The following is a 70,971-nucleotide window of genomic DNA, read 5'->3' as shown; positions in this document are numbered from 1 at the left end:
CACCTAAGTACCTAGAAGAGTCAAAGATTCAACATTCTTATTCAATGCCAACTACTTCATACAAAAACCAAGATGCCAGAATTTTCCACCAAACAGTACCAAAGGTACTTCAGAAATAAAATCTGTATACTATAATTGGTATATTAAAATCCTTTATTTGTTTACCTTCACATGTAAGACCAGGGACAATTAATAAGCCCTTTTATTATAAAAAGGTTACTAAACAAGGCAATATTCGTGATACGTTCAGAACTTTAAGGTCTTCTGATATTATTTAACACCAGATATTTATCATTCATATAGCCTATAAAATACTTAAGAGTATCTGAAATGTACCCCTTTTAACTAAGTATCAGAATATAGCTAGAAAAATATATAATGAATAAAAGTTACTTAAACTCACCACTCCACTTGCAGATTTTGTTTTCACATCCAGTTTCACCAACCCAAAGCCTTAATAAACAGAAGTCAAAGTTACATGATTAACTAAGGCCCTGCACATTTTTGAACAAGCTGGTCTTTCAGGCTCAGCAGTGTCCTACATAAATATGCATAAACAGCTATAGACTGACTTCAGCATACAGATGCCAGGTAAAGGAGGCCTCTCCAAACTAAGGCAGGGAAGTGCCTCTCAGTTCTGCATGAGCATATTTAACTACCAAATGATGCTTCTGAAAGAAAATACATTTTCTGTTCCTGGAATGGAACAGTTTTTATACAATAGTCAATGCCTTTTAAAGAGCTATCCCAACCCATAAACCACCTCTTTCTGCACCAAGACAAAATATCTCAAAGTAAAAAACTGTAAAAGCAAAGTCACTGGGAAATACACAACCAATGGAATATAAGCAGGTTTTGTGAGAGTGTCAATTCACATTGTCATCCAGAGAGACGAGCAACAGTCTCAGTAAAAAAAACCCCACATTTCCAAAGACCAGAAAGAAAGAGCACTGTAACAAAGAATGATTTAACTATGCAGCTATCTGGTATTAAAGCATTTCAAGATGCAGAAGGATTCTTTATCCCAATAGCCATTCCTCTTTCTAGTCCAAAAAAGGCTACATTAGACTGGTATATAACCCCTTCTATATCAACAAATGTTGTGGCACAGACAGAGCAGTAAACAAAGTGCTGCTAAGTTAAACTACACTTGCTGCTGGCATTCTTGCATACTTGTACACCTCTGACATTTATGTGGCTCAAGCAGTGAGACTTAACAGCCTTCACATCAAAACAAGCCACAAAAAGCCTTCAACGATCAGTTTGTTGGTGGTAAAGATAAAAAACACAGCACACCTTCCTCCTCCCCAAGAACACTGGCATTTGATCATTCAATTTGCCATACAGACTTAAAAAGGCAATTCTTGTTGCACCTCAAACACCACTTATAAAAGGTATTATTCTTACCATATCCTTTATTGAAGATATCTCTGGCAGGTTTGCCAAGGTCTACATATGCTGGAGGAATCGCCATTGGAGCTGAAAGGTAAAGGGTTAATTAATAATGAACCTTCTGCCACTGCACACATGAAAAAATGCTACCACAATTCTTTCAAGATAATCCTTAAGGCAGATTCTGCTACATGAAAACAATTAATAATTATATATTTAAAATTAATAGATACAACACTACAGTATTCTGGGAAACGCAGGTTTTCACTGAAGGTCACTGTGAACACGAGATGTTTTCTTGGCTTATGCAGAGAAGAGGCACGGCAGAGAAAAGGCATTACAAGACCATCCAGTTCTTAACTTTTCAGGTAGATTTATCCATACATCTTTCATTACCAGGAATTAATTAATAACTCACATTTCCAGAGTTGGCATAGCCACTGCCAAAAACCTGGACACTAGAAATCTAAAACCCTGTAATGCAGACAGTTACTCCCTGAAGTTCCACAAAATCAAAGTTGACACATGTTTATGAAAACTACCTCAAAGTACCCACAAGGTTTTAGTTTTGAAAATGCAGAGAGCGTATCTGCTCTCCAACACCATTTTTGCCCCATATTTTACACTGAAGACATACAATTTTAAAAGAAAGATCTAATGCCATTAACCAGCAATCAACCTAAAGTTTGGGAAGCTGTCCTGTTGGTTTAAAACAGCCAAGTAGGAGGAGTGTGGGGTCTGGGAGAAGAGATCTCCCTACAAGTGCCTTTCTCAGACAGGGAGCCTCTGGCAGCCCTGCTCAGTGCAGATGAGCTGCGGCCCCATGCACACACAGCAGGCTCAGGCCTCGGGGAGGCCCCTATCGCTCTCCTCCCTGGGAACACGCACTCTTATCTGCACTGCCTTCAAACACTGTTTTCCCATCATTTCTATAGCAAGAGGCTGCTGTTACAGAGGCCCTGTATTTTAAAGTTGTGAAATATAGGAAACAGAGTATATTAATAACTCCCCCCAAACTGTGGAAGAGGGGAAAATGAAACTAACTAGACAAGGCCATGAAAAGGCTAAATACATGCAAACAAAAAATCTTATCTTCTCAAACTGATTTGTCACATTGGTTTAGCTGAGAGACTCAGATTAACATAATTGACTTTTTATCTTCCTTTAGTGTGGTGGATTGATTTTTTTTCTTTTTAAGTAAATGAAAAAACTATCTTTAGAACTTGAAAAATAACAATGGCAGTGTTCTCACATGTTAACTTCCAAACCCTAATTACATCTGCCATATGCGGCCAAATTGTATGAACTGCTACTAATAAAAAAAAAAAAACAAAAACAACAACAAAAAAAACCAAACTACTTTAGCAATCAACAGGAAGGCAGAAGACTGTTCCTTATTTTTCTACAATTCATAATGCAGATTTCCAGAGCACTCTACTTCAGCTCCCTATTGCCCTAAGGGGATAATTTAAACTTCCTCTAAGAAACAATATTTACACTCAGTTTCACATACATACACACAAATTCAGAAAAACTTCTTTAGCAAAGATGCCTAAACTCTACAACCAAGTCACTATATCAAGACATCTATCACTTGCTCAAGAACAAGTCTGGTTTCCACAGAGTTAAACTAAACATTTTTTTAAAGAGACATGAAAATGGCTTAAAGCATCTGACGCATAAAGAAGCTTAGCCCAAATTCAAGTTTATAGAAGAACAGACCCCGATTCCAGTGAGATGCCATTGAATGGTTCCTATTATTTATTCCATGGAAAGCAGCAGCTGATAGACCAATTACAAGGGAGCGTGAGAACTCTCGCCTGCAGAGTTCTGCTGTACAGCACCCCTACAATTCAGCAGTTGAACATCTTACACAGAAGGCTTAGCAACACATTTCCTCTAATGAGTACATCTCACCTCTAACTAGAATTGCCAGAAAAATAATAATTTCTAGTTTTGGAGTTTTATATTAGCCTTTACCACAGACATGCTTTTACAGTATAAATAAACGAGCTTTTCCCTTTTGTTTTCATTGTTTCCAAGCTCACCAGACAACCAGTACAGAAAAGAGATCTATGCTAAGCAGAAATGTCCTGAGAAGGTAACAAACTTGTATCTGCGTCAAAATTTAGAGGATTATTACAGTAAAAAGGATGCTACTGTTTTATCTGGCCTAGTTAAGCATCCTTACCACTTCAGGGAAACCAACCAGTATTTGTCAGACATTCCAGTCTACAGATACAAGCTGTGTGATAAAATGTTGAAAGAGAGTACAACTGTCACTGTGCTGTTCTAATAATATACTGTAATACTGACAGGGATGGATGAGGACAAAACAGGAAACCAAGAGTTAATTTTGGATACACTAAATGCCTGATAAACCAGTGGCACCGTCAGAACGCTCATTAAATGATAACAGGGCCATAAAAAATCAGTCCTGTGTCCTTCAATGTTAGACAGGTTCGCAAATTCTTAAAATGACAAATAATTTTTTCCAACCCTATTTTGAAGCATCTTTCACTTAAAAACTACTAATCAGAAGTCACTAAACAATTAGCATCATTTAGCAACTACAGGTTTGCTTTAAAAACTGTAAAATAATAGACCTGAAGTACAGAATATACTTGAGCCAAGTGAGAGCTCCACCCTAATCTTTGTTTCATGCCACCATGATGAAAAAATTTTAATTAATCTGTTACTCGGGAGACACAACCATGCTTTCTTCCGCGATATAAAGAAAAAATAAGTCACCCCAAGAACAGAAAAATACATTAACGTTATTGGAATTACTACATCACAGTTCTCCTTGGAGGCAGTATTTCAAAACTCTCACACTCGTCAATTAAAAAATGCCACAGGCCTCTATTAGGATTTCTAACACTTTTAAGATCTCAAGATATTCAAGATCAAACTAGAAATCATATCAGCCTATAATAGATTTTTTAAAAAATGTGTACTCACGTAATTTAGAAAAGCAACAACTACGCAGAAATTATCCCAGTATCCCAATAAATAGCAGAGGAATTAAGGTTATTTAAAAATTAATTTGTTAAAATAGACCGGACACACGGTGACCTTCAGGATTACACTGATAGTGCAGAGAGCTTTAAAAAAAGCCACCTCCTTACCCTTGCATTAACCGTCTCTCTATTCACAGACCGGAGGTGGACACGCAAGCCTAATATCGGCCAGGCCCATGCAGAAACTTAAAGGACAAGACCTGGAAATGGACTACGAGCTCAGGAAGCGAGGCGGGGGTAGCAAAGCAGCGCCTCCCGGAGGGGAAGGGCAGCGAGGGGCGAGCGGGATGCGGCCGCAGCGCGGGCCGGGCCGAGCGGCGGCCCCAGGCCGGGCGCCAGGCGCGCCGCCCGCCCCGCCGCAAGGTGAACCGACCCGCTCGGCGCGGCCATCTTGGGCATCCCGGCCTGACCCGCCCGCCCCGCCGCGCCTCGCGCAACCGAGCCCGGCCGCGGGGACAGCGGCCACGGAGAGCCCCCCGCCCGCCCCGCGAACCCGGGAGCGCTGGGACGAGCCTGCGGCCCCGCAACCCCCGGCCCACGAGGCCCCGGACCCGCTCGCCGCCAGGCGAGCCCCGCCCGCCCCCCCCCCCACGTTGTCCCGCAGGGCCGGTAGCGGCCGGGGCCGGCACCTGCTTGTGCTGGTTGTGGCCGGTCGTCGGGGCAGGTGGGCTCGGGCCGGTCACGGGGGGGTGCAGGGGTGCGGCAGACCGCGCTGCTGCAGCTTTGGGCACTGGAGGGCGAAGTGAAGGAGACACCAGTCCGCCCGCCCGCCGCTGGCGTCCCGGAGGACCCCGGGCTGCCCGGGCCGCCCATCCTGCCGCCTGCCCCGCCCGCCGCGCCACACTACCACCGGCCCCACGGCAGCCGCCGCCGCCCGCGGCCTAGAGCTCGGGGGGCCGCGGGCGGCGCCGCAGCCCCGAACCTAAAGCCGGACCGCGGCGCCGCGGCCCGGCAGGCGCTCGGCCGGGCAGCCCCGGCGGCGGCAGGGGCCTGCGGGAAGGCGGGCCGTGCGAAGGGGCGAGGCCGGGCGGGGCCGGTGCACTCGGGCGGGCGGAGCGGCTGGGGCCGCCCGCGGGGCAGGAGGAGCTCCGCAGCGGCCGCAGCGGCCGCGCCCGGGATCCTTACGCCCCGGGGCCTGCTGGGCAACGTTCTTCTCTCCTTGGAGACGGGCGGCCGCCGGCTGTACAAACAACAGCAGCCGCGCGCCGCTGCCCTTCCTGAGAAGCTACCGGTCACCCTCTCGGGGCCCACCCGCCTCCCGGCCTGGCACACGGACTGCAGCCGCCCTTAAGCCGCGGAGAGCTGGGGCCTCTGCGCCGGTGGCGCTTGCCGGGCACAGCCCCTGCTCCTCTTTACAGGCCCCAGGAGCCTTTTCCTGCTCCAGGGAACAGCGGCCGCGGAGCTCGGGGCTATGACGCAGTGCCCGGCATCGCTCCGCAGGGCTGCTCGCCTTCGCTGTGCCACTGAGCACAGCGCACCTCACACGCTCCGCTGCTGCCCCGAGGCCGCAGACACACAGGGACATCTGCAGGATGGCTCTCCCATTGCTGCTCTGGCAGTTCTAGTCCATCAAATCACGTTTCGTGCCTCCTGCAGACAAGTTACCACAGACTTTCCAAATGCCTAGCTCCGTTTTTACCTCTTCCAGTCACCACCCACAGACGCCCCCCCATAAGAGCACAGCATGTCTCAGGCCAAGAGAAGCAATGACCCTCAAAGCTTTCCTAGATAGTGCTGTCTGACCATAAATCATAGCTGGAAACCACAGTCACACGACTATTGTGCAGCAGCCTCTGCAGAGCTCTGCAGGAGGAATCACCAATGCAGACCATTGCAAGGCCAAGGAACTGCACAACAGCCATTTCTAAAATTCATATTCTTCTCTCCTTGCTTGGATTATGACATGATCTCAAATTCCTCAAGAAAGTGAAATTCATTTACAAATGAAAAATATATATTTGTGTGATATGAAAAATACATAATAGCACAATTCATTTCCCAGAACACATGGTACAACAGTAATTATCCAGGATATTAAGAAAAGAGCAGATTAGCAGCAAGGCCCAACATAATGCCAGTCAGCACCTTCTTGCTATAGTAAAAGATAAGCAACAGATTTTCTTGGTGTGTGTGCAAGTCCATTGCTTTCACACCAAGAGACCCAAGAGATGTTTCATTCTGACAGTTTTAACTAACACAGTTTGGCATTGCACAGATAAATACGTGTTGATGAATCAAGAAGGAAAGCCACATACTGAGAAATAACAGTAGGAAAAGAAACCCAGTGTGTCTTACTGTACATGGAAACATACATTCGGAATAAACAGAGATCTGATTAAGTAAAAATAGATTGTGGAATAGGTTGCTCATTATTTAAAGACATGCATTTATTATTCTTACCAGTACTATAAATCCATTCTGGATAAAAGTTCAGTTGCTTATAGGACACATCAGCATTCTGCTTCCCCCCCCCCTTTAAAGATTAATATTTTAGTAATGGTTTGGCTTTATTTTTAGCAATCTAGGAAAGCAATTACTGCCCCGCCCTGAGAAAAAAATCAATTAATCACTTGCTTTGTGAGACAAGGCAGAAGCAATAATCTGAGACAGACAAGAGCACTCAAACTCCTCTGCATTCCGGGGTTCTGTAGCAACAGCCTCTGCCTGCCAGTGTTTGTTACTCACTCTTGCCCTGCCCCTGCCTTGTACAACCATGCCTTATTCCTCTCAGCATATCTGCTAAAGCTCAGAGCACCAAAAAGGCACAGCTTCAGGCCTGCAATAGCAAGCCTTCTGAATTACTCTGGACCTTCCTTCTTAGGAATCCCCTCATACCATTTAGAGCACACACTCCTATGTAGGTGCACTTCCTGTGAATGGGCTGGTTTTCTGTTGAAATTCAGCAGCTCTCAGGTTTAGGGGCCACTTGCAGTTGAACTGTTACCATTTTCTGTGAATACAGCCATATTTGTGTATAAACGACACCAGATCACCTGTTTTACTGGCACCACTTGGAGAAAAACAACCCACAGGTCACTGCAAGTTTACTGCCATTTGAACACAAACTCTGCTTCTCTCTCCACAGTTTAAAATCACAATTACTGCAGTAGTCTGTGTGAGCAACAAAAAGAGAGCAAGTGTCTGCAGTACGTCCCAGTGTCCAGCACACAGTTCAGATAACTTACATTCACTTCTGACATGAGCCTGAAGTCATTGTTTGCTCTCCCCTCCGGATGCAGATCTCCAGTTGATGATTCGGTGGAGAAGCCTTAATAAAGGTCTAGCAAGAACAGCTGCCTCATTCTGAAACAAGCTTCTTTAGGGCATATAGCATACAGTTTCATATTATGAAACTGTAACCAGCAGAGAAAGGGTGGAAAACAGTTGAAGCTACCAAGAAACAAATTCAGAACAAACAAAGCCAAGGGTACTTTTCTACGATGGGAGGGGATTGACTAGATGCCTTAAAATTGGGCTGAAATTCTTTTTGTAAAACTATGGTGAAGGTGTATTTGATATATCAAACTCTGGTTTTTTCCCTGGAATTCAGAGAATGCGTTGGGTAGATGCCGTGTTCTAACTACAGCCATGAGCAGAACCATCAGTGTTGAAATAAGCAGATGTTGCAGTAGCTGTGATCCAATGAAAAGTTTAAACAGAGAGAAATGAGAAACCTTTCCCAAGGAACAGAAGAAGAAAATCTCTGTTCCCAGAGATGGATTAAAAAAACTTGTTTTTATGCTAGAACAGCTCATCCTTAAAAATAGCACCCCAATAAGTTGGCATGGCCCATGAATGCAGCTGTGGGAAGGCTGCAAAAAAGATGGGAGGGACTTCACGATTGCAGATTTCCAGGCAGCTGCTATTCATGGAAATTAAAAGCCAGGAGAGAACTGTTTACTGTGGAGGAGTCTCCATAGCATTGCAAGAGAGACTCCCCTCTCTAAGAGAACTGAAGACTATTTTAGAGGTTATAAACTGACTGGAAGTCCCAGGTTTTTTCTCTTCATGTTGTCAATAGGAAAGAAAAGAGGGTGTGGAGGGAGGAAAAGTGTTCTGAAGGTTTATTCTGATTTTCTTATTATTTTCCTTTTAATTTTGTTAATAAAGTTTTCTTTATACCCTTTAAAGTTTTGAGCCTGTTTTGCCCTCCTCCTCCTAATCCATATCTCAGAGCAGGAAATGAGTAAATAATTTCTAGTGCATGGGCATTTAGCCAGCATTAGACCCATTACAGAAAGTAAACAGAAACCAAATTTGAGAAAGTCAACAAGGGAGCCAGCTTGTTTGCAATACCTACTAAGACTAATGGAGACAGAGAGCACCTTACAACTACATAACTAATGAAAGGTGATTGTCCATGGCTCTACAAGTCAAGCAAACTAAAAATCCAATCCTACCTGTGGCGACACTGTGGCCTTTGGAGATTCTGCACACTCTTCTAGTACATGTTCAATACTAAAGCATCTTATTCCCAAATAAATAATAAGAAGGATGTGGAAAAGGTTCTGTTGAAGAGCAAGAAGAAACTGAAATATAAAACAACCCCATGCAGAAGAGCCTGTACTTACTCATTCTTCTGATTTTTAATTTGATTGATAATAATATTTTCCTTAAATTTTCTTTTTCTTGCAGTTTTCATTGCCTTCTTTTGTTGGGGCTTTTTTATCTTCAAGGAATAAGACATTTTTTATATTCCTGATAGATTTACAAACCATCAGGTGTCCTGACATCCAGAAATAAGTTAATTAATAGGCTTCATTCCTTGCAGGAGATAAATTCAAGAAAGGGTGGGGCAATCACACAATTAGATGCTGAGCTCTAAGCAAAACACAACAATTAATGCAAAGCACACTGAGAAGCTCAAAGAGATATGCCCAGGTATGATGGCATAAGCGTTCCAAATCACTTATGCCAAACAATAGGTTTGAGAGATTGGTGCAACAGTTCTCACTTGAAATAAATATGAGACCAGTTACTCAGCTACTGTATTGTTGACATTCCTGCTCATGGTGAAGGCTGTAGCAGTTACTGTGTCAAATGGATGCATGGCACTTAGTTTTAGAGGTTACAAATTTTTCTGTTGTAAGAAATTGACTGAGGATTACAGGTCTTAGAAAACCCAGCACACTTTACACCAAAGGAATTAACGCTGCAGAGCAAAAGGCCTCCAAGACTGTACTTGCCTTGCTGAAAAGAATTAGGTTGCCTCCAGGACACTGCTTTTCTCCTTGTATAGCTTGGCCCAGTGAGGGACACACGTGCACAAGACGTTGGGCAATGTTTTTATGGCCTTGTCTCTCACTGAAGCCACTCCACGGTTAAACTTAAATGTTGTAAATAACAACTTGGTGGAAACAAAGCAAAGCTGAGCCATGGAGGAGGAACATGCAGGGGACTGTGCCCAAGAGTTTTGTTCTGTGTTCAGAAGGGGGTTTGGAGAGGGGGAGCAGAAAATAGGCAAATCCCTCTCCAAAGAAAAAAAGTGCAATCCTGGCTTCACAACCTTTCACATTATTTACAGGGTGTCCTTATTGTGCTCAGAATATTCTGATGATGGTCTTTATTGTAAACTGCTCTGATGTACAGCTCTAAACCTGAGAGCATCTCTACAGTAACAGCACATGTTGGCCATTTGCTTTTGAAGGACTAAGTTTCCCTCTTTAAAAAACTAACAATGCTAAAATCCTAATAATATTTGCTGTCATACCAATCTGCACTTCACAATTTCTCCCTGAAAGTAGGTCTTTCTTAAGGTCACCTCTCTTTCTAAGGTGCCTGTTTGTGGCAGGCTTTACAAGCACAGCAGGTGACGGCAGGCCATGTACAACAGCCAGGCTGGGGGTTCAGGCTGCTGGAACCTGAGCTCCTGCCCCAAATGGGCTCGGACTTCGAGGAAGCTCCAGCCGGGCCAGGCTGCCTGAGCTGTGACACGGATCGTGCCTTGGCTCCGGTGGCCGAAAGGCACCATCGCCTCTGGCTGGGGAAAGGAAGATCCATGGATCAGAGGGGAAAGCGGAGGTTCTTGGAAGCAGATGTGCCGTGGGAAGGATGCTGGTGCTGTGGGACAGGACGAGGCTGAGCTGGCCAGCGGGTCCCGCAGCTGCGGCGGCTGTCGCGCTCGGCTTTGGGTGCGATGCCCGGCACCAGCCGTGAGCTGATCCACAGCCTTAAGGAGCGCGGCGTAGCCCCGGTTCTATCCTGCGGGAATGCAGGGTGAAGTGCCGGCCGAACGCTGCCGCTCTGTGCTACAGCCCCGGCAGGGCCGACGCTTCTCTGAGCGCTTCATTCCCGTCATTTCCCGTCATTCCCATCATTCCCCGACATTCCCCGGGCGCTGCCTTGCGGGAGCGCGGCAGCAGCAGCGGAGGGCAGGCGTTCCCGGCCGGCTGCGCCACCGAGACGGTGCTGGGAGTGCCGAGAGACAGCCCAGGCTCTGGAAGGGGAGACGGCGACACACAGGGAGCCCGGGCTGATGGCACCGCCTTTCTAAAGCGGACTGACGGGTCGGAGCACACCGAGTGTTCCTGCGCTCCCGGACAGCGCCCGCGGGGCTGACGGAAAACCCATTGGTCTGGGATCGGCTGCACTTTACCCGGAGCAAGCTGACATGCTGCTTACCTGCGAGGGGAGGCTTGTCGTGATAGGACAAACCTACAAGAAGTCATTTATCTACAGCTGTATTCTGACAGCAGTCATGCAAAGAAATATAAAAGTAGCGAATTTATTACTTTTTCTTCCTGCATGATTTTCTTGAAAAACTGTGTAGTCCACACCCTTCCACGGCATGTGGAACGTAAGCAAACTTTGCCAGCAATTGTGATTCATCCAGTTCTTTAATAGTTGCATTTTCATTTGAATATGAGATAATAGAACACACACCTTCGCACACACATGCGCACACACACACACACATAAAAAAAAGGACCTGTGGCAGATTTTTCGTCTTTCACAGAAATTTGAGTGTATATGTAGTCATGTTCTAGTTAGTGTCCAGGTGCTCAGTGCTGGACTCAGTGCAGCAGAGCTCATGATAGTGGTTCTTATTGTTAGATCCACCTAATCACCAGCAGTAAATATCTTATTTTAGTAATACATTATTTCATTGATTCATTTTTATTTAATTACATTGGAGATTCTAGTCCAGAAATTTGTGTAAGTCAGAACATATTTTCTGAAGTTTTAATTAAAATGTTCAGTGCTATATAAGGAAAAATGCTGTTTGCCCAATTGAAATAGTTCTTAAAATGATTTGAGACAGCTCTGTGTATTTCATGTTGAGGTGGGTATTTCAGATATCAAATGAAAAAATTGCCCTTTTGCTGTCTAGTAAAATTCACCCACTCAACCTATAAACTTGAGGAGGATCTCCCCTGGTACAGTCTGGCAATTGATTTCTGTTACGGGCATACTGATGGAGGCACACACTTAATCTCTGCTCTTAATGTAATTGGTCTCAGCCATATCCCCAGAGCACCTGTGCACACTGCATCCCACAGCTGAAACAGTGAAATGAGATTTCTCATTTAACCTTGTATTGTAAATTTGGCTGTGGTGCTGAGCAGAATGGACAGTCCCTACATATAACCATTCAGGAGCATAAGAACCCTAAATGCCTTCTCTGTTCAGGAGGAAAAAGAAAAGGGTGCAAAATCCAAAGGCACAAGCATGAGTAAGTACAAATACAAGGGAATAATGAACTGTGACAGGACTAAGGGCAAAGGTGTCTGCCGACAAGAATGAAGAAATCAGGGCTTTACTACAGGTCTACCTCAAGCAATTAATTTCACTTCTCTTTAAGAATCTTTGTCCTTCTTCAAAAAGGGAGTAATGACATTGACCTCTTTTGTACAGCCCAGCACAAAGTGAAAATTGAAAAAATTGTCCTGCTTTCCAACCCTTATATAACTACAACTTTTATTTTTTAATGTCACATTGAAAAACTTGCATACCCAGGTGTAAGACTATCATAGCATGTAATAGAAAGATAAGATATTGCTTATAAATATACACACACTAAATTCCTCCACATTCAAAGGAAACAAGAGAGGTACAACAATATGACATATCACAGTCTAAAGAGGTCATATTATTTGTATACAGCCAAACCACCAGGAGAAATCATGTACCATTCTAAAATAAAACTAAACCACTTCCTAGTGGAAGGAAGTGGTTTGGAAGGAAGACATGTCTAGGCAGCCCTTTTTCCCACCCTCAGAACACATTCACCACATTTTTACAATTCAGACATTTCAAAAATTTCTCCTACACTATGGTTTGGAGAGACATTTGTCTGATGCTGCTGCCTACCAGTAGAAATAGCTATTGCTAAAAATTGCTGCCTTTCAGATACAATATGCTGCAGGGACTTGAAAAGCCTGTGCTGTGGAAAATGGATAGTGTGTGGTTACAGATGGGCTCACAGGTGCAAGCTGTGGAAAATTTCAGTGTCACTCACTTCATCTTTGTCACTTACAGAACCCAGGACAGATCTTTAGGACAAAGCTCTACAAGTAATGATCCACAAAATACATATTTGTAAAAAATGTCACTGAGGGCTGTCAACCAAACAGAGCTCTGTCTCTGCATGGGCATTCACAGCAGGACATGGGCCAATGATTCAATTAACCCAGCAACAGATTAAGGAAGTAATAAACATTAAGAGGCTAGCCAGGACATATATAGAGAAATAGCACGTGGTTCATTGATCATAAGGAGTGATCACAAGGAAGGAATCCTTTCAGAGAGAGAAGTGAGCCTTTGCTCCATTTTTGTCATGTAGAGATAAAGTTTTCTGGTAGGATGTTTTCAGATCCAGGATGAAAGTTTCCAGACAACTCACACAATTCAAACAGAAAATATAACCTTAAGAAATAGAATATAGCAAAGAACTACAATTCAATTCAATAAATTATTATATACTTTTTAACTTCACATTTCCAGCTGCATTTTGATTAAAACTTAGGTACACACTGCATGTTAAGTTCATGAACGTAGTAAAAATATATATTTTGAAACAAGTTGAACATTTTTTTCTGAAATAGCTTCCAACATTTTAGAAAATTACCAAACATAATATAAACCCTGCTATTCTGCAGTGGTTGACTACAAATGTATTTTCCATGTGAACGTCAATAGCTTGGTTATGCTTCCTAAGTGACACTGACATTGGAGTATTACAGTCATCCAGCACATCCAAGGGTCTCCTTGTGTGAATCCATGCATTTTTGTTTGACAGGGCCCATGAAATTGAGAAATAGAAATGGTTTTGGTATGCTTCAGTAAATGGATATTTGACTTTGTGCATTTCAGGAGTTGAGAAACTTAGAAACTTTTCTCTCTATTGTCTTATTTGCACTAAAGACCTGACTTCTCAGGTCTTCAGTCCCATGTGCCAAACTGATTTAAGTTATCCCACCTCAGGTATCCTTGTGAAAAAAAAAAAAAAAAAAGAAATTACTTCAATACTTCTATTCTTCTTGCAGACAGGCTTGGAGATTCAAACAAACCACAGAAATTATAATTCTGAGTCAGGCTTCAGGTGTTGGGCTTTCTTGATAATACAGCTTCTCCCTATTTCTCCTGGTAAGAGGGACAAAATTTGTAACTCTTTATGACTGCAATAGAAAGCTACTAATTAGAATAACCCAGATAGATTAATTATTTCAGAGAAAAAAAAGGAAAAAAAAGATCTTGCTGTACCAAGGTTGCAAGTAATAGAAGAAATAGAAATTCAGCTATGCAGGGAGTCTCATGGTTGGTGTTGGCAATTCTGTATTTCCAGTATCATTAAATCAGCAGCTACCCAAAAGTCATCCTTCAATGTGTTAGATCCATCCACCAAGATTAGACATTCATAGGAGAAGACTGTAATGAGATCAGAAGATAATAATATAAGATTTATTATACAGAATACTAAAATAGAAGCTAAAGAATGACAAAGATAAAGCTTGTGAAATGCTTTACATGGTGATCTTGGTCCTGTTTAGACACAGGAAACAGCTCCCTCAAGCAGCAGCCAAACATGCTTCAGCTTGGTGGCATCATCACCCAGAGTCCTGCCACCACTGAAAATTCACCCAGCAGCAGTAAATGAAATATCTGCACTTTGCAAGTGTGAATAAAGAGGGTTTTTTTCAAACACTTTCAAGCCAGGAAGGGACGAAGCATCTACCCTTTGAAAATCAAACCCTGTGATATCCAATATTTCTGACAATTTCTCAGGTTATGAAAAAGAAGCAACAAAAATGAAACCAAAAATCCTAAAATAAAGATGGCTTTTGCATTAATCAAATGCAGTTCCAGGTTGTATATCCACGAGCCCAGCCCAGGATGACTGATTCAGATACAGTGAACTTCTGCACTTTGCACCATTATATGGCTGCAAACATTTGTTCAGCACTATAGCATAAGATTAGCTGTGCTGAGTGCCAAATATAACATGAGTCATGTTGTGTAGGACTCCATCCTGGGGTGTCTCAGCTGAGCTGGGGTCATGCCCAGGAGGGGCACATTCTGTTCCAGGCTTTCAGCCTCCAGCAGCATTTTCAATATAGTTGGCAGCTTTCTTCTGACACAAGTTGCAGTTACAGTAGTGTGAAATGTTGCTGTGGATGCTTTCTGATACATCTGCCTTCCTGTGCAGCATCCAGCCTGCCAACCCATGCACAGCCTTGTCTTCTCCCTGCCTCTGCAGCTGGCACTGCCTGCAGCTCCCATCCCATCAGGCTCTGTCAGCTGGCTTAGACTGCATGATGCATGGGACCAAGAACTATTGCACAAACATTGTTTTCCCTCTCTCTCAGTTTTTTGGGTTTGATTATTTTGGGGGGGTGGGGTAGAGGGGGAGGAGGCTGGGTTTTGTTTTGGGGTTTTTTGTTTGTGATTTTTTTTTAGTTTTACTCAGTCCCTCATTCCAGGCAGCTTTATTAGTAATGTGTTTATTTTCTTTTGTTGTAGTCCTGATTTCTTGCAGCTCAGGGAATTTATGTATAGGACACTTATTTGAAGATATTCTCACTCTTTTAAATAAGCTCTCTGAGAAGCCAGAGCAGTATAATGGGCTTGTCTGATTAAGCCCACTGCAATCTTTGGCATGCCTGGGACCTACTGTGCTTTCATTTTCCACGAGGATGAATCTCAGATGTGCTTTGAAATCCTCAGAGCAGGATACAGATGTTCAAGTGACAAAAGCCAGTGCTCAGAAATCCTACTGCACAAGGATACTTCTTTTGGCAGGATCCTGGCACTCAAGCTGTTATTCTGACCTGCTGGCCGTCTGCTTTCCATTAATCACTTCTGGCAGAAGAAAAGGCCTTCCAAAAAGCTTTCACCTTTGGCCTATACTGAGGCAGCAAACAGGATGCAGCAGCACACAAGGTTTGTGCCAGACAGATCCTCAGCCTGAGAGCACAGTTGCTGAGTTCTGAGGTTTTGCCATGAGATTCCCCACAGGTCTGTTCTGGAAGACTCAGCAATCTTATCAGCCACACCCTATTTTAGGTTTCTTTATCTAAATAGGGTGGTAGTCCTCAGTTACCCTGCCCGTGTTTGTAGCAAGCTGACAAGTTAGTTCATGCCTAGCACAGATCCTGCAGGACAATGTCCCAGGGAGGATGATTAGAAGATGGATAATGCCATACAAGCTTTTTCATAAGGCTTTTGTGATTGAGGGAAGAAAAGGAGGTAAGGGAATCAAGAAAATATGGATCTGAATCCAAGTCAGCTTCAGCCTTTTCTTGTCTGCACTTGGGAACATTAATGTAAAAAAATCTTTAGAGAAAACTGAACTCTTCTTAGTGATCTAAAACAGAAAAATCCTTTCAAGAACACCACATATTACTAACTATTAAGATAAAATCTTTAAGAAAGTCAGCACTCTTGATTAAAGACCCCAAAATACCTTTATTTTACTCCTGATAAATGTCTTCAGAAGCACTGAATGAATTTATATATCTGTCACTCCACCCTCAGTTAAGCTCCCTCATTTCTTACAAAGGGAAGTAAGAATTCCTCCTTTCTAAGCCAGCAACTTTTTTACCTGTCTGAGAATGAATCTCACAGTTCTTCAGTGGTCAGACTGGCGTTTGAGATACCAGGGACCTGCATGCCAAGCACCTACCAGGATCCAAATGGGTTTATACTCCCACATCCTGCACAGCTGGGTCTGGTGACCAGTGCCTCTTAAGGGCTGAAACAAGAATAACAATGATAATGATATGGGCATTTAGCCTTATGTGGGGGATTTTTTCAGATTAACTCAAAGAGCAGAGATAGGTCCTTAATCTTTGTGGAGCTCTAGGTGTAAATTCCTCCTACATCTGGCATGGCAGCCTTGGATTAGCTGGAACTGAACTTTGAACATCTGGGTAGAATGTGAATAAAGGTAATCTCAGGCTATGGTCTTCCTCTGGACGACATGCTCACCACACCATGTGCTGTTGTGGCTTCCCATGGTGCTGCAGTGTCTGGGCTGTTCTGTCATTTATTGCCATCTCTCCCATGCCATAAGAAAAGCAGAGCAGGGACTTGTATTTATAAATAGTATATGGAACACCAAGGGCAAATCAACAGCCATCAGATGATAAAGTCCACATCCCCCTGGAAAGCAAAAGTGAAAATGACACAGGCTGTGAACCATCTGTGAGCCACACCAGCCAGGGCAGGTGCATTTGCATGTGGTAGAGATAATGCCTGAGGAGGAGCTGTCTGTGGATTTGGCTGTAACTGTCCTGTAGGAGGCTGTTCCTGGAAGATGATAAAAGAATTCTGGCATATAAACCCCATTGCTGGTCAATGTGCACACATCAGTACAGCCCTGACTCAGTCATGCCCTCACACCAGCCTGTCCCTGCAGCCTGAATCTCAGCTCAAATCATCAACACAGCATTTCTGCAGTGCTGGGATGAGATAGCACCTGAGTGGTGGTATTCCATGTTCCAGCTTTCCAGAAGCACACACCAGCCTTTAACTAAAGCTCTGGTTTTCAGTTGTAGCAACCCACAGCTTGGGGAAACAGCCTGATTAAGAGAAAACCAGAACAACTGAACAGAGGGGCACCTTTGGGTAGGAGTCATCTCCAGAGCAGAGAGACCCTCAGCAAGGGCCACCTTCAGCAGAGCCTGCTGCAAACCTCTCTCCTTTTTCCTCTGCTCTCTCCTCATGATCATCCCATAGAGCCTGCAGGAGAGCAGGTGCTTTTCTAGGTATTTCCAGCCTCCTGACTGACAGCCTGCACCTGTGCCATGCAGGGCTGTTACATTCCCTGGCATTAGCCAGGGGGCTATTTTTAATTGGCAGGACAGAAACAAGAGGTAGAGCCTTTGGCCAAGTGTTGCAACCCTGTTACTCACAGATTGAATTGCTTTTTGGCACCCTCATTAAAGCACTTGCTAACAAACTTTGCTGTCTTTTGAGGAGCACTGGTACTGAGCAGTGCCCCACAGCACCCTGTAGTGCTGTTTGCTGGTGTGGGAGCAGGAGAGCTTCAAATCACTCAGCAGGACACTGAGCTAAGGCACCATCCTCCACAGCCTGGTCAGCATCTCACAAAAGAAGGCAGAGCTTGCCAAGGTACACTGGGACTCACTGGGAAGCAAAATAAGGACTGCAAGAACCCAGGCCTAGTCTGGGCACTGACTACAGTTTGGCTGGAGCCTGAAGCAAAAGAATGTTTGTGGTTTTACAGAAGATGAAGTTTGTGCTTTATGTTTTTATTGCTGCCTTCTCTCTCCATAACTACGGCTCATTTGTAGGTCAAACTGCCACTTGAAGCAAATGAAATTCAGGTGTGCCTGTGAAAGGCCCTTTGGAGCCCAGTGCTGCCACAATCCTGCTCCTCCAGCACAGCAGGACGTGCTCCCTTTACCTTCTGCCATGACATGAAATGCAGCTTGGGTCCTAACTTGGAGCAGGGGAGGATGGGCTCAACATCACTCATTGTATTCCTGGCAGAATCATGCACAGGAGTTCTTATGATGTGTCACAGGACAGCCTATGTAAACAACAGTCACATCAGGTTATTGTTCTGTACAGATTCAGTATTACAAACTTCCCTGCAGTACTAAAAAAAACCACTAAGGAACCTTTTTTGAAGTGCCATTAGGAAACAGAAGTCTTATCTACTTAACTTTGCCAAAAATACCCCGCAAACCCCTAACGTAATGAAATAATTTGAATCCAAAAACTATGGAAGGGGTCTTTGTGATGAGACTTTTAATGAAGTTGTAAATACAGCAAAATTGCAGAGTAATGTTATCAGCCCCTTTCTGGAGCTTCCATTCACACATCAGAGATCCCTTAGTGGACAGCACCTCTTGAATATTTTTTGTACTCCACACGAGCTTCATTGTCCACTCTCCTTCACAATACTTATGAATTGCTATTCCCTACATTGCCTAAAGACCCTTCTTCAGTGTTACTCTAAGAAAAGCAAACTTGCTGCCTGCTGTTGTCCCTTCTTCCTTCTGCCTCTTTCTTTTTAGGGCTGTTAACCTCCAATTAGAGTACTTGAGAATCTGTCAGTGATCAAGAGAGAAACTCAGTTTTGATGACTTCATGTAGCAGAATGAGGGGGTAAAAAAGTGATTTTTAAAAAATATTTAAATTGAATGATGAATCTTTGTTTGAAAAGCATTGCCTCTTTCAAATTAATCTTGCATTCTGTGGCATTAGAACTTGAAAAGAGCCTTTTGATAAACTAATGACACTATTAGAAAAAAACCAGAACTGTTACCAAATTGGCTGTCAATATTTTGCCCACATCAAATAATTTCTATGAACAGTCCAGTGAGTACCTATCCTATCCTAGTATCAGACTTCAGTACAATTTTGACAGGAACAGGAATTTAGTATTTGGCAGCTGTTTCCCTGTTCCAGGGAAAACCTGCAATTTTACCAGAATCTGTCACAGATCAGTGCCAAAAGAAAAAGCAAACCCCTTACAGGTAGCTGAAAACTTAAGACCACAGCTGCAAACCTACAATTCCTGCATCACCCAGAACAGTTACTTCTCCAGTAATGATTTGAAGTGTATGCACATACTTATAACCAATTCCCATAGCATGTGCCAATTATATTTTGTCAGCATGACTTACTTCCATACTGAAGCAAAAACTCATAACAGCATCACACCTGTGCTCAGGAATACTTTCACAGTCGCAGTGCTAACAATGAGCCATCATTTTGCATATAAAATACATCAAGCATTTGTCATCTTTCAAGTATTTTATTTTAGTATTTTTAAATATGTTTAACACAACAAAGATATAAAACAATATATTAATTCAATCTGAGTTTAGAATCAAAACAATATTTACTTATTTACAGTATTCTACACTTCACTGGCATATCTTCTAGCCATTAGATAACACTATTTTCTCAGTCCGGACAAAACTGAAGTAACAGATCTGTGTGAAAAGCCAGGTTTCTACATCCTTATTAAGTACCATGTAGAATGCAGTCTGTGGTTTCTCAAATTTGACAAAATTTCTTCTTTTTTGACAAAAGCAAATTGAAAGAGCAAAACTAAGTTACAGTTAGTCTTTCTAACTTCACAGTCAGGGCCACCAAGTCAGGTTATTGTGCTCCACATTTATCACCTTAAGCTCTCACACACTTATTACAAACTGGCTTTTAAAACGTGCATGTCACTGAATTATGTACATAATACTCACTGCAAATTTGTTAGGACACGAGTGGTAAGTCTGCAGGATACTGCTATATGGAAGGTTCAGTGTTCAATAGGTTCAATACTGTAGTTTTTGAGGAGTTGTAAGGGTTTTTTTGTGGTTTTCTTCATATAATGAACAAGACATCAGTAGGTTCACTCCAAAGAACTTTTTTTCCCCCAGGAATACTGTTTCAATTAGAATAGTGACAAGATCAAAGATAAATCAGAAATATTTTATATTTTATAATTTTATAAACCAGTGGTCTATCAATTAACCCTTATTGTTGAAGTCTAATGCACAAAATAATTCAGAGGGTAAGCTGTCTCACTGCTAGGACTTCTGTCAAATATACTTCTCTCTTGGAAAGACTATGCTGGTATCTGCAGTTACAGGTCAAATTTCTAAAAAGGTTATAAAAAAAAATTGGTACTGTCTGTAGATTACTGCAAATCCTCCCTAACTCTTCAGTAGGAACTACATGGACATGACGAAAAACTATCACAGTTGGTTTACATTCCTTTTGTTACACTCTAGGTCCATAACATCTACATTTGGGTTTTTTGTTGTTGGTTTGTTTTTGGTTTTTTTTCCCATGACTGATGTTTAAAAACCAAAAGGGCTTTCATACATCAGAAAACTAGCTAAAGAGTTATGGACAAGTCTAGCACTAAGCATGCAGGCAATGGTTAAAAAGCAAGGAGGTATTAATTGCTGCAAAACACTTTTACTGTGTCTGAGCCCAACTCCTTCCTCTTTACTCTCTTTTTGGCACTACACAAGATACAGCTGTACAGAAAAGAAGATTATAGGAACCTGTGCTCTCATCCTCCTTAGAGGGTTTCAGTAATTCTAAATGACATTATTTAACATGCTTGTATCGAAAATAACTTTTTGCCCCCAAATAATTTAACTGACCATTGCTTCTTAAAGTAATGTAATTATCAAGGTTGTATTCATTCTTTTGGTTTTTGACAGTTTCTTCTTTCAGAACCCAGTTAAGCAGAAATTTCTTTGAAATTGGAATGTTTTCTTCCCCAGTAGATAGGAGGGGAGACATCAGAGAAAATCCAAAAGAAAGTGACATTACCTATTCCCATTACTGTAGAAGGATACCACACAGTATGCACTGGGCCTTATCAAAAAATGTTTAAAATAAAATGGTAACACTCACTGAAGTCAAAAGTATTTAGTAATTTGCTTGAAGTTAAGCATACAAGTCAAGCAGTGCACTTATGGGATCCAATTCTTGCTAGTCTTGGACATTTAAAAACTTCAGGCCTATCTACATTTCTGTAGTGACATTTTGTGTGTTACCATGTTTGCCACTGGACATGCAGATACATTGCATATATGGAAGCTTTCTATAGCATTGTTCAAGATCAGCTGGAGAACCTTGCTTAAAGATCCTTTCATAAGTTTTTGTCAGTGTAATCAGAATTTGTTAAAAACCACATCTATGAAGGTCTAATTCTGTGCAGGTGTAATGCCATAACCCACTATAGGGATCTTTCAGAAATGAAAAATTAAAGGCAAAAGGTTTAGGAAAGCTATTAGAAGAAACTATGTCATAAGGTACAAATATATCAAAGAAAAAGGATGGGAGAAGAGCCTGTGTGTCTATCATTTGCAGGTATGTGCACAAATATCCCCAAACTTATTAGGAAGAGCTCAACCCTATTGCCAAGTCTCAAATATTACTAAATTTGCTAAGCTAGCAAAAAAGTGACCCTTCCCTTCTTTTGTATATATGGTTACTAATTTCAGACTTTGCTACTTGATTCATTTGTGCACTTCGTAGTACTCATGTTGTTGAGACACTTGCACTTGCTGGCATTACACAGTAATTAATTCATTATTCTTATGAATTATGTGGGCACTCACACAGACCACAAAAGACAACTTAGCACAAAAGAGGTGCAACATGTTAAAGAGAGCAGTGGTGGCATGTGAACATAAAGGAAGACGTCCCTGAACATACTAAGCAATAAATCCAAGGCCCAAGGTGCTCTGCTGCCTTTACTTTGAAGTGCTTGTCAGCAACAGAAGCAGCAAAATGCTTTTAAAACACTGACTCACAAGGAGGTACAAAATGTTAAACCTATTAGTTACCTGCAACTTGTTTTCATCTAATTAACAATAAAGCTTACATTCCCAGCCTTACAGACTGACCTCTGCCCTCTTGCAAGCAAGATCACATTTTTCTGTCTTCTATCACCTTCAAGCTTTCCTCTTGCATGTTTACAGACAGACACAATGAACTTCCAAAACAGTAGAGGACAATTACCCTGACAATGTTTCAATCCACTCCATTGCTAACAAAACCAACCATTTTATATTAGTTACCCTGCACTTAGGTATCTAGCATCAAGGGAAACAGCACAAGGAACAAGCTTCTTTTAAAAAACAATGATAGACAAGGCTGATTTAAAACACAATTTACTTAAAGGAATTTGAAAATTAAATTAGAACAAAGAATCCTTACGTTTCAATGTATATGAACTTCATTACAAAAAGAAAAATTGAAATGATAGCTTTACTTTCTGTAAACATTGTTACACTGGGCTGTACTTGAAAATTCTCCTGCATGTGTAAGTTGCAGAATACTGTAAGTTGCAGTATTTCAGTTTAGATGCAGTTATGCCAGTTACTACTCAAATGGTTATTTTCAGAATCAACTGCTTTGCAAGTTTAATTGCATGCCTCTCCATATAACTCAGATTACAATCTTGCACATCCTGAGAACAGATGTTTCCTAGAGTTTAGAAAAACAGCACTCATAACTGTGTGCATTGCAAAGGCAAATATAAGTTAACAAATAGAGCTCTTTCATTATAAAGTCTCAAGAGGAATGTTCAAATTGCCTTTCTGAAATCAGAAAGTTAAGAGCAGCAAATGGCAAGTCTTTAAATCTTTCAGAATATTTTCTCCTTTTTTTAAAGTGTAAGCATACTCCCCCAATTTGGATGGCAAAAGCCATCAGGTTATGGTAGATTGAACAATATATTATTAAATCTGCAATTTTGCTAAAAAATTGGAATGTTATAAATATAAAAATCTCTGTAATAGTACAGTGTACATGTGCTCATTATAGTTGGCAGAGATACTCCAAGATGCATAATTTTTCTGTGGAATAGGAGCTAAATTAAGTTACAAAAATAATATATACCATGAAGAGTGTAAGGTAGTCAAGTTACTACAATCAAGGTATATAAAAGGAACACAATACAGCAAGGAGTAGCCCACAGTAGGTTACAAGCCTCCAAACACAAAACCTTGCAAATTCCAAATGGATTCATTTCTGTGCACACACAGGTACAAAGTGCCCATTAAGTCAGCTTGTACCAAGCTGGGAATTATTTGTGTAACTTTCTAAAGCTGACTTACACTACATTTGCACATTTGAACTTTCAATAATCAAATTAAAATGTCTATGCCATTTTTATGATTTTGTACCTATCAGTTTTCATTTAGCACAAATGTAATTTCAAGGCTCTACAGACAACATTAGTATTGTCCCCTTACAATCCACTGCCCAAGAGACCAGCAACCCTTGTGTGACCCTGCTCATGCATTATGGACTGAGTGTTGCTTTGAGGTTTTGAGGGATGCTTTGTTGTGGGCTGTGGTTTGGTTTTTTTTCAACAAGCAAAACTCAACTGTTTATGGTATCTTTCAGGGTAGTAAATGAGCAACTTAAATTAAGAACTAGCCTCTTTTCATAGTTGTTAGAAAAACATATACTGTGTGTTTATATATAGAACCAAACATACTGTGCATATATATATATCCAGAGACAGTCACCATATTGTTGACACCAGAGTGCTAAAACATACATCAACATGAGCACTATTTCCAATACTCACTATTATTACTATTCCTGAAAGAGTTAGTACATGCATTTCCCCATCCATTTACAGGACAGTAAGATACACGAGAACAACTGTTCTTTTTTCCCAACATTAAAGAACTGCTCCTGAAAAGCATGCATGAGTTTGGGTACAAAGCAATTAAGACCACACAAAAGTTACTTTGTGGCTTTAAACTCACTAAAGCTAAGTTTACTTTCAGTGGATGTTCCACTTACTGTAACTCATTTAAACACAAAAGGGAAAACTTTCAAGTGCTAGAACAACCATACAGACAACTGATAGACTAGACTAAATAAGTTCTCATTTAAAAAAATATCATCACTCCACAGCCACAAGGCAGACCTTCATTTTTGGCAACCTGTATGCAGACCATTTATACTGTCAAGTCTTGTAATTTAACAGTTAAGAGACCCTCTCAGCATGGAACTATACTGTTTTCTTCATTATGACACAAACCTCCTCAATTTTTAAATATACACAGTTTGTTTTAAAAATTACATGTATGACTGCTTTCAAAGAAAGGCTTTATAAAGTTTTAAATTTTTTGTCAGTATATGTAAAGGCTGGCACTCGGGTAACAAAGATTATCTGGACCTGTAAAGGGTGTGTTATATTCAATACATATTTCAGGTTAATGTTCCATAAACATTCACACAGAACCTTGCCAAGGGTAACAGTATTCTGGTTTATATTCATGCTTCACTGATAGCCTTTACCCATCCCTGCATTGTTTTCTGTTTTCACAAGGAGAAAACAAAACACATCCCTATAAAGTATGGAAACCCCATTTTATGACTAAAAATCCAAGAAACAAGGCAAGGAGGAGATCATGGAGTGAAAAATGTTACTTGACTTGCCCCTTGTAGCTAGCCTTGTAGGACCTTAGTCATAATGCTTCATAAAAATCTGAACTCACCCACACAGTCTTCAACCAATTAACCTTTTTAGTATAGCAGGTTTTGAAAAGGGCCAGCAATACTCATTGGGAACAGTACCATTGACATTGCATTCAAAAAAAGAAAACATAGGAAACCATATCCTTGCCCTCCTACTCTGATGATATGCTCTAGTGTTAGCCAATGTATGGTAATACAAAAAGAGCCTTGTCGTGATGTAAAAGGCAATGAAGACATCTATAGAATAATGTTCATGTGCAGCCAAAATGAAGAAGATTCCAAAGAGATTCAGGACCCAGGACAAGGTGTGCAAGAAGTTCCAGCTCCTTGGCGTATCTAGGAGAAAACAGAAAGTGATTAACCTTGACTGTCTCAAAATACAGGCCCAGACATTCCAAACTTTTATACAGATTTTTCATCCAAAAATGATATGAAGTTATTCTCTTCATTCAAAAATGTTGTATACAGGTCCAATAAATCCAACAAAAGCAACCACAAAAGTTATATATGTCTATCAGTTCATTACTTCATTTACAAATGCATTTCTGAATTAACAAGAGCATCCTTAAATGGTTTAGCACAATGCAAATCAGAATTCTTTGTTCAACCAACTTTTTAATAAAAATCGTCTTTCCTATGTTACAAGGAGGAAGGTGTAATGAAAGCTACATTACTGTGATTGCAGTCATTACATCATAGCTGAACTCAAACGAATTATCTTTGCTTGCTGAAACATGTATCAGATCCCTGTTGGTGTTTACAGAAGGGTACTGCTGTTTCATATATTCTCACTTGCCATGGGGCTTGGTGCTTGGCTTTATGGATTATACTAAATGTACAGAAAACTCGCCAGGTTTTGGCTGGCAGGAGTCAGTGGCAGCTACCTGGGGAAGGGAAGAGTAACAGACAACCCTAAGTATCTTCCCAAGTATTCCCCCAGCAGCAAGCCAGGAAGCCTTTCTAATTTCTTGGCTCTCATGTCCATTGAAAAGTGCTTTATTCATTCCCCCATGGAAGGAGGTGGTGTTCCTTTCCTCACTGTGACTTGGCTGTCACAAACTTGAGAAAGAGCAGAGCAATCTGAATTTGTATTTGTTTGCTTAAATGTTACACTTTGAACTTTTTGAGAAGGTCAAGGAGCAGATATTCTTAATACTTAAGGACGTTCAAATGTTTACACTCTCACACCTCTGTACATACTCTTAGGGACACGAGTATTGACACTCTGTACTCACATTCTGTGACAAAGAAGTTGAGCATGGTCAGGACGACAGTGTGACCACTGAACATGTAATCTCCACATGTATGCACTCCAGTCAGAGTCATTCCAAAGCCACTCCAAATTGCAAATGCCCGCTGCAGTTTGGCCCAAACATTGCCATACAACTGCAAAACAGTGATATTAACCTTTACTAAGTTCCAACTCCACAGCCCAAACAGTAGATCCCTAAAGTGAGCTGTACTGCACTATGTTTGTTTAATACTATTTATCATAGTATCATCAATACTATTATACTATGTTTGTTTTATACTATTAATACCTTTTATTAAAATGCAGGTTAGTACATCTTTGGATATCACTGTGGCAATGAGTCACATTAGCAACTGCAATTACTAATTGCATTCATCCTACCTCTTATGAATATGGGAATTTAGAGCAAGTATTTTGTTGCAAGTGATTTACCCACAGAGCCTGCCACCTTTTTTTGAATGTGTTCAGTCTCCCAAATGTATTATTATCAAGCTTTCCATTTGTTCAGCTCAAACCTCTCCTAACTAAAAGTTAGGAAGAAACCATAAAATCCCACGTTCTAAGAATATCCCTTCTACGAAGGGGTGAAATAGTAATAGTTTGTTGGGTTTTTTTCCAAAACCATGCAACAAACAAGACAAAGAAACAATTACTTCCCTTTCAGTCTTTCTTTATGAATTTAGTAGCTTAAGTGCACACACCTCTTTGAATTTCTCTGTTTTATAGTGTGAAACATTCTGAACACCCTTCCCCAAATAACCATATACTCTCCAGAGTGGCAAGTGCTTCTAGGATCCCTAGGGATGTTTGCCTGCCTATGGCAATAAATGCAAGGACAAGGAAACAGGAGAGAAACATGATGTTCTTAAAAAAACACACGTCTAACACTATGGTTGCAACAAGCTTAATCACGTCTTAAGTATTTTTTTACAAAAAGAAACAGGAAAAATAATTTAAAGCACTTGAAGTTTTTACCTTTCCAGTACACTGCAAGTGTTGTCCTGGCACGGAGAGTGAGGTAACAAACATTGTAATGCAGCGTAATAGAAACACTGTCCCCATGAGGCTGCACAGCCTGCGCAGCAGAATGGATCTGCGAAAAGTACACAGGAACTGAGATCAAGGAAGTTATGATAGAAACATTCCACCTCACCCCAACTTAATCCCATTAAGTCCTGACATCATCACTGCAAGTTTCACAACAATTTCTTTTTTCCAATTAAGTAGTACTATAAAAATAAGGTTCCACATGGCAGGGTGAGACATTGTAGCAAGCTTACTGTCACCAAAAGGTACAGCTCCACCTCTGCAGCTACTCCCGTGCTAGCTTTGGCACCCATACCTTCTGTTGGCAAACTGGTAAAATCAATGAACCAGTGAAAATTTAACTTAAAATACGCAGGCACACAAAAGCATTTTCTATCCCTCTGTGAAAGCAAATTGCCAGGCTGGCTCAGACATCCTGTGGTAATTCATTCCTGTGGCACTTTCTTATATACAAAGCTGTTATAGCATGAGTGTATATACTGACAACTCTCTGAAATACCTATGTTCTGAAAGAAATTACTTATAAATTCAGATTACTCCTTTGAAAGATTCACAAGCCATCAATCTTGATGAAATCCTCCCTAATCCATTTTAACAGACATATACTAGGAGTTGACAAGATTCTTACAGAATGGAACTTCTTAAACAATCATAATAAATTCTTGTTATGGTCTTTTCTCTGCATCAAAGGGGCAGTTAATTTGGATTTTATAAAATCTACCTGTGTTTGTGAAGCAGAAGAACCAAGAGCCAAATGTAGCAAAGAATTACACCACATACTTCAGTCATAGCAAAAGCCCATGGTATCCTAGGGACGCTAAAACAAAAAGACAAAGCAGAAAGTTAATACAAAGGCTTAATTTTTTTCCTAGTCTAGTTATTGAAAATAAGGGCATGTAAGGTTCTAACCTCAAAACTTATTTGCACTCATCTGACAATAGTATAAACTACAGTCAAAAGTACTTTTGCTAGACAGAATGAAATACAGAATTTGAAATATATTCAGTTATGTTATCTCCTTCCTAATAATGTGCTTTCAGTTTCCACAGATTTCACTAAGCGAAAATCTCTAGTATGCTCTCTTAATTCACATGTGACGTACTAACAGGATGTGTTCCTCCACTATTGTTTCACAACAACCTTTTTCATTCAGACAAAAACTTGCATCATGTCAATTATGCTGCTTATGCTTGCAAGAATGCCCTGTCAATGCAATGAATTAAATGCTGCAAGGCCAAAAATATTAAACACAGAAATGAAGCAGAACTGCACAGAAAAGTATCAGGGAAAATAAAAATTGTTTTCAAAACTTCAGTAATAATCACTATATTAAAACATTTCAGACTTCCCTGTCAAAAGATCTAAGACCTTCTTGCACTCATAAGGCACCAGTAACAATTTCCACTCTTCAGTTGCCAAAATACAGATCAACAGATTTCAAGAGGCTGCTCCTTGTACTTTTGTGCTCCCCCTAATACAAAGGGGTAGCAAAGCACCATTCAAACATGAGCTTTGTAGTAATCCTCTGTCACTGTTCTGTGAGCTGCTGCTTTCTGGCCACTGAATACCCAGGGAGCACCCTGGGAACAAAATCCAATAATGCCACAGCTCCTGTTCTCTCTGCCCTCTTCCACTCTGCTGGATGTGGTCTGTCCTTCATGAGTTATATATACATTTATGGAGGATTCTGCACTCTTACTCAAAAGATTAGAGTCTTACTGACTTCTTGAAAGCCATAAATGAAAATGGAAATTACTGGCAAGAACAGGAAGATCACAAAGGCTGAACTTTATAACAGTTTAGCTCATCTTTTAAAACTCCCTAGGCAGTTAAGTTCTCCATGGTGCAAGTGCTCTTTCTCAAAGGGAACATTTATTCTCTATTAAACCTGTTGTCAATGACCTTTGCCATTTTGTCTCTTCTTTGTCTAAAGTGAAATATTTTCTTTAAAAAAATGAGCAGGTACTGCATAAGTCACAACAGTGGTTTAATAACTTGTTAAAAGAGATGCTGGCCTTTTCATTCAACTTCAGTTTCCCTAGACCATCTTCAGCAAGCTGACAGTGGGAAGACAGTAAAAATACAGTACCAATGCTGTTCCCTTTCAGTTTTCTTGCTCACTCACAGATCAAAACATTCTTTCATCCAAAGTTTTTTTTTTATATCAAGACACATTAAGCTTCATGGCAGAAACTGGATTTCAGAAAATGCATATGGCTGCATGCATATCTATGCCAGCTGACCATCACACTTTTTACCAGAATGCAAGGATGGACAAAATAATTACTGCGTTGTAATGAGTTTAAGATGTAAAACTAAATATAAACTAGATAGAACAACAGCTCAATTTATTTTCCCCTAAACCCAAATCTCTGCATCTACCTGATCCACATTTCTTTTAGCAGAAGGACTTACTAGACTTTTATTACTATTTTGCAGAGGCATTTCTAGAGCACATGAAACTTTCTTCGAGAGCATATGAGACTTTGAAAACAGATAAAGGACAGCCAGTATTTTAACTATCACATTACTATTTTGTTTAGAAAGAAAATGTCTTACCTATCTAGAAATATGTCCGGCAGAGGGGGATATGTTTGCATGTCAGGTACTCGCTCGTGTACTATCACCATGACAAATGATGTAAAGCCAAACACTATGAAGACATACACACAACTTAAAACTGTCTTCCAGTACTCTGGGTCCAGTCTTCGTGTGGCATGTTTGTTTTTTCCGTTTGCATATTGATACTGATCACCATTCAAGTCAGTCATTGGTCCATCATAGTCCCGAGGTACCTCACCATTACAAAACCAATCTCCCGCCTGTAGTGAACCAGCTGGGCACACCGTGCCAGCATGACCATCGCTGGTGTAACCCAGCTCTTCCAGGACATCAACGTGCTGCTTCTGCAGTTTGCGTATGGACAACATCAGCCTCTTGATATCCCCCAAGATTTTGATTTCCAGAGGAGGAGATCGCAAGTCATACTCAGTAAGTGTCAGCAGGGTAATTCCATCCAGCCTGTGTCTGTTGCACAAAAGATCCACGTACTCACAGAAGCCTTCCTCCTTCAGCCACCTGGCCACGTTCTTGGTGGTCCAGCGCCGAATGCAGAGCTGGGAAGTGCCCGCCATCCTGCCCCTGATCCGCCACTCACGCTCACCTGCTGCACAGCCAAGAGAGACACAACACCAGAGTGTTCAACACACACCACTGAAATGGCAGTGTCTCTTGTGCCATTTTAGATGCTCAATTAGACCAAGCCATTTTACATAAGAGATATCTAAAAAACAGACCTAATTTCTAAGGGAAGTATTACAAAATGCTTTTTTTTGTTCAAGAAAAACTAAATTAGGATCATCTTATTTGCTCCTAAATAGAAACCTAAAGTTTCCAAGAAGCAGAATATTTCCTAGACGTATCCAGTATACTGTTCTAATTTTGTTGCAAATAAATAAATAAATCCTGCTTTGTTAATTACATTAGGCAATGAAAATCAAATACTACTCTTTAAATACCAGCTTAATCATTAGACTTTTCCACTGTTTGCAGTTCATCAACTACACGAGGAAGTACAGCCAGCAAACACACAAAACTGAATTAAAGCTGAAATAATACATTTCAATACAGTCCAATATATCCCACTGTTTTAAAATACTACTGAAGCTCTGATGACATGACATTCCCCCACTCCTTCCAAGTAAACCCAAGTCTAGATATCTGCAACAGTACTGAACGGAAGTATGCTAGTTGTATGATGATGGTACAACCATCCTATTTCTTTGTTTGAACTCAATAATTAAGATAGATACTTACTGAATTGTGAATCCTTTAAAATACTCAGCTTCCAAAAATAGGATTACTAGAAATGAAGTACTGGTTTAAGCTTCAAAGCATTTTTCAAATGGATGTGGTAATAGATAGCATAGCAACACAGCAAAAACAGAAGAGAGGGATTCTCTTCATACAGATTTCTCAATAATTGTGTTCCTGACTCTAGAATATTGCATGAAGGAAGGAGAGTCAGCTCAGCAACATTTTAGTCACATGGTGGTGACAAGTCACCAGAAAAACAACCAAGAAAAAAGTTAACCACAGGACATTATGTGGAACACGACAGAACTCTGAAAGGTTACCAGTGAAGTAAAAGTACTAAAGTGTTTATGCAATATTGAAGACCCACAGCAGTAGAGAATGGATTTGTGCATAATTTATATTTGGTGGCTCATGTACAGCTACCATCTAAGAAACAGCTACAATTTCACAGCTCTTTTGTACTCGAAAAAACAGTCTAATTAACTAAAATGCTTCAATCATGCCAACCAAATCTCAGAAAATACAAGGCACTACAATACACTACTGCCACATACATCATTCAAGGCTTTCAGAATGAAAGCAAAGAAACAGTGTATTTAATCTATTATTTAGCTGCTGTCTATAGTAAACGGGTACTCAAATCCATCATGAATATTCACCACAGTTCTGCATCTTTTTCAGGGGCACAGCTCCTCCAAAAACAGAATGTCTTTCCTTCTCACTTCTTTTTTTTTTCAGGAGGTACAGTACCTATGGTGTTCTTAATATAATTACTGGATGCAACTTTTTCTTCTGGCTTTCATCTAACAGAACCACGAAGTATTTTATACTATGTCAGAAAATATTCAATTTGCAAAATGAGATTTCCCAGCAGTGAAAAAGCAATATTTTAGAAGAAAAATGAGCACACAAATCACACTTACCCTTCTAAAATAATTAAGGGCATAATACATCTGAAGACATTCTCTCAGGAGTTGACTGTATATGAAAAACTTGTACTTAATTAATTGCTAAAATTTCTCAATACCTCATATACAGTCAATAAGTATGTAAGCTTTAACACTTTGATTTAAATAGTTGCCCAAAATTAAAAAAAAAACCAAACTACTAGAATATCTGCATATGCTATATGCTTCCTTCTCCATATGAAAGGGTGTTTTCTCATTTTTATGTTATTGTGCTATTTCTGAAAGTGTAGCTCAAAAATAACTCTAATAATTATTTTGGTCACACAGCTAACGAAATAAACTATGATATTTAATTTGATTAAATGTCCTGGCTCACTCCCCCTGCAGTGGGATGGGGGGGAGAACTGTAAAAAGGCAAACCCAAGGGGTTGAGGTAGGAACAGTTTAATAATGGTAAAAAAGTAAAATACAGTAATAATTACGGTGAAAATAACAAAAAGGGAGAAGAACAACACCCAAGAAAGACAAATGATGTACATTACAACTGCTCAGCACCTGCTGACCTTTGTCCAGCCAGTTTCCCAGCAGTGGTTGGCCCCTCTGGGCCAATCTTCCCCCTCCATTTATATACCAAGCAGGGCTTTCCAAGGTATGGAATGTTCCTTGGGCCAGGTTCAGGTCAGCTGTCCTGGCTGTGTCTCTACCAGCTTCTTCTGCCCCTCCTCACTGGCAGAACAGGGGAAAATCAAAAACTCCTTGACTTAGGGTCAGCACCACTGAGCAACATCTAAAACATGAGTGTATTATCAACATTGTTCTTATACTAATCCAAAACATCCAGTAAAAATAAACAAACTTGAGTTGTCAAACTGAACTTCCAGCTTTCTTTACTCAGAAAAACAGATCACATACAGAAAAGAAAAGAAGTTGTTAATCACAGTGAGTTTTATAACATAGTAATCATCATGGGTTTTCTAAAAGCAGTGAATGTAAACTCCCCACACAAACACGTTCAACTTACTGATACTGTCTTCTAACCAAAGCAGCTTCTGAGGACAAAGGCAGGAAACTGTCCCTAACCTAAGAGAATTCTATCCACTTGTTACAAGTCAAGTAGCCTAACAGCAGCCTAGTCTTCCTTCATCTGGCATTGCTGGAATAAAAATCAACCCTTATCAAAGGTGTAATAAAAGTAACCTTACAACTCTGAATCAGCACACCCATCAAAGGTCACTATGGGCTGGACGTGGGAGAAAGTCTACATTAACCTCAAGATGCAACTGATAGGACCTGCTCTGTTTTTAAACACTGTCAACAAAAGTACACTTAACCAACTGGAAAAGACAAAGAAATGACCACAAAACACAAATTTAAATTATTACACAGAGCAGGTAGCTAATTTCATCTCAACAGCAACAAGTAAACTCATGTTTCAATGACAAAGCAACTTCTTAAATCCTGAAACCGCCTTCCCTTTCAGACTACTCAACTGGTGACACTTGTGTGGTTTAAAGGGTAAAAGGCACTCTCCCTAATAATTGGAACACCTGGAATACAGTACAGAGCCCTGTGTGAAACTGCTCCTGCTCCTTTTTGAAGCTGAAGAATGCTGCATAACTTTTACACTACTAGACTGCTATGTAAGAATAACGCAGCAGAGGCCAAGTCCCCTAGATAACTGCAGCTCTCTTCTGAAAGGAAACAGCTCTGGAAACTACTTTGCCTTCCATATTACTAGTTTTATCACTGAACCAAATAATGGGTAACATTATTTAATGATGAATAACACACATGAGTAACACAAAGCAAGCACAGACCTAAGCGTCAGAGGGTAAAATATACTTTTCCCCTGACATCAGCAATGTCTGTAGCTAGTTAGTGGATTATTTTCCTGGTACTGTGACTTAACACTTAGCAAGCCTGTCAACAGAATGTGTGTCCCATTTTCTTGCACAAGCCTTTCAATTACCAGCATGAGCACAATGCATATAAACTGTATATGCATAAACATTTACTTTTTTAAAAGAAAAACATTACTTTGTAAGCCATAAACATTCCTACAATTTGGCAGTGGCATCTTAAGAAATAAGATGCCTCTGAGAGGCTGACTATACCCTAGCTGACAGCAAAATTTCCTAGATGTATATCTAGAGAAAATTAACCTCCCTCAACATGATTGTCCATGATTCTATCATGTTCCCATCTACTGAACTGCTGCCAGTCAACCATTAATTCCCTAACTTTCTTAGCTTACAGACTTTGAGACTGTATATTGAGGTAAAAACGTGGGAAGTTGAATCTGCTTATCACTACCCTAGCCAAGGAAAAGCAGCATTAATATCACAGTAACATTAGGCTGCAAACTTGATTAGAGCAGTCAGAGCTGAAGGATTAAACAACCTAGTTAGGTCTGCAGCAGTTAGCAGAGTGCTGACCGGTTTTGTTTATTCTAGACACATATGCAAAATCTCTACTGGCACCATGACTGCTTTACCACCTGCCCTCAGGTACATGGGAGAGCCTTGCCCCTTGATTTTTTCCCCCCTAGATTCATTTCCCACCATCCTGGAGAGCAATTTTAGGAAGGATCCTGAACAACTACCAGATCTCAAGTGATTTAACCTACATTTCTGTGTGAAGGTTTCAAGCTGCAGTTTGAAAACAGGCCATCCCAACTCGGCCCCCCTTCACTGGGTCTGCTGGCTTAGGAGCACATCCCACACCTCAGGGGAGAGGCTGTTCCCTGCACAGGCTGCACTTCACCCATGTTGGTGGCCTTGGTTCCCCAGCACAAAAAAGCTACACAAAAACATGTGCTGAGCCAGCCTGCAATAATAAGGCTACTGTCACACACCAACTTAGCAATGCTGTGCTGGAAAAAGAACACACAGCACTGCCTTGTTATGCAGCACAAGGCTCAGCTACTCTGCTGACTGACTTACATGAGAAGCTTGTCACCTGCTCTTCCTGGAAACTCTAAATTCTTCAGTGCTTATTTAAAGCAAATAGCACCAAAGATTTCACTGCCATATAGCATACAGTGGCTGAGTCCTTACTTCCTAAATGCCACCAGATACATATAATACAGGAGGTGTCTTGTAAGCAGAAGGACGGAAAGAACACATGCAAAAACAATACATGAGTTTTCAAGTTTTTAAATACAATGGCTACCATACTACATATAAAATTGATCAAACACAGCACAATGCCCACCATGAGACAACATATGGTATTTTCCTGAAGCAAGAATACAATAATTTCAAATGCATAAATATTGCTGTAAAACTTGCATTGAGTTTTAAATAGTGACTTAGGTATCATAAGTGAGATGATCAGCAGTAGCTTAACTGTACTCAGAGGTCTTAGTGCTATGTATGAAGGTAAGATAAGAAATCTCAAAGTAACACTAGCTTAGTCTTAGGTTTTAAGCCATCAAGGAAGATGAGCTTTTTGAGAGTTATTTATTGAAGTGCAGCTTGTGGATCAAATATTAGCTGTATATTCTTAGCAGAGTCTTTCTGTTGAGACACCTCCATGTAAGAGTGACAGCAGCTACTACAGAAAGTCCTGAAAGTTAAACATGTTTGTCTTAAGAAGCACCAAGTACAGTTACATATTCCATCAAAATGAACAGAATACAAACTGCTTCCTGACTCTCACACCTCATTAAGCCAAACAGGTTGTGTTATACTCAAATGAACACTAAGAGCAGTTCAGCTCCTAATCTACTAACCAGCTAACAAAACACATTTTTATACTACTGCCATAATTCAAGGCACACACAAGTGATTTTTAAACAACTGATCAAGTACTCCACCACTTATCTTAGGATGCCATTCACAGTACTTCACTACTATTTGACTAAGTTCTTGAACATTTTACATGCTAAATATCAAGTGTCAAATATTTTTCTTCTGGTTTCAAGCAGTGTATCCCTTCTGTGACAGAACGTTGGCTGCTCTTTATCCCCATACAACTTAGGAGTAACAACTCAAGTTTCTTTCTCCCCTTTTCTTCCCACACCCTCATCTTACAATGGAGATAGGAGAAGACATGAACAAACTCTCCATCCAAATGAATACCAGAACAATATCTGAAGTGAAACTGTGTTTCATCTTACTCTCCACAACTATTTACAATCTGATCTTTCTGGTCTAGTGAAAATCTAATAGCTTTCCTCATTTTAGATGCATTAAAGTAGGGAAGAAATAAAAATACTTCTAAAAGGCATGTGATTATCAAACAAACATACACAGTGTAATATGGTTAGTGGACCTCAACCAGCTAAGTGGGCTGCAAAAGCATGCTCTGTACAAAAAAAAGCGATACTACAGAACTCAAAAGATTACAGTTCCTAGGCCAACCTGTATTTTTATAGTATCCTACTAAAATAAACCCCCAACCAGCCAGCAAAAACAACACCACATAGAAGAGCAAACAAGATAATTTAAAATTCTTGTGCTTTACAAATGTACAGGACATTTTCTTCACATCTAAGCACTACTTACACAACAAAACCTTACAAAACTACAAAATTCCTTTCACCTGGTATAAAAATCACTTCAAACTAATCCTACAGGTTAGTTCCACCTTTCTTCTACATCACAGAAAGCAAAAGGAAGAAAAAGACACAGCCATTTCCTTACCTCTGATATTCAGCAAGAAGCACCCCCTACCAAACAGGAGGGGCACTTAAATGCCAGGAAATGTCTTCTGTGCTCTTGCCACTCCAGAGCACAGCATGATCAGCTGCTCTGTGGAGGAGGCACAGACACCGTGTCCAGCTGCACAAGGGAGCTCTGTGGAGACACAGTAGACATTATCAAGTTGAATCTTGCCATCAAGTCATCTTACAACACAGAATGAGCACTGCACATAAAAAATTTTTATAAAATTAATTTTGCAAAGTGAAGCCTCAAATACAAAACCATGAGACCACTTCAACTTATTCCAAACACTAACATTAACACTACTTCTCATTTGCCTCTTCCATTAACTTAGGCAGCTGGAAAAAGCTACCTTTTTGAAGTGTTGGGGTTTTTTAGCAATCAGCATAACTAAGTGTCTAAGTCCACATAATGCATCAGTAATATAGATTTAAGAGACTGAGTGGGTAACAGTTCCAGTAGTTTCAACTTCTTTATGCTCAGGCCCTGAACTTGCACAAACACTCTCCCCACAGGCAGACCCCACCATTTAACCCTGACACTCGAAGAGGACACATGCAAACCAGCAACAGCACTGTTCCATGCTGCCTTCTTAATAATCAAATCCTACACACTCAACAGCATCTTTATTCAAAACTGAACATTTTGTCCTCAGAAAACACACCAATTTTATTTTAAAAAGTAACAAGAATATCTATTTTGACCGCTACAACCGTTTCGTTATCTGACTGTAAGACTGACACAAAGCATCTTTTCCAGGAACGATCTGTTCGCTGCGGAGGCTGACGCGGGATCACAAACTGCACGGGTCCCCTCTGCCCCCAGGCCCCACAACAAACCGCACAGGGCCCCTCTGCCCCGGCGCCGCTCGGTGCCGTCCCACACCTTCACACGCCTCCCCTAACGAGGCCGGCGAAGTTCCCCGAGAGCGGCACAGCCGGGCGCAAGGGCTGACCCCTTCAGCGCGAAGCCCGCCGGCGACACGGCCCCAGCACGCAGCTGGTGCTCCGGGCCGGGCGCTCACGCTCGCCAGCGATGTGCCGGGCCGGGCGGGCGCGCCAACCACGGCGGAGCGGATTTTAGCGCGGACACACAGCACGGGAGGCTCGTCCGCCCCCCGGCAGGCGAAGCTGCTCTCCTCCCGCACAGCCTCTGCGGCGGGGCAGCCCTTTCGCCCGAGACCCACGGGGCCCGCCCGCACTCCGGGGTTGACGCCGCAGCGGGGGCAGCGATGGGGACCCGGTGGGCTGCCGCCTGCGGGGCGGCCCCGCGGGAAGGAAGGATGGAAGGGTCCCCGGTCCGGGCCTCCCGGGAAGGGCCCCGCGGCTCGCCCCGCCTCACCTGCCGCCGAGCGGCGGGGCCGCCGCGCCGGCCCTGGGCGCTGCGGCAGCGGCTCCTCCGCGCCCTGCCGGTGCCTCTGCCCGTGCCTCTCCTCGGCAGCGGCGGCGGCCACCGCCACCCCCCATCCCCCGTCCGGAAGCGGCGGCGGCAGCGCCGGCAGGCGGCGGCGGAAGGGGCGGGACGGGACGGAAGGACGGGGCCCCTGCCAGGAGGGGCTTCGAGCCGTGCTAGAGGTTTGGAATCGGTGGCTCGGCAAATATTGCCATCCTTCAACTCAAAGTGTACACCAGGACAGAATAGCAAAGGAAACTTAGAGGGCCCTCGTACTGTCAGGCCCCATAGCAGGCAGTAGTTACAAAACATTTCAGTTGCACCATTGTTCTTTCCTGATGTCTGTATAAAAAGAATAAAACTGGCTGTCAGCACTTGGCCGGCAGCGCTCAGTCATTGCGCGGGGATCCACAGCACAGATGTGAACAGCACACATGATTTAGGAAAGCTTCAGCATGGCGCCGTAACTTTGGGAACTCCATAGCCTACAAACAGCACAGGTGGAGGGGATAGAAGGAGACAGACAAACGAGAAGCAAATTGCTCCAGAAATAAATTTATTTTGGATACCCACTGTCTGGGGTAGATGCCAGCCCTTTGCAACTGTTTGAGTAACAGTCAGAATTTGTTTTGTTGATGATGTAATTACTATGAGGTCCAAAAAAATCTTAAGTTGTAGCTTCAGTTGAAATAAAAAGGAGGTGCCAGTGTATCCATGAAGTTAATGACACTGCCTTTTTGCCTTTTCAGAGAAAGTGGCCGTCGGATCCTTGTTCTAAAAAAAAAGAAAAAAATGTATTGCAAAGTTTATATGCTGCTAATAGTGAAACAAGAAAATTTGCATTTCAAAATTCTTCAAAGCTAAGTCAAGTTGTCGAGTCATCAAGCAATCCTATGCAAATATGCACTCTTGTGCTATCTCAATTGTAATGGACTGTCTATCTACCTGATATTCAGAAGAGAAATTGTGAAGAACATTTCAGAAGGCGTGAGAACATCTGCTCCTTTCCACAAGCCTTGGTTCAAAGATGCTTATCTCTATGCAGTCTGTTCTGTCCCGCTTTTGTTTTTTACACTAAATGATCTGTAGTTTCCCAAAATGAGTTGCTGAAGTTGGAGGGTGTGTTCCTCCGTTTTTGCCAGTTTAGCAGCATCTGCAAACAATGTAGGAATCAAGCGCAATTTCAGTCCTCGCAATGTTTTCCTTCTTTGCCGTTAAGGCACTAAATGAAAAACTGACGAATCTGAATCCACCAGTGACAAACACAAACATGTAAATCTGAAAAAAATCAAATGGACCTTGTCTTCCTGTTTATAATGGATCAATCAATAAAGCTGGTTTAAAATTGAAGTAATTTTGCTTACTCCAGTAATTTTTCTTACTTACACATATTTATATTCAAAAACCCCTAGCATGTATCTGACAAGGAAAACAAAATTACAGGAGGGCAAGGCAAGTAAGTTAAATGAGATTTTGCGCTTCTCTATTTATGTGCATTCTCTACTGTTTTTTACATGAATTCATCTCCACCAACTGCCAGTCAATCACAACTTTTTGCACACTTCCAAGTGCCAAGTTGGTACAACCTACAATACATGGCTGCATTTGCTTCTATGTGAACAACTGGTTTAAACCAAAAATGTAAAAATAAGCAGAAACGAAAATTAAAAATTGCTGCAAAAACAATTGTAGCAGGCTATGGAGCTGTCTTATCATAGAATAGTCACTGTGACAGCCTTAAGCACGTGCCCTGAAGCTAGGTCACCATTTGGGATCTCATTCTTTTCAGGAGAGGTACCAGGAAACTGCTGCTTTGTTCACAGTGCTATGGCTATGTTGTTATATTTTACATATAAACATGCACTAGGGTCTACCAGCTCACCACATTCCAGGAAGGAAACCAAAACAGAAGTTTCCTAACCCTGCTTCCCTGTGCAGTGGCAAAACCAGCAATCCACCTAAATGTTACATTCCAAATTCAGTCTCCAGACTTTAGAAGTCTGGGTTAGAAAATGAGATGGATTTAGACATACATATTACTCCAGGACTATCTGAAGTTTACAGGTCCTAAGGTGTGTTATTCCAGCAACAGGTTTCCATGCAGGGACCCCCTGGCCAAGAGCTGCATCCAGAGCAAAGGTGAAGCAGGCAGGCAGGCAGACACATATAGAGTGGAGAGCAGTCCAGGTCTGGCTGTGGAGGCTGCTGGGCTGGTTTGCAGAAGCAATTTGCCCAGTGACAGGACGAAGAACAATGGCCTTAAGCAAAGGCACAAGAAGTTCCACTTCAATGTGAGGAAGAGCTTCTTTATGTGGAGGTTGGAAGAGCACTGGAACAGGCTGCCCAGCAAGAACATGGGGTCTCCTCTGGACACATTCCAAACACACCCGAATGGTTCCAGTGCTAGCTGCTCTAGGTGACCCTGCCTTGGCAGAGAGGTTGGACTGGATTATCTCCACACATCCCTTCCAACTCTAATTAATCTCTGCTTCTGTGAACCTCAGCACTGGAAAAGGCTTGATGGTCAGTTTCTATCTCAAGTTATCACTGCTAATGGCATTTTTCTGCTCTAATTTCATCATCTAGGAAATATTTTGAAAATTACTAAATAAGATTGCAAAGAAAAGTAAAGAACATAATTTAAAACTTGTAACACTTAGATATGTAATAGCTGCTTAGTTGTTGCACTTCAAAACTGAAAACTACTTCTCCTTGCTAACATTTGATGCTCTTTAAAAGGGTGAATTATCTAAATAGTTGGTGCTTTATTTAACAGAAATTTCCAATAAACCTCATTCTGTCACTTTGACTTATGCCACTTCATGCCATGTGACATGAAGGCATTGATGTAAGTTTGACAGGCAGTGCCAGGGCTGACAAATCAGCTTGAGAATTTGTGACAAATTATATGCTACAGATATTTTTAAAACAACTGTGGATTTCCAAGGAAAAAAAGAATGTTAAATGTGTAATAACACTGATGTATCTTTAGATTGAAAACAATTTATTCAATTCAAATAGTTATATTGATTTAATATTCAGGCTGACAATGCAATAAAAGAAAGGAAATTTATATTGAAAATTCCCAACTACCTTAGGTTACAATATATTATAGAGCAAAGGAAAATTAGATGTGTTAATGTAATGGGCTTTTTTTCTTTTCCTTAAACATTGTCATTAAGTAATATTGTTAGCATTTAATAATTTGAAATAATCTATCTCAAATGTTAAGGACCTACACAGAAAAAAAAGGGCGTCTGCTGAACAGAGAATTAATTGCTTATGAAAATTCTTATTCAGCAAAGAATACAACATGGCAAGGGGGGGTATCTTTCACTAGAAGTGCTAGTTGATTTAAATAATGTTTTTTCCTTTTTCTGGGTTTGGGGTGGGGTTTTTGGTAATCTCATTTTTCTACAGATCAAGTCCTGCCTTATAATTTCTTCACAATCTCTGTACTTCAGTTGAAGCATACTTAGGTCAGTCGTGTGAACTTTCACACATCTCTTGATAAAATAAAGCAAATCCATAATAGTATATCAATGCATATGGAATGAAGGTGGCTCAGACCTGACCAAGAATTCCTTCTATTCATGAACTTTTTTTCTACAGGGGAAACTCTTAGCAACAAGCTTCTCCTCTTGGGTCGCCTTCTCTCCTAGATTGCCAGGCTTACAGAGGAAAAGCATCACCATTTCTTTTTTTCTGCCTTGTAGCTCCACTGACAATTTTGCAGCCCCTGCTATGAGTCATTCTGCAGAAGCACAGGCACTGCTGTACTTGAAAAGACCCACTAATACTACAGTTTGATATACTGAGTCTCCAATTTATGGCTGGCCAGACTTTCCTAGATAAACCAACTCAGTGACTTACAAGTTTCACTTGACAACCATTACACTCCTGGCTTTTGTTCTCTTTTCAACAGAAGAGGGAGGTATCATGGAATGTGTGGCAGGTGTACTGTATAAACCCAGTGAAGGACTGAAACAGAAAATATTAAAAATATAAAGTACAGTTATGTCAGATAATTTCACTTTGGGAAAAAAACAGTAGCTTCAAGAAATAAGTTTTCCTGGATTATCAGTGACAGGCAAGGCATCATCATCATCCACTTGGTATTTAACCTCCTGGTGAAATACCTGCTGGTGTGTTTCTGACCCTTTCACCTCTGATTAAATGACGGACAATTGTTACTGGGACAGGTTGCTATTTTTCCTGTATCAGGTTTTAATTGCTAGTGGTGAATGCGCTGACTGCCACGGCTGTGTGGAGACACGGCTGGGGACAGTCACACAGGGTTAGTGCGTGTCCTGGGGGCAGGGGCTGTGCCACAAGGACAAGGCTGCTGCGTGGCAGAACAGTGCGGCTCTGGAGACGAGCCCAGAGAGGCAGGCTGGACCCAGCAATGCCCGGTTTGGTACCTGCATGTGTTTGCAGCGGCTGTGGCGGTCGGGGCAGGGCAGAGGCGAGCGGCCAGCCCTGGGACAGGCATGCCTGGCTGCCCGCACCTGCCCCAGCCCGTCTCGCAGCCCCCCTGGCACCGAGCGGGGCTGGCAGCGCCCCTGTGCCGCTCTGTGCCTTGCTCCGGCCGGCGGGAGGGAGCGGCGTCTCGCCCCGGATCTCAGCATGGCTGGCGCCGGGGCGCCGGGCACCCAGGACCCTGAAGGCGCTGGGACATGCCCGGAGGATGTCCCCTCCCTCAAGGAAATAGAGCAGCTCCTGAACACTGGGCGGCCCTCTTGCAATCACGTTGATGAAGTATGGCCTAATCTCTTCTTAGGGGACCTGTAAGTACAGCTTTATGGACACACCTCTGCCATACCTTCTGTTAGTGTGCCTCATGGGTGCGGCTTTAGACAGCTCATAGTTTTGTTAATTGCTGTCGTTTACGCTGCAGACAGCACGATTTCCGAGATAAAATTATGACTAAGCTGGTATTCCCTTCTCCATTAGCCCTTAGAATCGATGCATAGGCTGGTCCTCCAGCAGTGGTTTGGGAGATGCAATCTCAGTGCTTCTGCTCTGTGAATATCACTGCACCCATCTTGATTTGTCTTTGTCTTTTCCTTAGAGTAACAGCAAACAATAGATTTGTTTTGTGGAAGATGGGTGTGACCCATGTTTTAAATGCTGCCCATGGCACATCATACAGCCACGGAGGCCAGGACTTTTATGGAGCAACCATTGATTATTATGGTGTACCCGCCCATGACCTGCCAAGCTTTGATATCAGCCAGTTCTTTTTCTCTGCTGCACAATTTATCCACAATGCCTTGAACACACCAGGAGGTATGAAATTATTGTTGGTCACATTTTGATGCGAGTCAGCAACCTCATGTAACAGGTCAGCTCCACAAAGCTCAGTGGTGGACAAGTCACTGCATGGTGTCCTGCCAGGTGCTGGTCACCTGTGCGGTGGGTGGCAGGAGAAGGCAGTGCTGTGTATGTGGGTATAGCTCTGACTAGAGCTGATGTGACAAAATAGATGAACTGTGCAGGAGAGAGCCTGGGGAGGAGACAGAAAATTATTTGAAAGGTAAAGCTCATTCCAAAGGGGAGAAGCAAAAACATGCTTCTGATTGGGAATGGACACCCTCCTTTGAGACCGTCTTATTGCAAGAACAAATGAATAAAAAGACTAATGTCCTGATTTCTGCAATCACCTGTATAAAGAGGTTCCTAGGTTGCAGATGAGTCTCTGGTGTGAACAGAGCCTGCAAGGCTGGGCCTCCAAGAAGCAGATTTTAGCATTCTTCCTTGCATAAGCCAACCTGCTGAAACTAATGGGTCTTCTTTTCCTCATGGTCCAAACACAACAGCTTCATTACTCTGAGAGGGTTTTCTTTGATTTACCAGTATTTCCGGAATCAGTTTGGGTCTCATGGCATTTCTCATACAAGTGACTGTAACAATGGCAAATTAGACTAACTAATTAGCAGTTCACGTGATTTATCAGAAGAGGAAAACATTTAAATTAAACTTCATCCACTGTATTGCTTCTCTTGATGGTTGCATTTTTTTTTTTTTTTTACTAGCCAAAATATTGGTACACTGTGCAGTTGGAGTAAGCAGATCAGCTTCTCTAGTCTTAGCATATCTCATGATAAATCACCACCTCCCGTTACTTGAAGCCATCAAGACAGTGAAGGAGCATCGATGGATTTCACCCAACCGTGGTTTTCTGAAGCACCTGCGAAACCTGGATGCTCAGCTACGGCAGAGGAAGGACTGGAACAAAGGAAGGACTGCTGAACAGGCAACCCCATCTACATTCACTTGAGTGAGTTTCATCCTTCAGAACAGCTGTGCACATACAACTTCCCATGATCAGTGCACATTACAAAAATGAAGACAATTATGCATAGACATAAATGGCCAAGAGAATGATAAATGGATTAATTCTGATAGCTCAGTTCCTCCAAAACCAGCACAGCCAACAGCAGCACCATTACCACTGCACAGGGTGGAACTGCTGTGCCTTGAGTGGTCCTACTGGATGAATCCACTGGAGTGGTTAAGACAGACCAAGTTTGTCCCTGGTTTCTGCTCGTGCCAGAGGCAAGTTCAATATTTGCATCTAGCTGTAAAGGATGCTTGAGTCCCTTTTACTTGGGAGTGTAACATAATAATCTTTCTCAGTTTGGTTAGAGTTCTAACATGCATTTCTCCTAAGAAAAATTTAGTGTTTCAGTTTCAGGCCTGATGATGTGACAAGGACAGTTTATTAAGAGCCCAGGCACTCCTACAGAAATGTTCCTCTATTTCTGGTCTGCTAAATATTATGGTGTGTCAGCCACAAGACCCACACCATCAGAATAAATGTTTGTGATACTTCTGCAGCCTGGGTCAGCAAACCCCACGAGTCTTTTTTTGTTAAATATGTTTTCAAAAAGATAATGTATATCATGTAGTATATTGAGAATGTTAAAAAGACTATGTCATGTCTTCAAAGCATTTTGTAAGTTGGACTCCTCAGTTGTCTTGCACTCCAAATTATCCCAAATCAGTTCTGTGTCAGTGGCTTTGGATCACCTGTGATTTAATATCAGGTAGACATTTAGCTTACATCAGGGGCTTGGCCTAATTGATACAAATTTGTTTTAAGATGTTTTGAGGATGTCAGTTTTCCTGTCACCAGTTAAACAGTACTTAGACCAATGTGATTTTTAATACAGCAACAGCATTTGAAATTCATGCTACCACACTCTGCCTTAAAATTAGCTTGTTACCTTGTGGTGAACCATGAAGTGATGATCAAATTTGGTTTTGCCCTTTGCTGCTGGTTGGATTTATTGATTAGTTGACCTTAAAAGATTCCCTGACAGATTAAGTAAATACATTTCTGCTTGCTTGTTTGCATTTGAAACATCAGTTCTGATCATTTTATTCTCTGCTGTAAGAGACTTGCAAGGTTATTAGAAGACTAATATAATGGTGACTTGGGAGCTGAACCTCTTCCTTTCCAGACCACATTTCCTTATTCATTCTTTCAGAGGTTATGACATGAATGCTGATTCTGCCTAGCATTTAGAAGAATGTAGAAATCCCTCCCTATTTCACTGTACACAAGTGCTTTGCAAAATAAGCACATTTAAGATCCTTTCAGACATCAGTTTGACTGTTGAGATTTTCCTAAGTGTTGCAAAAGAGCTCCACTGATCAGTGAAAGATCAAATAGGAAATCACATTTTAAAACCTAACAGTGCTAGGACAATCTTTATACCTCACAAAGCAGCAGAGCAGTGGAGGAGGAGCTTTGTTTGCTTTGAAGTTCACCATAAAAATTAATAGGTATTTATATGAGTTAATATTTCATTATAATTTATACTTCATTCACATTACAGTAGGTTTTAGTCTGGAAACCTTTTGAAGACACAGCATTGAAAAATCTGAAATTCATGTGAGTGAAATAATGCATCTTAATGGCTTTAGGCTGGGCAAAATTAGACATATGTGAGCAAGATTAATGGAATCCTCCCATCAGGATAATGTTTTGCATGCCTCTGAGCATCTGTCCTACAAAGCCACAGCTGTGAAAGCTGCTCCTGTTGTAAATTAGTACCTGCTCTTGAAGATACTGCTCATCCTGGGAGAGTATTGTGTCACCAGGGGCAGGGAAGGGAAGAGCACAGAGTGAAGCTGAGCCAGTTGGGCATCCATGCCACCAATGGCATGGTAGTGATCTTGTAAGCATGACTTACTTACCTCAGTGCAAGGAATGAATTAGGTAGAAACTTTTTTCAAGGGCATTGTCAAATCACAGAAGTGCTTTTAATCTGTGGAGTCAGTGTTGCTTGTTGCAGTGTTTCCTGCCTGCCTGTATTGTGTCTTTATATACAGATTTACTTTGAGTGCACATTTGTGCAGGGGGAAAACTTCCAGTCAACATAAGCAAAAGCAGAACTGCAACTTCTTAAAACAGAAAGCATTATCTGCTGCAATGTGCTAAGAGGAAAAGGGACCTCCTCACCTGTCAATTACACTATCCCTAATTCACATCATGATGCGACATGACATTAGTACTTCACTGCTTTCCACTATCAGCATAAAAACTTGTATTTTGAATGTTAGTTTGGCAAATTATATTAAGGAACCAAAATGAAGGAAAAATACTGCCTCCCCAGTGGCACTTCATTCAGAAAATACACATTTGTCAAGAGGGTCTACACAACCTGGGAGAAGGTGCAAGTGAGAGGAACTGTCCCCACTACAGCTCTGGCAGACTTAAATCTGCTTACAGCAATCACAAAACCAGTGTCACCTGAAGGGACCCATGTAGAGTTCCAGTGAAAACGTCTCTTCCTTTTATTTTCCAGTACAAGAACCGAGGGCATCAGATGAAGTCAGTAGAAATCAGGTCTGAAAGAAAGGGAGGGGTTTACATGAGCTGTGTAACACTTGCCACAGGGTGCTGCAGAGAGTAAAAGCCTATAGACATTGAAGTGGAAATGTTTGAGGGACAGAAATCCATTCAGGGTTACCAAATACTTAGAAACTCCATCCAGGTCAGCAAGCTTATAAACTGCAGCTGGAAGCTGGGAGAGTGTTATTATTGTTATTATTATATACACAAATATAATTCATGCTTGTGTGTTCTTACATTTTGTAGGCATTCACTTTCAGCCACAGTCAAGCACAAGACAGTGGGCTTGGTGAACCTTGGGTAAGGCCCAGGACCAGTGTTCTCATGGTGTTTATTTTGAACTCGCCCTCAAGCTGTGCTGTCCCCTCTTTCCTGGTAGCTTATTATTAGAACTGGGTCACATGAGGCACTTGGGACTGCGTCTCAGTTGCACTGACATTTCTTTCACAGGGAAAGCTCTGTGCTGGCAGGAACAGCACCATAGCTTATGTGAGGAAGGGAGTAGCATTTTTTTGCATAAGATTCACTTAAAGCAGAAGGTTCATTTTTCTGGCTGTTCCCCATTGCATCAGGGACGTAGTGCTGAGCTAATGCAGGGAGGCGTCAAGGCGCGAGCTGTATTTAGAGTCAGCCACCTGCTTGGGAACATCAAGCTGCAGAAAGAGCCTGCTTCAGCAAAACCCTCCCTGTGCATTCCACAGCAGCGGCTGCCAGCAGGCCCTCCCTGCTCTGCCTGACCCTGCATGAGGCCTCCAAAGGGGTCAGCACCTGAAGACAGACCCCGTCAGCCCAGGAGTGTCTGAGCCTGGCACTCCCTCTGCTCAGGAACTGCCAGATATTTTGGACAGCTGCAAGGTGGAATTAAATCACGTGGGTGAAGAGTGGCCTAATCTCTACATAGGCAATATGTAAGTGTTATTTGAGGCTGAGCTGTTCTGAAGGGCTGGGGAATACAGTGCTCATTAACATGTGCTGTCCAGCTTTATATAATTAGCATTGGTAAACTTCATTGCCTTAAAACAGACAAGGTTAGCACAGAAGAAAGCAAAAGGACTATCCATTAAAGAAAGAACCTACTGCACAGAAAAACAATTAAAAAGAGAATTCGACTCTTTTTATTGCTTTGTATTTATTCATAATTGTGCAACATGTGGATTTTATAAATGCTACAGCATTTACCATACAAAGCACAAGATAGGCTTATGGTGCTAAGCAGCCTTAAAATTGAACAATTGGTTTTTACCTTTTTTGGTGTAATTTTAACTAGAATGGAAATTTTCACATTAAAAAGTATTCTGATTTTGGCTGTTTATATGACAACTTGATTTGCAGTTGAAATTTTGACAAATCTGTGGATATTCTGAATGCCAGCAGACTTCACTATTTCTGAAAACTGTGCAGATGGGTGTTTCACTCTGAGGACAGAGAAAGCATGCAGTCATCTGCACTCAACAGGCCTAGTGCCCAGTGTTATGCCAAAACAAGGGTTTTTTCACCATCATCAGGTTGCAAACTTGTTGAAATATCTAGAAATTACAATAATTCCTACAGGAGAGAAACAGTGGATACTAAAAACCCTGCTGATTGCCCACTGATTACAGCTAAAGTGGCCATTCTTTTAGCTGTGAAAGAGCAAAGCCAAAAATGAGCTAGGTGACATGGGGGGAATAATCTGCATTTACAAAACTTGGTTTTACTAATGGCTGCAAGCTTCCCGATGTGCCTGGCTGGAGCGTGGCAGCCGGCAGGTGGCCCTGTGCCCTGCGGCTGGGGACAGCCAGCAGCACGGGGCCCTGGCAGAAGCCACAACCATGGGCAGCGCTTTGCTGAACTCCTGCCTTCGCCAGGAGAGTGCCAAACCGACCCTTGCCTTTCCGGTTAAACCTTGTAACTACACTTGGAAATTAACTCTATTACTTCTTAGAACCATGTGCAGAAACAGGGATTTGTAGAATTGAGCCTGACTGGCAGTACACGCAAAGATTTAAGAAAAACATCACTGAAATGGTGTTCTCTTAACAGCAACATTTGATTTTAGACAGCCTTTTATGTGCAGTCTCAAGACCTCCTTTAAATGCCTGTGAATATACATGTTCCAAACTATGCTCGAATGTTTCTTTCAATCACATTCTGTCTTGTAGGTGGAAAGAAATGGTAGAGAATATAATGAAAAAATATGTAGATAACAACAGTGTGTATGTGTAGTAAGGAAAAGATGAACTTTGAGAACATTCAGCTAACAGAAATAAAAATGTAAACAGGTTTCTTTGTTAATGGAACAGCTGATCACTAATATCAGCTTAAATACGAGTTACAGACTCCAAACAGTGAAACTGGAAGTTGATCAAGCACTACAGATGCAATTTTGTTCATTGTGCCAACATCAATAAAACAAATAGGGACAACACCTGAGAATGAGGTTTCATGGGCTCTTCATGAGATAGGAATGGAGAGAGTATGTGCATTTAGGGCCCAACCCAGTACTAAGTGAAGTTAATAAACAATGGATGTTTCTGTTACTGAGCAAACCCATGCCAGCATCAGGACTTGTGCCAGAGCTAAAATAACCCAGAGCAGTACCATACACTGTCACTTCTCATTTCTGTGGAACCATTTATGTGCAGTTTCTGAGCAGCTACTTGGAAATCAAAGATCAATCTAGAATTAGTGCTGTATTTTATAAGAAGTATTTCTCCATATGCCTTTATCAGAAATCTGATGTTCAGCATCTTTAAACAAGTTAAATATATCATAAAATAAAGTAAGGATGGCTGACTTAACATGATGACTTTCATCCTGGAGGACTTTGAAGTTGTCAACAAACTGATTATTAAATATTTGTCTGGCTATCAGCCATTGCTGATATACAAGGCCAAGGCCAAGACCCTTTGGGTTTAAAGGTACAATGTTTTCTGAAGTGCTATATAAGCAGCTGAGGGCACAATATGTAAAATATCCTGCTGAAGTCAAACTTTATGCTGATCTTAAGCAGGTAGGTTTATTAACTGGAGTTTAACAGGATCAGCAAAGCTAATATCACTTCAGCAAAGGAACATTGTACAGTTAGAAGCTATGCTAAAACCTTAGTGTGTTCAACATACATATTTCAAGTCCAGTTATAGAGCTACCTCCTGAGGTGAATTTGTGTAGGTTGTTTGGACTAGCAGTCCTCAATGAGATTGTGGCCAACTGAAGTCAGTAAAACTTGTTAAACTTACTTATTTTCAGAAGTGAAATAACTCGGAATTCTGCATTTCCAGATATGAGTATATACAGAAATTGCAACCTTGTATCATTCTTCTACTACTTTACTTTTTCTTACACTTCTCAAAGGGGAAAAATGTCTCAGAGTGTGGTGGACACTGGGCTCTACAGACAGGAATACATTACAAGGCAACAAGATAACCTGAGCCACTTGTTATCATGAGCTTTCATAGTGGACACAATCAACTTTGACCTTGTTGCACATTTCTGTACATTCTGCGTGCATTAACAAGGGCAAATGGTGAATCCCTATCCCAAAGGTAAACTGCTGCTCTTACACAGCACTCGCATTAAGCAATCACAAATTACTTTAGCAGCATTAACTAAATGTCACTCAACCACTCAAGTAAGCCTAATTATCCACTTACAGACATTGTCTTCATTGGCATGTGGGAAAACAGCAGGATCTAGAGAGATTAGGAGTGACCAACAAAACCATATCCACACCAGTGGCAAGGATCACACATAGAGACTAGTAATCATCAGAATGTATCTTCTATCACAGGAGAGAAAAAAGAAAAGCAATTATAAAAGGGAAGACAGTTTTGAGCTCTCAGTCAGAAATCACAATTTTTTTTCAGTTTTTCTGTATTGATTTGTCAGAATGCGCAACAAAAATAACTAAAAATAGTTACTTTCACATTTGAGAAATAGCCAAAAGCTGCAAAGAGCTATTGCAGAGACATGCCAGTTGGCCATTTACAAAGCCTCATGCCATGTGTTTTCCTCTGTTTCTGGACTCAGATCTCTAGTAACAAAAAGCAGTTCTTGATTTATGAAAGGGCTGTATGTAATACCCTGGAGGCTACTTTATCTCAGCTGCTGTAAATTGGATCTCTCAGAGATGAGATGAGATGCAAGTGAGGCAAAAATACAAACTTAGGCAATCTGTGACCATAGCACTGTTCTGTGCAGCCTGGAACAGCACTATGTGTATTCCTTTGTGTTCTGAAAGGAAAAAATTTTATTTGCTGTATTCTTAGAAAAAGCAGATCTGCTTCCTTTATGCTGGCTTACCTTATGCTATTCTGCCACTTTCCTCTAGGCAATGCTGCCCAAAGAGTTACCCAGTCATGTGCAATTCCATCAAGTTCCAGGGTTTACATACTGAACTCAGATACAGTGTGCACCTACATAAACTCTAAACTCATGAAATTAAAAGAACACAAAGCAACAAAGAGAAATGCCAGACAATCTGAATATGAGATAAAGATGAAAGGAACATTACCTAAAGCTTTAACATCAAATCTATTTTTCCTCTCTGTTTAGGGTATAGAATGTTTCTGAATTTTGCATGCTCATTTCATTCCTCAATCTGTTTGTCAAATGAGGGCAGCAAATGTGCTAGGTACTCCTCTGGGATACATTCCTTATTTGCTGTCCATTCTGCTTGTTAAAACTCTCAAAACTCAACTCGAAGAGAAAATAGGCCCCTGTTTAAAATTAAAGCTCTTAAGTATATCCCTGGACACAAAAAGATGCTAACCTGTTTTGCTGCTTTGGAGCAGCAGATGAAAAGGGGAAAATATTACCCAATCCGTACAAGTCACCCAGATGGGAGACAGTTTTCTACACTGGTGACAATAGATGCTCAATGGCTGAGGACTTTCCAGAGGTAACTTCTTCCTGCCATGCCCTCTGCCCAGCTCTGTCCCAGCTTTATGGACCTGAGAATTATTGCAAATACAAAAAATTTTCAGCCATAAATTAGACATTTCTCACATGCTGAACATTTCCCATTCCCACCAAAATTCTTATTACTTGAACATTGCTGTGCCTTTATCACTAGTGAACATGGAAAGAGAAAAGTTATTTAATTTTAATGGAATATTTCATAAATGAACTGCTCTTTATAGCCTATTCTGCTGGCTCAGAAGGCAGATTTCTCCCAGTACCCTGTCTTATGTCAATGTCTTGCCAAGGAGAGGAGACTGTGAAGAAAAAATTGAAACTTTTTTGAACTGTTGAAATGACTACCCAAATTGGCGTGCTAAGATAGACCACCCCTGGGTAGTTTTCATCTTAGAGCAGCTTGGAAAATAAATTGTAGTTTTACACTGAAGTCCTAAATATGCAGAGGTAAAATACCTGGGGTAAGTTGCTGGTGGCAATTCAGCATCTCAGCAGAATTGCCACCAGAGTTCTCTTGCCACATGCATGCATTTCTGGAGAAGGTAATGCAGTGCTGCATCAGAACACCAGATCTGGGGCCACACCAGCCCTTGTGGACACTCCCACCCCAAACCAGCAGTGTAACCCAGGGGTGAGTTTGCCCCCCTGTTTCCAAAAGGAGAACGTGTGCCAAGGACAGTAGGGCCTAAGAGGCACGTGCTGCTGGCAGGCTCTCAAGTGTCAAAATAGAGCCAGCGCTGCCTGCCGCACAGATCCTGCGCTTCACAGCCACACACAGACAAGGAAAACAATCCAGTTGTTGGGTGGAAAAAGCAGCTTCCCAGGATTGCTCTGACCATGGTGTGATGGTGATCAATCCACATTGGCAAGTACCACCTTTCCACGTGTGTTTCACCTCCTGCAGGCTGCCTGTGGAGAGCAGCCCAGGCAGGCTGATGCATGCTTGTTATTGCCGGCGTAAATATCTCTGCCTTGTGCTATTGTGGCACAAAGCAGCTGGACCATTTGAAAATCATTTAAAAAGCACTATAAAATTAGGGCTCCAGTGCTCTTATTTTATGGCTTTCACGAGCAGCCATTGCCTAGAGAGAAATTATCCTCTTTATTTTCAAGGCTAAAGGTTCTTTTAACATTCATCAAAATCAAAGTGCACCCTTGGTAACACATAGAGCTGTTACTTATTTAGTACTGACTCTACTTTCTGCATAATATCACATTTGAGATCTCAGTTCTTCATATACAACCCATTTCATTGTGTCTGCTGTTGTTTTCACCAAGTGAATTTGCACAGTTTCAAGAGAGGCTGGATGATGCCCTGAAACATATTCTTTCCATAATTCTTTTTTTTTTTTTATGGTTAGAACAACAGCCTAGAGTGTTTTTGTTTCTGATCTTTCTATAAAAATGTCCAATTACCTTTAAGCAATGGATTTGCACAGACCAATTAAGCATTGTAAGTGAAAGATTTTCAAGGGCAGAAATAATACTTAGGTGCATGACCTGATAGACTCACTTTAAAACATCTCTTCCCTGTGTATATTAAAAACCTGTCTTTAATAATTTAATTTTTTTCCATTCTTATTTTCACAGACAGTTTCTTTACCAAACTGAAGAAAACGGTAAGTGAACCAAAGCAGCATGAAAAAATGCAAACAGTACAAAAAGAAAGCCATTTTTTTAGGAAAAAAACCCCACAGCTGTATCAACCATACTTACAGCTCATCTCTGAAGGGCTTAGGAAGAGACACTGCATGAAAGCATCCATTGGCCACAGAGGTGGCAAGTGGGAATGGTAAGGCCCTGCACATGCTCTGTGCTGCAGCTCAGGAGAACCACTGTGTGCCCTCTGTTGTTTAACCTGCCTTACATATCTGTAAGAGACTGGTCACCTTATTATCCAGACATCAAATACAGACTGAAGATAAACATTTACAAAGTCATAGCCTTAGCTCTGTTCTCATGGTTCCCTCTTTGGCCAGGATTTTGTCTCTGTTCTCTGGGGACAGCAGGCTCATTCCTGTGAAAAAGGCAGCACTCTTTCAGATCGCTGCAAGGGGCGTGGTTGGTGCTGATAGATCCTGCTGTGAAAGCATGTGCAGCCACACAGAGCAGTTGTAAAGCCAAGATGCACCATCCTGCCTGCAGGGGATGTAACCAGGCAGAAGGCAAGGCTGCCTGTGTGCAAGGGGAGCTCCATCCCCATACCAGCACCTCTGAGAGCAGAGGGAGTTTGAGTTTTTAATGACAGAGATTTTGCCTGTCATCACCCAGTCTGTGATCCATCAAGGGAGTGGTTAATCTAATAGAGGGATGGGATGAAGTTACTTGGTAATGACTCTTGCTTCTGACCCTAGAAAGGCAGAAAATGGGACAGGAATGACAGACATCTTTATGGAAGAAGGAGGTGGGACAGTCATTAAGTAAGTCAGGATAAGAAAAGCACCTCAGCTCTGTGACACATTTTTCTGTTCCAACAGTCAGCAGCCACCTTCCTGTGCCTAACAGTCTTAGAAATAGGGAGAAGGGCCCAAATAAACTCACATAGCTATGGGCCCCTGCATTTCGGAACAGATTAGATTTTTGGGTTAAGACTGACCCATCCAATCTCAGCCCTTGCTTGTGGCAATAGTGAAGAGTTGCAGGAGAAGAGCAGAGGTCAGTGTAGCCTCTCAAGACCTGATCCAGGACCATGAGTGAGATGATGTCACCTGTGCAGGGGGTTCCTCCCTTTGGAGCTGACATGTACATGTGTTTGTTCCCTCTCAGGCATATAGACCTTGTTCAACAGAACAAAAATTAAAAACTCAGACAGAGTTTTTACCTGGTAGAATAGAATTGAAAATCCCTTAACCCATTAGAATAGAAACAGAAAATCCCTTCTACCCAGTGATTTCAAATTCCTGGACAGCCCTTACTTTGTGGATAAACTACCTGTGGTGAATGGTTTCTCAGTATTGTTTTCTCTATAAAAGATAGCAAATTGACACTTACAGTCAATGCTTTAGTGCTGAAAGGGGAGAATTTTCCTTTCAACACTGAAGGGGAGCAGGTGTCTAGAGAGTGTTGTTTTCTCCATACACACATCTCTCCTAACACCTCCATCTCTAAAGTCTTGCTCACCTCCTATCCAGAGCAGGATTAAGCATGACCTGGAGATATTTTGACCTAGATGATCAGTTGCTGAAAGCCTGGGAAAAGGACCCAGGTTGTAGGATGTCCTGCACGAGCTAAATTCAAAGTAATTTTGTGCTCAGTTTAAACTATTAATTTCAAGGAAGGCTTAATTTACCTTTAAATAGCAGGTGAGACCCCATAACTCAGAGGTGGGCAGCCAAAGGGCAAAAGAAGGCTCCTGGATTCTGGCAGTGTTCTTTTGGTGTTGCCAGCAGCTGCAGACCTTCCATCATTTGTTTTCCTCACAAAATGAAGCTGCTAACTGCAGAACCAAGCTGGGACCAAAGTAATTTTATGAAAAGAAGCAATAGAAGAAAGAATATCTTAAAAATCCAAGTAGGATCAGAATCTGGAAAGGTGTGAAGGGGATTAGGATCTGTTTTAGCATCATGTCATGGGACAAGGGTGTTCCTGCTCAGGTGATGGCAACCTGTATTATCAGTTCTTTTTTCCATCATCATCTCAGCAGTCGAAAGTTGCTGTAAGCATTTTGCTTTTGCTTCTTCACTCTTGCTGCCTTGTCATTCTCCTCCATGTTGTCACTGTGAAATGAACCTTGGTTCATAATGACAAATGTATTGCCAGCCTGGGAGACAGATTCTGGATGTTTGGTGCCCATTTTCTAGAATTCAGTATTTGGTAATGAGTAGTGTAGACACAGCATTCATAAGACAAGTGGGAAGAGCCAATTCAGGTTGGGCCTGAAGGACTGGCTCTCCATCAGGCCAGAGCAGAGTCTAGAGAAAGCCAGCATAAGAAACAGGACATCTGTGTATCCTCCAGCTTTTGGCTTTCAACAGATTGGTTATTTCTTAAACCTCTGGATACTTTTAATTATTACAGACTGAATAGAAGAACTGGTCCTAGCACAAAAGTCCCTAATTTACCTTATGCCCCCAACAAGCCCCTTGCCTCCATCATTCCAAGGAGAGATGAAGGTTGTGGGGGAAAAAAAGAAAAGGAGGAATGAAGGCTGGGTGAGAAAAAAAGGTGAATGGATAGCTGAGGAGCAGGCTGGATGGATAAGGAGGAAGTCTGGGTGGGCGAGGAGGAAGGCTGGGTGGGTGAGGAGGAAGGCTGGGTGGGCAAGGAGCACGCTGGTGCTGGAGAAGCTTCTGGGGAGGCTAGTGCCACAGGGCAGCACAGCTGCCATGACCCCATGAGCTTTGTCCCCTCACCAGACAAACTGCAAGGGCACTGCTGAACGTCCTCCATGTCTCGGTGAGGGAGGGCCAGGCCGGTGAGGCCAGGCCAGGCCAGGCCATGCGGGGAGCAGCAGCATGGCAGGACCAGGACCAGGGCCGGGGCCGGGGCCCACCAGGCCTACACAGTGCTGCCTTGCACAATTAACTTCTACCAGTTCACGAGCTCCAGGTGAACAATAATCTTTGTGAGTTTTCCATAGCTTTCTTTTATCTGTCAGAAGAATGGAGGGGAACCACCACACTGGCTGCTGAGAAGTGCCTCTGGGTAACTCCAAACCCCCAGCCAGTCTGGTTGTACTTTCCAAACCAATTTCTGTTCTTGTAGAGGGTTTATTTCCCTTAAGAAAAGTATTTGAAGTGAAAGCAGCTGGGGAGAGACCATGAACAGCACAGACTCCTCCCTTCCAGCCCTCTTCCAAAGCCCCAGCAGCTCCTGTGACACCCATACAGACATTGAATAAGTCAGGATAAGAAAAGCTCCTCACCCATTGCATTGAAGGGTCGGTTTTCCCAGGAGAACAGGCAGGAAGGACATGGATTTGACCCCAGTGCCCAGCCCAGCAACCCAGTGCCACAGCCTGTTAGCACCCAGGTGTGCCCTCCTGCCCAGCTGCTGTCCCTCGTGTCTCCCACTGTTCCCAAAAGCCAGAGCAGTGTCCTCTAGCTGGGCTCTTTTCCTACTATGGCTGGAGGAGCAGGAGATGGGAAGAGAACTGTATTTGGAAGAAGACAGTACAAAAGACTAAAGTAATCACCCTGCTTTTTACTTTAGGTGAGTGCATTATGTCTTGGACTGGTTTGTACAACAGATTTTGCCAGCAGAGCAAAACCAGGCCAAACTGAACAGTGTACAGGAAAAATTGAGCACTGCCACAGGCCTTTTTATACACAGAACCTACATAGAAAAGGATATGGTGTAGATCTTTTGATGTATACACCCAGGTCAATACCAACCTAATTAATTCCGTACATTTCACATTTTTCTTCCATCCAACGTGCAGTTTCTTGCAAGTTCTCCCTTTAAATGCCAGTCAGGAGTGTATTCCGTTCTGCGAGGCCCATTTCTCTGTATTTTTAAATCCCCCAACATTGTTTTTTCCTGCCATCTTGTGGCAGCAGGAAAAATCACAGAGTTTCACAGGCCGCAGCGCTGCCCACTGGCCTAAGAAAAGGGTTGTCAGTATAACAGTCTAATCTAGAATTAGATTAGTTGGCATCACTGCAAAAAAATGCAGCTCCTCTTGCATATTCGAAAGCTTGACTAATTTTTCCAGCTCCACTAGTTGATCTTGTAGCAGGGTTTCTTTGGTTATCCCAGAGCAAAGTGTCTGTTTTGTAGACCTTTGTGTTTTCTGCTGCCTATAAAGAGCAAAGGAGAGTTGCATAACAGGTGAGATTTAATTATGTTATGACAAGGCTTCATCAAGTGAACCCTAAATATTTTGACAAGTCTCCTTTTGCCAGTGTTGCTCTCAGGTCTTCATAGCTCCTTAACAAAGCCATCTTTGTTTCCTATCAAACCATAGGAAAATCTTGTCTGATAGGCATGTAAAGCTTTTCCTTTTACTGCAACCAGTATTGCTGTCTGATCTCTCAATATAAACACCACAAAACCTGCCCAAACATCCTGCATCATTTCCTTAATTCTAAACCAAAACATTTTCATTTTTTGTTAAAAATGCATGTAAGATTTATATAAGACTGAATCTAGGTTCCTGGGTTTTTCCCTCTTTTCCTGCAATTGCACAGAGGATTTTTGAAAATGAATACTTGTGATCTCAACTGTCCTGCCACAAACGCTCTTCCCAGACAGAGGAGGTAAAAATATGAAAATTATATGTGATATTTTTTAAAAATTCAAAAAGAAAAAAATGCCAGAATTTTCCTTTAAAATAAATGCAAAATTCAGGGTCAGTAAAAAAAACTAGTCACTACTTACTAAGAAAATTTCCAGCCTGCAAAGAGAGTGTTAATAAAAGCTGTTCAAAGCTTTGCTCATTTTCACTAGCACCCGCAAAAATGACTGCTTGGATTGCAGGCTCAGGAGAGAAAGGATGTCAGTGCTATTTATAGCTCACAGGTGACTCCCATTGCCATTGTACCTGAGAATGTCGCAGTCCTTAGTGCATTCCTGCTCCCAGCAGCTTCCACAGGCAGGGGACAGCCTTCCCAAGGCTCTGTGGAGGCACAGAGGTTTGCTTTGGGAAAATGGACCGTTCTGTTTGGGTGTTCCCAAAGTGTCTGCAGTAAACCACCTGCAGCAGGCAGAGCCTCCAGCAAGGACAAGCTCCTTCCTTCTAGTTCTGCTCAGCTCTCCCTCTTGGGAGCCCTGAGGCTGCTGCTTTGCTGGAGGCTCTTCTCCCCTCCATCTCCTACCTGCCAGCCTTGCCATCCACCTACATTCCACACCTAGGGCATGAAACACAATCAGAAAAACAACAGCATAAAACCTGGCTGGATATAGTGAAACCTAGCAATAAAACGAAAACACTCTCCAAAAATTTGCTGGGACAAAACAAGCCTTGCTTCTGCCCTGCCTGACCAACTGCAAGGCTTGCATACCTTCAGTCTCAGGAGTGGGGAGCACCGTGCTGCCTGCTTCTCACAGAGGTATTGCAGCAGGGCCAGGCAGGGAAACTCCTTCCCAGTGACCCCGGGCCTGGGAGCTTCAGGGAGCAGAGCACATCCCCACTGCCCTCAGCCTTCATCCCTCACAGCCTGGAGAGGCAGCTGCACATCCTGCTTTGCCCACAGCCCCTGTGAGGCAGCTCCTACTTCACTCTGATTTACCTGGCACCCTGGTACCAGGGAGGTGCAACAGAAAAACCACTCACTTGTATTTCTTCAAATTCAAGATAAGAAATGAGGAGTATATACTCATTAGACACATAATCAAAAGCAGCAAGAGACAGGAAATCCCAGTTCTGTGTCTTAATGTCTCCTTTTAGTTATTGTCATGTGCTCATCAGTGGTCAAATCCTTTGTGACATACAATCAGTCTTCTTAAAAAATGACTTAATCAAAATCAAATAATGTTTTTAAAGTCAGCAGTTGAAAAAAAAATCAAAATAAAAACATTCCCCTCTGCCCCAACAGAGCTGAGAATGTCACTGGAAAGCTCTATGATATGCCTGAAAAACTCAAGTGCCAAAATAGATCTACTGCAGAGTTTTGAAGTTTGCTCTTGATTCCATAGCAAAGAATTTGTACAGCTTTGTCAGCCTTAGAAAAAGGTGCCTTTTTTGTATGTACCCTTTCAAGAAAGGCAAAGCAAGGAGAGCACTTCTCTACTTATGTTAAAAGTGCAGGGAGAGACAGCTCAAAGCTACCCTGCCAAATGACTGAGGAATATCAAAACCCTTTTCTCATGCCTTCAAATGTTCTGAAATCTTGCAAACCTGACAGAGTTGTCAATTTTGTATTGATAACAGCAGTCATATAAAAATCATTTGAGGAATAAATCAAGGAGAAGAAAAAAACCCGTTTAATCCACAGTCACACAAATCCATACTGCCTGCAGAAGTCAAAGTGCTTTGGAGGCCCTTTTAATAGCAATATATTAACATCCTTGTTTGTCTTTCCTGAAGCTTGCAAGACATTATTTCCCCACATGCCTCTCTCAGCCTGGCCTCTTTGACACCATTTTTATCAGAACTGACCATAACTTACACCTATCGACAGCCTGTGACGCCAGCGAAGTCTTGGCACAGCACTGGCTGTGACAGCACTCACTGAACTGTTATCAATATCAAGGTCATTTTGTTTTTCTTGCTCTCACTGCAGCTGCAGCTTCTCTGCCCTCAGGGCATGAGCTGCCCAAGAAAGCTTTCTAAGCTCCTCAGAAGCCACAGCCTCTCTGCTCCATTACTGCTGTTATGTAAGATTAGAGTGAAGTTTCTACTATTAGAAGCAGTTAGCTGCATGGTGATTGTGTGCTCCCCTGACTACAGCATCCAGCACAGTTATGGCTGCTGGCAGCAGGACTTAAGACTAGACAATTTTAATTCAGGGAGAAACATTAGCACGGTTGAAATGCATCAAAAAAAATCAGTAGTTTTGGGGGGCTTGAATTCCAAGCTGTACCCTGGACAGAAATGCCCCAGAGGAGAAATAAAGGGGAAAGCATCATCCTAGGCTCGAAGATATCCACAGGCACCCAGAAATTGTGCTAGAAGCCTGTGGAGGGCAGCGCTGTCTTGCTGGGGATGGTTCATTCCATAGTTTAGAGATGCCAGCTGCTAAGGTAATACTTCTTTTTTTATCTCTTTTGAATCTGAAAGCTGCAGATGTAAAAGCTGGCGTCATGCCACAGCCATGACCTGTCACTGCCAGCAGAAGCCCCCATTTTTCCAACCAGTGCCTCCATTTTTAAGCCATCCTTTCCTGCAGCTTTAGCCACGTCCATGGGCAAGTGCTCCTTCCTAGGCTGCGTGACTCACATAGGAGGGTTGGGGGAGGTGGGAGGGGGCAACACAAAGGTTCTCCCCTCTTGGAATTACAATTTTGGGAAAATATGTGCAGGTCTATTACATTGCAAAAAAGAGGAAATGCTCTCCAGGAGCACTTCTGTAAGGTAGCACCCCCTTCCCAAAAACTAGCAAGGTGCAGGTGAAGCTCACCCCACTGAGCTCAGCAAGCCTGCCCCTCCCGGGGGCTTGCCCTGTCCAAGGACAGCAGTGGCAGTGTGACCTGGGGTGGGGCTGCTGGGAGGCCTCACTGGGGCTCCCTGCCTCACACAGGGGCTCCTCTGAGCTGGGATGCTTGGGCTCCACCTCCACCTGCATGCCTGTGTCTAGCCATGCACCCCCTTGTCTTCCCACTTCACCTGGGACCTGCTTCACCTCCAGGAGCTCTTCTGGCTATCCAAACCCTCTCTGAGGCTGATTCCTAGCACCTGCCCTGCCCTGTGATCACTCCGTCTACTGAAATGGCCTTGTGCATTCCTGCTTTCCCCAGGTGGAGGCAGCTCCTGTGGAGCACAGCCCCTGCAGCACCATGGGCAGCCCTACACAGGAACAGGAGGGCTCACAGAGGAAGGAGCCTTTAGCTTTCCAGCCCAGCTCAGACTCCTTGCAAGCAGAAGTTGGTACTTTCCAGCTCAGTTTGGAGAAGTGAGAGGCCCCCATCATAAATACACAAGGCCGGATGTGAATGGAGATGTCAGGAGGGAGACCAAGTGGTGACGAGGTGTGAAGACTCAGATTTTCTCCCACCCTGTAAAACACGGTTGCCAGTGTAGGGTGAGGGGCATCTGCAATGTGAGCTGGGCTGGGGTGAGGGGGAAGTCATGGAGGAGGCTTGGAGGACTGCTCCTGCTCTTTCCTGACACTGCGGTTAAAGGGCGGGCTGTGTTTTCCAGAGCCCTCCATCTGGCATCTCTCCCAGGTAGTAAATTCTCTTAAATCCTGAACCAAACAGAGCTTTAATTGTACATTCTGCTTTTCTCTTCACTCCAAAATAACGGCAATAGCATTTATATAGTGCTGCATTGAACGTGAACCTGCACAGAGGCTGAGGGACCAATTCCACTTTCCATTATTCAGGGGCACTGCCTCTGGTGAGGCAGATCAGAGTTTGAACACTGCGCTGGAGCAATGAACTTCTACTATTCCCTGCTGTTTGACTGTGGGCAAAATAAAAGGCCATAATATATGATGCAGTCAGCCAAGAAAGCAATATTGCTCTGCCATGTGCACAGTCTACACCAAGACAAGTCCAGGATCTCATTTCTAAATTCCCATAGGTACCTCATTTAAACCATCAGCCATAACCTGCTTCTCATTTTCAATACCACTTGGTATTAGAGCTGCAGTGAACTGCTGGTGAGAGATTCTAATTCCTGCAAACAAGCCCCTGTAGGCTTGCAAGGAAAACAGAGAGTTCCCCTCTTGGTTGCCTGCTAGGTTCCCATCTGGCTGTTTTAACTTTGCTATTGCTTTTAAATGTGCCTGTTTCTGCACACCAAGCTTTCAGCTCTACCTCAAGAGACTCCTGGGCTCTCTTAGCGTCAGATTCTGACCAAAGTGTAGAGACACAGACTGGGTCTTCTTAACAAAAAGGAAGATCATATTTCATGTTACAGTATCGAAAAGATTCATTCCACTAACATGATCATTTCCTTGTGAAACACACTTCTTTCCATCTGGAATTTTCCATCAGGAGGACAAAGAACCATAGTGTTAAACACTACCTGAGAGAAAAGAGCAAGGAGTGTAAAAGAAGAGTGCAGAGATGCTTGCTGAGAGAAAAGAGAAGAAAAAACAGAGTAGATGGCATTTTCAAATGCATCAAGAGGCTGGTTTTTAATTTTTTTCCCTTCCACATGAGTTATATTGTGACCCCATGCTTTGGAATTTTGAACCATTTAGTTTGTCAGGGTTTTGATACAGGGAATTTAGGATATTTGGCTGCAGGAGCTTTCTGTATCACGTTGTTGTTAGGTAGTGTTTGTGCTATTGTAGTATCCAGAGGCCTTGCTGTGCCTGAGGCTCTCAATAATCTCATGTAAGGACTTGTTACTGAAAGACACCTGTCCCCATCTGGGCTATCAGCATAACCACAGGCAGAGCTGTGCCAGCCAGGAAGGTGCTAGCAAAAGGGAAGGAGGAAAGATGATTTGGGTCCAACTAATGTCCTGTCAGACTCCCCTTGGGACTTCAGACATTCATTTAATCTCTCTGCATCTCAGTTCCATCTCGAGGAGACAAGGGAACAACCATGGCAAAATGGCAGGGAGTTACAGAAGTGAAAATTTGGGCTAGGCAAATAGGTGGCTATTCAGTCTGTGTTCATTGTTAGCGAAATAAAAAATATTTTTCTCAACCAGGAGCAAGCCATTTCATCTTGTTTAATGTTTTAAAATACTTTATGCAATGCAGGAGAACAAATTGCAAAACTAAGTAACTGAATAGAAAAATGGAAATGGTAATTTTTTTTGAAATAGCAAAATTAACTATTTAATATCTGCAATATTTGAGTGTTTGCATTTTTACCCCCAAAACTTTGCTGAATTTTTTTCCACTAGAATCTTCTAATGCAATGCAAATCTATTAAGTGCTTTAGCCAATTCGAGTCACTAGGGGGTTTATGTGGGTTTTCTCTTTTTTTTTTTTTTTTTTCCAGAGATGTTCAATAGAAAAGGGCAATCATTTCCACCATAGAGAAAGGAAGGAAAAAAAAAAAAAACCAAACCAATAAACCAAAAACCAAACAGCTTTGCAGATTGTAGTATTCTAGTGGCTAGACAATACTGGGGAGATACAAAGCTCCACTAGGTTGTTGTAGACAAGTCGGCTGACTGATCCTAGAGTCCCCATGCATGCGACGCATGGAATCATCCAGCCTTTCCTGAGTGCTCCCTGCAGCCAGCATGTCACCACGCCCCCTCCAGCCTGGCTTCAGGCCTTTGGACCATGGGAAACCAGCCCACTGCCAGACCAGGGTCAAAGTCGCCCCGGCCACTAGGGCTGTACCAGTGCTCAGGTGGATGGGAAATCAGCAAAAGACAAGACAGTTTAAACTTTGTGCTACCTTTGTTCGTGTTTGCCATTAAAATATCTGTCCAGCCTCTAAAGTCTCCCATAGGTTGAATTGTTTTGTTTCTGTTGTTTTATTTTTAAGCAGGAAAAAATAGGAAAGAAAGATAGAATGATAAGAAATGAGTATGAAAATTGAATGATGGATTAGAAAGCAGAAAAAAAGGAAAAAAAGAGAGAATGAAAGAGAAAGAGAGATAAAAAAGAGAAAGAAGAAGAGAAAGAAAGCAAAAAGCAAGAAGAAAAGAGAGAAAGAGAGAAGAAAGAAAGGAAGAAAGAGAGAAAGAAGAGAGAGAGAGAGAAAGAAGAAAGAAAGAAAGAAAGAAAGAAAGAGAAGAAGAAAGAAAGAAAGAAAGAAAGAAAGAAAGAAAGAAAGAAGAGAGAAGAGAGAGAAGAAAGAAAGAAAGAAAGAAAGAAAGAAAGAAAGAAAGAAGAAAGAAAGAAGAAAGAAAGAAAGAAAGAAAGAAAGAAAGAAAGAAAGAAAGAAAGAAAGAAAGAAAGAAAGAAAGAAAGAAAGAAAGAAAGAAAGAAAGAAAGAAAGAAAGAAAGAAAGGCTAATGAGATGGCTACAGTTTAAAAGAAAAGTAATCCTATCCAACTTGCATGGTTTAGATCTCTGCAGAAAATGTTAGTGGCCTTGTAAGACAGAATTTTTCTCTCTGGTACAGGGATTCCTGCCCTCCTACTGTCACTGTTTCCAACTAGAGCAGCTTCTGGGAGCCACCCAGAGGGAGAAGCTTAGAGAAATGTTATCAGTGGCAGCCCTTCTGCTACCTCTGCAGTATCTTAAAGTAGAAGGTGGGGGAAAACCTTCACCAAAGTCCCTGGCCTTCAATTAGAAAATTCATATTGCTTTCCTCATTAGTGCAATCATCTGCTATAGCTATTTCCAGGCTTACCCTGAAGGCCCTGCAGAGCACTGCAATTTCAGGCAGTGCAGCACAGGCAGGAGCTGTGCTCTTGGGAGGAGCTGTGCTTGTGTTGACACCAGGAGCTCACTTGTCTGACATCAGGCATGTGAATAAAACAATGCTGGTACACCTTTTGGAAAGAGGATTGCTCTATGAAATGGAGCTCTGTTGCAAAGCATTTCCCTGGCTGCAAAGGCCAGAATCATCTGTGAAGTGTCACTAGCACCAAAATGACTCAATTTTGGGAGAACCTCCCCAAAGTCAGGTCTTGAACAGGTGGCCACACAATCTAATTCTCTTTTCTCATCATCTCCATTACTGTAACTGAGAGGCTACAATAGAAGTTTAAAGCGGCAGGGTCTAGGAGAAATGAAAGTTTGGTATCCATCTGCTCCACAACTTCAGCCCTTAAGCATTTGCAGCAACTCAGAGTCAGCCACACTCCTCGAAAATGAGCCCATAGTCCTATTAATCTCCTGATGTAGAACCTGTATTATCTTATTCTTGATTTTCTTTAACTGCTTCAGCCTAATGTTCTGTGTCGGTGGAAGTACAAACAGGTCATCATGAAGATGCTGGCAGTAGCTCTTGAGCACAGTGCATGACTTTCACAAGGCAGTAAAACTTGCAGGCAATGCACACTATCTCTTTCTGTGCTATTCTTCATGCTAATCTGGGCTAGGATTGCACAACATACTCCTTTACCAAAGCTCTTGATCTTATGTTATCTGCCCTGAAAAAGTCATAGGATTTTATCTCTATATTTCTCTCTACCTCCCTGCAGTTCTTTTCCTCCATCATTAAAAGTAAAACCCAGTCTTCTTTTTTCTATGTCTCCCATCATCTTTATTGTGCTTTTCATATCTTGCTTATTAAGTAGTTACCCTAGGGAGACCTCTTTCTTATTGGAACGCACAAAAAGCTATAACTGCACTTAACATTTTTAGGGAGGAGGAGGGAGGAAGGGGCAAAGGAAGCAAATTTAGACTGAGGACTCAGAAATATATCTGTATGTTCAGTAATATGCCTCACATCAACTCCACTTCCTTTTCTGTAAGCAAAAATATATTCTCCCTTGTTTTCTGCTTATTCCCCAAATCAGCTTACACTGTTAAAAATAATGTACATGGACAAAGTTGTTGTTTTAGGAGCAACATCTGTATGGCTGCTGCTGCTGTGGGGCAGGGGAAGACCAGGTGACTTCTGAAGGTCCATCTATGCTTGTTTTCTAAAATTGCTGAGAAAATAAACCCAAACTTTAGATTTAGGCATTCAGGCATTAGAGTGAAAGCTGATGCCATATCAGAATAAACACCATTTACCCTACTTTGGGAAGAGTTCTAGTGTGCCTTCCACATTGATTATGACTTGAGTAAGAACAAGCAACCAAATAAAGCTCATGAATAGTTTCAGGGGGCAAGAACATCAATTCAGGATAATGAGATCCAGGCAGGAGAAATGTTTCTAAAGTCTCGGAGGAGGGACTGCTTGGATATCTTGCTCTTGACTGAGCTTTGCTTCCAGCTGAACCATCTGACCTGGGCTTGCTGGGTCTAAATCAGCAAACAGCATTGCAAAAGGGTTGCCCATATTCGACAGCATGATTTGTGAGGGTTCAGAGGTCTGTGATCTCAGAGACCTGTGAGGGAGCCCTAGATGGATTCTCAACAGGATAACAATGCCAGAACTTTTAGCTCTATAATTTCAAAAATACTATTTTTTTCTCACATCCTGGGTAAGTACCCTGCCCCTCAGACAAGAAAAATGGCCCCTCTCTGGAGGGAAGTAGCTATCACATTATTTATACAAAGTGGAACAGCTCCCAGAGGAGAGATTGAGATAGACAGGCACAAGAATACCAGCATAGCTGAGTGTCCAGGGATATTCAACTGAGAGAGAAAAAAACTAGTTCAAATCCTCTCAATTTCTCTTTCTATACATACTGACATATACAATATATATATGTTTATAGACGCATGTGAAAATCCTTTCTTATGTATACATGTATGTATGTGTAGGTGTGTTTAAATACATCACTGTAAATGAAATAAAATTGTATGTACACACTGTTTCTATGTGTGTACACATGCACCATACAGATGGTGCTCACATACACATCATAAGATTTTCACTGTGGCCCTAGAAACTTTGTAAGTCAATTAAATGATACATTCAAAACCTTCCAGTTTTAACTAATCAGAATCAAGTGTATACAAATACTCTGGTAGCACTTTAACAAAAAGAGAAATGTTACCTGTGCCTACAAGGTTCATCCAGTCTGCATTCAGGTGGTGCAGATGTTCTTTACCAATAGTGTTACTTGACAAGAAATTAAATCACATTATCTTATGCTGCTCTCTCAGGGGAAAAATTACATGTCTGTAGAGTCCTACCCCTGAGTCAGTCCTGCTCCTGGATGCTTTTAGCAACACCTGCAGGCCCTGCTGCACACACTAGTTCTAATAATGTAATCCTATTTGGAGGGTAATGAACAGGTCTACTTTCTAGGGAATAGTATTTCTGTATGAAAATTTCCTTTTAATTCATTTCAGAAAACCTGTCTCTGATACAGCCTGAGTGCATGCAAAGGAACAGCAGGATGCTTCGCACCAGAGACTCTTCACCTCTGACTAGGAGCCCTATCTACGAAACACCGTCACTAACAGATCTCCAGCAGCTCCTGTGGCTCAGAGGAGGCTCTGATAATCATGTGGACCAAGTCTGGCCAAATATCTACGTGGGAGATGCGTAAGAACTTATGGTCCTATTGTAAACTGTTATCAGTCCCTGGGAGGAGGAGGAGGAAAGGGCATGGTACTACTGGGGAGCAGCTTTTGGGTCTTCAGGAATGTTTTTCTGATACAGGCTTCCAAACTGATGATGTAAAGAGCTTGGATGTCAAGAAACATATAACATGCAAAGTGGTGACTTACTCCTAGCATGTCTGATTTGGTTTTTTATATTTTTTGAGCCACCATGAATTTAGCAGGGTAAAAATTATTTGTATTCTAGACTAAAGTCTTCAAAAACCTATGCCAAATTGATGTCAATTCTGAGATGCCTTATGTGGCCTGGAAATTGTGGCCTCTAAGGCAGCAGACAAGAGGCCAGTAGACCTAACACTCAGATAGGGGTAGCAAGATTAAAACCCAGAAGGAGGAGTACCCAAATGAATTGTGCAATAGTGATCTTGACATTCCAAATCCAAGCTTTCTTTCCAAGATGATAAAACTGAAAATATCAAACATGAATTTCATGCAAATACCTTATTCTTGTGACCAATAATATTTATTGCTATTTCCTTCCAATTGGATTACTGCAGATTACCTAGATCATTAGCTCATTTTTCCCAGCTCCTCCTCCTCATGAATATATCAGTTAAGGTTCAGAATCCTTTTGAATGCCTATAGTCCTAGTTTATGGTGGGAGGTGGGGTTCACCTAGCTGGTGAACACAATGCATCCACTTCATGTCCAAACCAGGAACAAGATGTTGCTGCATCAGTGCAAACTCTCACTCTTGAGACGAGGTACACTGCCAATGAGAGATTAGCTCTAAAAATTCCTAAACAAATATTTAAGGAAAATCTTTACAACTTCATACAGTAAGCCATGTTCCCAGGGATTATCTGCTGGGAGGCATTTGCTTAACTAACAGTAACCCAGTGGCAAGTCTGTGCTCCCGCTGTTCTCCACCCCTCCATATGACATTCATGTGCAAAGCACTATGTGCTTCTTGAGATTTGTTCCTCTGTAAGCAGGGTGCAGTTCCTGCATCCTTCCATAGTGGGAGCAGGCACTAACTTTAAACCATGCTATTTTTGCAGAATGTTAGGAGCGTTGCCAATGTGCCCTTCATGTCTTTCAACAGGTGGGCTGCTAGGAGCAAAGCTACACTTCAAAGCCTCAAAATTACTCATATCCTTAATGCAGCAGATGGACCATATAACATCGACACGGGAGCCAAATATTATGCAGATCTGCAAATAGAGTACTATGGAATAGAAGCATTTGATGATCCTGCCTTCGATTTAAGTGTCTTCTTCTATGATGCTGCCAATTTCATACGCAAGGCCCTAAACTCTTCAGGAGGTAAGAGAGAAGCAAAGATAAACTTTGAGGGGAAATTTCGACACAAGCCAAATGACTTTTCATTGCAGTAACAGGCACCAACAGAGCTCACAATCAGCATATGGTTCAAGGCAGCACAGACAGAGCCACTGAGCAGAGGATGGAGAAGGGTGCCTATGCCATGTGCTGCAGGGAAGGTGGCTGTGCCAGGTCCCCAGGAGCTGCAGAAGACTGCCTGTCCCCAGCCCAGCCTGGTGGAAAGAAGGGCAAGCTCTGAGACTGGAGTGTAGAGGGAAGGGCAGAGGTTATGGCACTGCAGATGCTGCCCCATGGGCCCATCCTGTAGGGATCAGCAGGATCTGTGTGCTCCCACATGTCCCTCCCACCCCTTGCACACTGCCAGGGGCTCCAGCTGGGGATCCTGCCCTGCATGCTGCTCCTGCTCCCTGGGGGAGCAGCGGCACTTCAGTGCTGGCTCGAATGCTTCACACGCTCAAGTACTTCACAGAATTGCAGCTTTATTCAGCCTGTCTATTAGGCTAGAGAAGCAGCAGAAGTTAATGAACTAAGTCAAAAACTACGAGCCTGACCTGCAGCCTGCTGAATTTTTGTCAGCAGAGTTTGGATTAGGGCCTAGTTATCATAATTTCCATTTGTTCCAGAGTTTGCTCTGACTCTGACTGGCTGCAGAATCTGCTGCTTTCACTGGAGTGCTTTATTAAATCCTCAGTTATAGCTCACACTGGGCTGCTGAGATACAGTAAATTACAACTCCATTTTTACAGGCAGACTATCCCACAGAGTTTGTGGGACTTGCCAGTGATCACAGTCAGGGCTGGGCCAAAGTTTTCTGCCAAAACTTTTTTTTTTCCACAGAAAACTATACTAACAAGTTTAGTCACAGAAAGCTTCTCCTTCCACAGAAAATTTCAACTATTTCACTCTTAGGCCTAAATTAGATGCAGGAGGTTAGTATGAAATACCAGCTTGCCTGAGAGGTTATCTTCCTAAGGCATGAAGATCCACTAATTGTCACCATTGTTTTCTTCACTTGTTTCTACTGATTTTTTTTCTCCTCCCTTTGTCTTATCCACTATAGAAATGATAAAGCACACTCACCTTGCTGTGCCTTTTTGTTTGTGCAGGTAAGGTGTTCGTTCATTGTGCCATGGGAGTGAGCCGCTCAGCAACTTTAGTGCTTGCCTTTCTAATGATCCATGAAAACATGACACTCGTGGATGCTCTGAAGACAGTGAGCACTCACAGAAACATCTGCCCAAATATGGGGTTCCTCAGCCAGCTCCGGGACTTGGACATTAAACTGAATGAAGAGAGGAAAAAAACCAAAGCATCTGCCACCACAGGCCCATAAGAGAATATTGCTGAAACAAAGAGGACAAAATCCTGCCTGCATCTCCTCTAGATGAACTGCATTTATAAATTTAGGACACAAGTTTATGGGACACCAGGACGCATGCTATTAATAAAAGTAGATTTTGCTTGATCTTTCCATTTTGCAAAGCCTTCCTAGATTTATATTTATGATTGGTTGTATACTCTATCCTTCACTCTCCACCTTAAAACATTGCAGTCTGCTAGCTTAAAAGAAAAAAAAAAAAAGAAAAAGAAAGAAAAAAGAGAAAGAGATCAGGTTCCACTTCAGAAATAGCTGTGTTTCAGCAACTAGTGGAGCTCATATCACTTTATGAAGTGTTAGGCTATTTGAGGTGAAAGATGCCATATTATTTATGCTACAGTAATGCTTAGAAATTTTCTTATGAACCTGCCCCCCACCCCTTCACTCCCTGTATCTCAGAGGGTTTGTATTTTGAGACTTGAATCTGGCACTGGTTAGTTCTTACTTTTGCAATTGGTGGAGCTCCTGAGTTGGGGTAAGAGGCTGTTTAAAGGCAGAGCAGCTGGGAAACAACGTAAGCCACTCTAAGAAATTATTCCAGGTATCTCTACAGGCCTTTCCTTTTGGCTGTTCATTAGAGCTTTTTTCCTCCATGTAAATACATTTCCTTGAGGGGGCATTCAAATATTGTTCATCTTACATACTAAAAATCATCCAGGAAATGCTGCAGAAAATGCTTCTAAAGAAGAAGGTGGGTTACCAGCTAAGGCTGGTGCAGGAAAATATTTGACAAAATTCAATGTATCCCAAATTTGTCTGGTAGTTCAAAATTACAAAACTTGGGATTTTCTTTCTCAAAAATAAAAGGTTATTAACATTGCAACATCATATTCTGTGGCAGTTGCTTTTGTGAGGTGGACTGAAGTGAAAACTGAAGACACACAGGAATGGCAAGGGAGGTGTTGACAGGCATCAGGCTTTCATCTTTGTGTCTCTGGGCCACCATAAGAGCACTCAATAGCTACTGTCA

At 42.0% G+C, this 70,971-nt stretch overlaps 4 protein-coding genes across 9 annotated transcripts in view; 2 read left to right on the top strand and 2 right to left on the bottom strand.

Moving 5' to 3' along the window:
* Window positions 1-5,240, bottom strand: part of VDAC2 (voltage dependent anion channel 2) — an 11,836-nt gene extending 6,596 nt beyond the window's left edge. Inside the window, exons 1-3 of one of the 2 annotated variants that reach the window (XM_064716204.1) lie at window positions 5,042-5,240; window positions 1,408-1,479; window positions 404-453 (exon numbers count right to left, since the gene is read on the bottom strand). In XM_064716204.1, the coding sequence (XP_064572274.1) occupies window positions 404-453; window positions 1,408-1,479; window positions 5,042-5,225 (306 nt within the window). In that variant the 5' untranslated portion in view covers window positions 5,226-5,240. Of the gene's footprint in view, window positions 1-403; window positions 454-1,407; window positions 1,480-4,520; window positions 4,655-5,041 lie in introns of those variants that run through there. The other variant, XM_064716205.1, reaches the window with a different exon arrangement.
* A 14,378-nt stretch (window positions 5,241-19,618) lies between these two features.
* On the bottom strand, window positions 19,619-38,029 carry SAMD8 (sterile alpha motif domain containing 8). Of its 2 annotated transcripts, none has more exons than XM_064716184.1 (7): window positions 37,880-38,029; window positions 36,518-36,670; window positions 29,707-30,313; window positions 27,869-27,964; window positions 27,076-27,193; window positions 26,084-26,234; window positions 19,619-25,184 (listed from the first exon to the last, which is right to left on the bottom strand). In XM_064716184.1, exons 3-7 carry the CDS (start codon window positions 30,279-30,281, stop codon window positions 24,880-24,882), a joined length of 1,245 nt encoding a protein of 414 aa, XP_064572254.1. In that variant the 5' UTR covers window positions 30,282-30,313; window positions 36,518-36,670; window positions 37,880-38,029; the 3' UTR covers window positions 19,619-24,879. The 2 variants fall into 2 exon arrangements, with proteins under 2 accessions (XP_064572254.1, XP_064572256.1); XM_064716186.1 differs by having other exon boundaries at window positions 29,707-30,310.
* A 4,398-nt stretch (window positions 38,030-42,427) lies between these two features.
* On the top strand, window positions 42,428-44,435 carry DUSP13A (dual specificity phosphatase 13A). The gene is made up of 3 exons (XM_064716191.1): window positions 42,428-42,717; window positions 43,002-43,219; window positions 43,966-44,435. Exons 1-3 carry the CDS (start codon window positions 42,557-42,559, stop codon window positions 44,208-44,210), a joined length of 624 nt encoding a protein of 207 aa, XP_064572261.1. The 5' UTR covers window positions 42,428-42,556; the 3' UTR covers window positions 44,211-44,435.
* Window positions 44,436-47,381: 2,946 nt separating this feature from the next.
* On the top strand, window positions 47,382-70,474 carry LOC135449322 (dual specificity protein phosphatase 13B-like). 4 transcript variants are annotated; one of them, XM_064716190.1, is made up of 5 exons: window positions 47,382-47,701; window positions 53,280-53,308; window positions 67,067-67,262; window positions 68,385-68,605; window positions 69,730-70,474. In XM_064716190.1, the coding sequence occupies exons 3-5, from the start codon at window positions 67,096-67,098 to the stop codon at window positions 69,954-69,956; spliced, it is 615 nt and encodes a 204-aa protein (XP_064572260.1). In that variant the 5' UTR covers window positions 47,382-47,701; window positions 53,280-53,308; window positions 67,067-67,095; the 3' UTR covers window positions 69,957-70,474. The 4 variants fall into 4 exon arrangements, with proteins under 4 accessions (XP_064572260.1, XP_064572258.1, XP_064572257.1 ...); XM_064716188.1 differs by having other exon boundaries at window positions 47,465-47,701; window positions 67,087-67,262; XM_064716187.1 differs by lacking the exons at window positions 47,382-47,701; window positions 53,280-53,308 and adding an exon at window positions 55,945-56,237.
* Window positions 70,475-70,971: the final 497 nt, after the last annotated feature.

Source organism: Zonotrichia leucophrys, chromosome 6, assembly GCF_028769735.1.
Source record: "Zonotrichia leucophrys gambelii isolate GWCS_2022_RI chromosome 6, RI_Zleu_2.0, whole genome shotgun sequence".
Classification (NCBI taxonomy): Eukaryota; Metazoa; Chordata; class Aves; order Passeriformes; family Passerellidae; genus Zonotrichia; species Zonotrichia leucophrys.
This window is presented reverse-complemented; position numbering and strand designations above follow the sequence as displayed.

Coding starts and splice junctions, on each gene's coding strand:
- SAMD8 (XM_064716184.1), bottom strand. CDS start 30,281: ATGGCGGGCACTTCCCAGCTCTGCATTCGGCGCTGGACCACCAAGAAC. Junction 27,194..27,868: donor CTTCTGCTTCACAAACACAG/GTAGATTTTATA, acceptor TACTTTTCGCAG/ATCCATTCTGCTGCGCAGGC. Junction 26,235..27,075: donor ACTTGCAGTGTACTGGAAAG/GTAAAAACTTCA, acceptor ACTGTTTTGCAG/TTGTATGGCAATGTTTGGGC.
- DUSP13A (XM_064716191.1), top strand. CDS start 42,557: ATGGCTGGCGCCGGGGCGCCGGGCACCCAGGACCCTGAAGGCGCTGGG. Junction 42,718..43,001: donor AATCTCTTCTTAGGGGACCT/GTAAGTACAGCT, acceptor TCTTTTCCTTAG/AGTAACAGCAAACAATAGAT. Junction 43,220..43,965: donor TGCCTTGAACACACCAGGAG/GTATGAAATTAT, acceptor TTTTTTTACTAG/CCAAAATATTGGTACACTGT.
- LOC135449322 (XM_064716187.1), top strand. CDS start 56,144: ATGGCAGGACCAGGACCAGGGCCGGGGCCGGGGCCCACCAGGCCTACA. Junction 67,263..68,384: donor AATATCTACGTGGGAGATGC/GTAAGAACTTAT, acceptor GTCTTTCAACAG/GTGGGCTGCTAGGAGCAAAG. Junction 68,606..69,729: donor GGCCCTAAACTCTTCAGGAG/GTAAGAGAGAAG, acceptor TTGTTTGTGCAG/GTAAGGTGTTCGTTCATTGT.